This window comes from Populus trichocarpa, chromosome 7 (assembly GCF_000002775.5).
Source record: "Populus trichocarpa isolate Nisqually-1 chromosome 7, P.trichocarpa_v4.1, whole genome shotgun sequence".
Taxonomy (NCBI): Eukaryota; Viridiplantae; Streptophyta; class Magnoliopsida; order Malpighiales; family Salicaceae; genus Populus; species Populus trichocarpa.
This window is the reverse complement of record NC_037291.2, coordinates 1,348,954-1,409,901: the sequence shown is the minus strand read 5'-3', so window position 1 is coordinate 1,409,901 and position 60,948 is coordinate 1,348,954. Positions and strand designations below refer to the sequence as shown.

Here is a 60,948-nt window from a genome sequence, read left to right as displayed (position 1 = left end):
AAAACTAACCACGTGGCGGCAAATATATCAGTAGGATCCTCTTTTCGTCTGCTACTTCACCAATTGCCACGTGCACCTCGTGGGAATATTCTTTTCCTTGCAAAAAGGGGGCATAATTGACAACTTAACTTAACGTCACGGCACCACCGACGTTAACGGACGTAGTGTCGTGGCATCATGTTAGCTACATAATGATAGAATAAAAATACTTTAATTATAAATTTAAAACTTGATGTATAAAAATAAATATTATCAATGTTAACGGACGTGGGATCTTAATAAAGAGAAAAAGGGAAATCTAAAAAACCAACCCCACCTATTTTTATTTTCAATTTTGCTCTCAAACAATTTTTTTTTATATCAATCCATTTTTTAAAAAAAGTTTCAATATTTTTTTAATAAATCTTTATATTCACATTTAACCATGAATTGCATTCAAAATCTATCAATAAATTTTAATAAAAGGCTTCAATTGATAAATTAAAATTATCAGTTCCAAAATAATAATACTAAAAGATTGTTTAATATTGTGATAATTTTTGTTTTTTATTTAATTATAAAGAAAAAATTGTTTGGTTAACTAAATAATTTATGCTTTTTATACTGGGTCCTATAAATAATTGTGTTTTAAATTTTGATTTTGTAAAAATTAAAATAATTTATTTTTTATTTATGAAGACATTTTTTTAATCAAATATATTTTTTTATTTATTTTACATGTAAGAATTTATATAATAATATTTTTAACCAAATATATATTTTTTAAATATCATCTTTTTAAGAACTACAACTAAAAATAATTTTCAAAACTTATTGTTTTTAATCATAATCATGAAAATTACTACAATTCCAAATACAATCTAATTAAAAGTGTTAAGTGATATTTTTGCTTTAAATTATTATTTTTTATGTGTTTTTGAATTGTTTTGATATAATAATATTGAAAATAAATTTTAAAAAAATTAAAAAATATTATTTAAATAAAAAATAATTAAAAACCACAACGGTTACAATACCGAACAGTAATTGGTATTCACGGTGGTGATAATGGTTTTTCCTTGGGTTCCATGGAAGCAATCATGGATGCAGGGCAGGTGCACCGACGCTTTTCCAACCGTGGACCCCAGCGAACAGCCACCTTATTTCTCAGCCATCTTCTTTCACGTGTACCGTTAACTACCAGCCAATCACCTTGTCTCTTTGCCTCGCCAACCCCTTGCTTTCACCCTCGTTCCCGTTGAATCTTGATTTGATTGACGGTACTTTTCACTCTTTGCCATACCTGCTCTTCTTCCTCTTCTTTTCCCTTGCCGGTGAATGAGCCTAACAAGCCACTTGTAACCATCTGGTATGATTATTTTTATTACTTAAAAATAATATCTTTGATCGTGATTTTAAGATGAGTTGTTTAAGATTCATGAAACATCTCTGTGTTCTTTATAAATCTAAATCTGAAACTATCTAGTACATAAAAATGTGACTATATATATTATATGAAATCTGATATTTTTTTTATTAACATGGGTGTATGAGCCAGTTTGCGCGCACCTCAACTAATTCTACGGGCCATAAAATTAACGACCATATAAGTCATCTTCAGTGGTCCTGAAATTTATGGGACTCGAACTAATCACCTCTGAAAAACAAACCTAAGACTTGGCCGGTTAATTTACACCTCTCGTGATTGAGATATGATATCTTTAATTAATAATATTGACAAGATAAAAACTTAGAATTGGAAATATTACATGATTTTATGAACATTGCATATGATAAAGCTTGTAACTCACTCAAATCGAGCAAGCATCAAATCATCAAGCAAAGCCCCATGAAAAAATGTTGATATAAATGTTGTTTCCCCACTTCATGCTTCTAGCTCACTTCACGTTTGTTCATTCAATGTTCAACATCTTGTTAAACATTCTAGAGTATTTCTAATTTGATGACATATAAGCAAAAGACAATATTATACAACCAATTAAAGGATTAAATTAAAAGTTTTCACGGGTATTAATGATAATTATTAAACCTGATATAATGAATCGATTTTTATAATTTTTATTTTAAACTAATTTAGATATTGATTCGACCAAATTCAAGTTGATTAGAATTGACTCGATCAACTCGATCGATTCAATCAGATCAACTCAACTCAATATATATATATATATATATATGTATGTATGTATGTATGTATGTATGTATGTATTAATTTTGTTTTTGTCCAAATGAACATTAATATTTTATTAAAAAAACAAAATAATATCAATTTAAAATTAACTCAATTAACCCGCGACTCAGGCTTTGAAGCATGACTCATTAATACTAACAAGAGATTGTAAATAAAATTAGTTCAAAATGATAAATGTGGACATTTTTCCTAGCAAGCAGAAGGAATGGATGTACCATAAATTCCTTCCACCACCGCATTCTTGGTAGTGGGCCGCTCAAGAAATGAACCGTGGGCACATTGGAAAATAAAGAAGTGCTTTGCGGTTGGTGACGCGTACGGTCGTGCTCCACCACCACGTTCAACAAGTGGCTTCTGTCACTTGCAACCCTCGATGAACCGTTGATATAAATATCAATTGGGTTTTCAGTCTAGCAAGCTTCCAATTTTATAAAAAAAATATAGGAGATCTTTTCTCATGGCTTGTACTAAATCGAATATAAAATTTATTTTTGATATAATTAAAAAAACCATAAAAGAAAAGGAAAAGGAGCCGACTGAGTGTTCACTCCAAGTAAAAAGATAGATGCAGCACAAGAATTGACAAAGGTGGTGATGAAGGGAGAATCTTGCTTTGGATTATAAATCAACTAATATTAGCTATATATTTGTCCTGACATTTCATAGCTGCCTGAAAAAAAAAAAAAAAACGTTAATCAACGATGACCGACACTCAGTATATAACATCCATCTTGTACTCTGTACGTGTTTAATACGGTGGTGGGTGGAAAGTAATTTTTAAAATTAATTTTTATTTAAAAATATATTAAAATATTTTTTATTTTTTACATCAGAATATTAAAATTATAGAAAAAACTAAATTTTTTTATTAATTTGATATTTTTAAAATAAATATACTTTTAAAAAACACTAAAATCAATATTTTTTAGATCATCAAACCTTTAACTAAGTTAAAACTTAATCAGATAATTAAATCTAAAATTATGATGGTTTTTATAAAGTGATATATAAACACAGTCGAAGTTCCTTACAAGTTAAAAAAAAAAAATACAAATCAAGAATCTTGATCGGCCTTAGAAACGAATGAAAACTATAAATTCGTCGTCTTTATACGGAAAGAAATTAATGGGCAAGAAATTCTATCAGATTCGGATCTCATCTTGGATGTGTTGTCGATGTACGGACGTGTAATATGGTAGGGCCGTGACAACAGTAAGCCCCCACTTCTACGGTTCTACCTCTCAGCATGAAAGCTACTAACTACAACTACTTTCCTGGATTTATTGAGTCATGGCGAAGAAGGTAGGTCCTGGATTTATTCGTCGTCTTTATAAGCTTGGCCAAAACGGCAAGCATGATTGCAATTCACCCTGTAATTTTAAAAAAAATCATGAAGATTTTATGGATGTATGCTTTATTTAACGATAAAAATGTAATCCTAGAGTAAAAAAGTAATCTATCGATCTCCAAAAAACTCTATCTGTGAAAACAGAAGGCTTAAAAAAGAGGCTAGTCGTCGCGGTATTATATTCACACTGAGATGCTGTTTCCCTCTCTGTACATGTGAAGATCGAGACACGACCATCTTTTATGGACAAAATGATGATAAGGATGTCTCAATAGAGAGGGCAGCTGCCAGCTAGGGAAGATTTTATCTGTGATGGAAGAATCTGTCTTGGTAAGAAGAGGTTCCCTCCATCATTTATGCAAAAGCACACGTCGAATTTGTTACCATTACTCAACTCAAGCAAAACTTGTCATTGCAACTTGGGTAGAAGAGGAAGAAGACGAAGGAGGAGGGTCACATGAGATGTCTTTTGAAAACCTGACATGAAGATTGCTTCATTGTTCTTCGAAATGAATATGGCTGGACCGACCATGATTGTAAATGGTGCACAGGGCCATCGAAACTAAGGCCATTGTCGAGTAATTTGGAGTGCTAAATGACTCCCTGACAGGGTAATCAAGTTCAGGCCGCTCAACTACAATTCCAAGCCTAATTACTTATAAGTTTACTGTAATTAACCAGCCGGTGTTCTGATGAGGTGCCTGGGAATTAAGGCAAACCTGGCAAGGCTGCACCCTTCTGAGCAAACAAAATCTTGTCACTCCATAAGTGTTTTCTCCGCTGCATTAAAAATAGATTAAGAAAAGTTTATATAAATTAACGAATGATAAATACCTGACATGAACATTGACCCCAATATTATTAATTAACATAAAGAAATGCGATATCTGCGGTATGGAGTGGGTGACCAGAATCAAGTTAGTGGTCAGATTAAGCGGAATGCAACTAGGGCCCCAGTGTTTTAGGGTTTCCTCACACTTTCTTCCATCATTCACGCCATTGAAATGAAAGACAAACAAGAAAGAACAAAGATTGAAATGAAAGCCGCACTCACACGTTACACTAATTTCCTTAGCCTATTAAACATAAACATGTGTCATGGGGGGCTGTGTAACACGAAGATCATGACCTTGTACCTAAATTGATTAATTATATTGATTAGTATTAGTTGGATTAAGTAGCACATGGACAGGTGATCATTAAAATGGGCAAGCTTTGAAAATATGAACAGAAGACACATGTTCTTGAATCTCCACACATCTCTACTTGAAGTTGGCTGTAGCTGTAATGTTTTCCTTCTTTCTTTGTTTTATTAAGAGGGAGTCAAGATTTACAGGCAAGAATCCTTCTGCCGCCAGGCAAGAACTGGTTGCCGTCGACTGTTTTTTCCAAGTCCAACAATGATGCTTCAGTTTTTACTTTTTCTCTGGATGAAATATGCTCCAGTTAAAAAAAAAAAAATTATGCATATTTAGCAAACCTATCCCTGCCACATTGAAGATCATGTTCTAGATTGATGTCAAATCAAGAAATGCTTTCGTCATGAATTATGAATATGCCTCATTGCACTGAAATTGATGTGGTTTTGGTCAAATTAAGCATCCCAACTGCAGGATTAATTGGTTTTTATGATTGGTTTGCTGTTATTTTTCAAAGTATATTTTATTTAAATTATATTAAAATAATATTTATTTATTTTTTTAAAATTAATTTTTATTTTAGTGTATCAAAATGATATAAAAATACTAAAAAAATATTAATTTAAAGTAAAGAAAAAAATAATTTTTTTTAATTTTTTTTCAAAATATTTTTGAAATGTAAAAACAAATAGGGTGTAAAAGTAGTTTTTGTTTGTAAGTATATTAAAATAATATATATATATTTTTTATTTTTTGATATAAGTTTAAAAATATAAAAAAATTAATAATTTAAAACCAAATTCAAAATCTTTCGGTCTAACTGGAGTTCCAAACACCCCTAATTCCTCGAAACATTCTAGTAGCAAAATTTGACAAAATAGAATTCCAAAATGTACTATACATCACTGGATTGTTGAAATATGAAGCATCATGCTGATTTTTACAATGCAAGAAGCAAGAGTCTAGAGACTACACATTCGGTGGAACAAAATTTTTGCAAGTTCTTTAAGGTCAATAAATATAGCACACAAGGGTCAAGTTTAGGAAATAAATGAATCGGCAAGAATTGTTTGCAAGCCTGGTTTTTGAATGACAGGTAGTGGTTGTTGTCTGGTTAAGTTCTTGAACAGAGATGACAGAGATCTACTGAAGGAAAGATGTGGAGACTGGAAAAGTTTGCAAGCAAGAAGTGTGACAAAAAAAAAAGATGATAAAAGAGTATGGGAGGATGGTTCTTGCCTTCTTGGCTCACATGGAAGGGTTTACTGTGGGGCCTAAAGGAATTGAGGAAGGAACCTCCAAGACAAAAGCAGCAAATTTGGCATCTTTTTGTATGCTATCTCATCAACCTTTTAGTTTCTTTACCATATCACCCCTACTCCACACTGACAATCACTGGTCAAACCCATCAATTCTTTACCAATTGGGATCTGCAAGTGACAACTGGGGTTGCAGGATCTCTAGTTATGTTAAATCTTTGAAAATCTCAAGTTTAGTTAGTATTTCATGATTAAAAGTATGTCATGCAATGAATCTTTATTTTTAGATAACAATATACCTTCTTTATTTCTACGTTCTATATCTTAGAACACTAATCGGAATCTGCATAAAGAGTGAATGAGGTACAAAAACTCAAGAACTATGTCTAAAACAATGCAAGAAGTATTTGAATATCAATTGTTAAGGTGAGGCGATGCTTGTTAAATCAATGAAATAAATATATTGCGTGATTTACAAGGGCAACAGAGAAACGAAAGAAAAAAAAAAATATGTCTTGTGGAATAATTGAATATTACAAACAAGATTTTAAGATACTGGAATAATAACCACCAAAGTACACTTAACTCTATGGTTCTTACTAGATTATGTTAACGCGTGCTAAGCAATCGCCAACAATGCTGTTCTGGTCTCTAATCTAAGTTAAAGAAAGGAGAAAAGTGCATAAAAGCCTCTTGGTTTTACTGTTTGACCGTATTTCCTTTTATATTGTCAGGTTTTTATTTATTTGTTTTCTTTAATTTTTACTTGCTGCTACTTTTTAGTAGCTCACAGCCACGCACTGATGATGACTCTTGACGCATGTGAACTGTAAGTGAAACAGCCAGCTGTATACACACATTGCATGTACAGTTTGTAGTTGGTGCTTGTGTGTGTGTCTCTCTCTATATATATAAACGGTTCTGCTAAAAGCTGAGTGTCTGAAACCTGTGAAATTGTGGTCTCTAAAGCAGTAATGGCTTCACAATAGACCAAGTAGACCACAACAATAGAAACCTTTCCCCTTCTCTTTTCTTTCTCTCTCTCTTTCTGCTTTCATTCTTTGGCTACTGAGGTGGATAGAGGAGGGAGGTGAAGGGAAACAAGAAAAATGGGAACTAACTCAGCTTACAAGTTGTGTAGTTTGGTATTTTTGGTTGTGTTTTTGGGATGTTCTGAGTTGATCCAGTGTAGTGTGACTTATGATAGAAAGGCAATCATGATTAATGGCCAAAGAAGAATTCTTTTCTCTGGTTCTATTCACTACCCAAGAAGCACTCCTGATGTAAGCTAATCCTTTTGATTTCTTCCTTTGTTTCGTAGTGTTCTTGTGTAATTTGCTTTGTGGTTTTGATGGGTGTCTAATTTCCTTGGAAAATGTTGGGTTGTGGTAGATGTGGGAAGATCTGATACAGAAGGCAAAAGATGGAGGGATTGATGTGATTGAGACATATGTGTTTTGGAATGTGCATGAGCCTACTCCTGGAAATGTACTTATCTTTTTACTCCTGGTTTTATTTCTGTGGTTTTTGCGTTGGTTTCTCTTGATTTATTTTCTTGCATTGTTTGGATGTGTGGGTTGTTACAGTACCACTTTGAAGGGAGATATGATATTGTGAGGTTCATGAAGACAATACAGAGAGCTGGCCTCTATGCCCATCTCCGCATTGGACCTTATGTTTGTGCAGAATGGAATTTTGGGTACTTACCACTTACTTCTTCTCTTTCTCTGGATCTAGCTGATTCTTCTCCCATTGTGGTTGCTCTGCAATTTGAAGGCTTTTCGGTTTCTTTTGTCCAATGTAGGTTGTAATTTGTGAATACAATTTTCTTTTTTGCTAAATTCACTAATGCGTTATATGCAGAGGGTTTCCTGTTTGGCTAAAGTATGTTCCAGGCATCAGCTTTAGAACAGACAACGAGCCTTTCAAGGTTTTTGTCTCCTCTTTTTTTATGTAGTTTGGGTACTGTGAATCAAGATTTATGGCAAGTAAAAGCAGAATTAGCGAACACTAAGCAAATCTTGTGCTCATATACTGTTGCAGAGGGCAATGCAAGGGTTCACTGAGAAGATTGTCGGATTAATGAAGGCTGAACATTTGTTTGAATCCCAGGGTGGCCCCATTATACTCTCACAGGTTTGTGTTCTTTGCCTCTTTGGCATTTTTTTACTTTTTTCATTTTTGGCTTCTTGTCTCATTTTTTGTTGCCAAATTATGCAACCACACGCTTCGATGTGTTGAAATGACAACAAATTGCTAATGATTTTATGGTTTAAAAAGAAAAAAAGGAAGAAATCTTGTAAAATGCTATATATTTTTTACTCTTCGACATGTATTGCATTGCACTGTTTCTTATCTTTTGTTTTTCATTTTCTGCTTCCCATGGCTCTGCAGATTGAGAATGAGTATGGCGTACAAAGTAAGTTATTTGGTGCTGCTGGTTATAATTATATGACATGGGCTGCAAATATGGCCATACAAACAGGAACTGGAGTTCCCTGGGTGATGTGCAAGGAAGATGATGCCCCGGATCCAGTGGTAAGTAGCCTTGCACTTACCTAACAGAAGATCTTGGTGTAGTTCTCATTTTATTCTCACTCTGAGTTGATACTCCTACAAAAAGTCACAAGTCCGCATTTTCCACCGACAGATAAACACATGCAATGGTTTTTACTGTGATTCGTTTGCTCCTAACAAACCTTACAAGCCGACAATTTGGACAGAGGCCTGGAGTGGATGGTATGCACATTGCTTCTTTTAGCTTTGCTATATCGGATTCACAATTTACAATGGATTGGCGTTTCACCTAATTTTCTTCCTCTCAATTATACCGTGAAGGTTCTCAGAGTTTGGTGGTACAATTCACCAGCGTCCTGTTCAAGATTTGGCATTTGCAGTTGCTAAATTCATACAGAAAGGAGGATCCTTCATTAATTACTACATGGTCATTTCCTTTTTCTTAAGCTACTCCAACTACATAGAATTACTGGATTGTAAATTCTGTTCTCGAGAGACTGATTTCCTATGTGTTCTGTGAAACAGTTCCATGGAGGGACCAACTTTGGTCGCAGTGCTGGAGGGCCTTTCATTACTACCAGCTATGACTACGATGCTCCAATAGATGAATATGGTAAGGATTTGAGTGATACGGTTACATTCAAAGGGTTGGGGACTCATTAACCCTTCATCCATACTCCACAACAATATAACTTGACTTGAAAAAAATCCGAGCTTTAGGAATAAAATTGTATCATGTTGATAGTCTTTAAGCACATTAGCTTCCATCATGGATTCTTAACCACTTTGACTTCGTAAATTTGATAGGTTTGATCAGGCAACCAAAGTATGGCCATCTAAAGGAGCTTCATAGATCCATTAAGATGTGCGAGCGAGCTTTAGTTTCAGTCGATCCCATTATCACTCAATTAGGAACCTATCAACAGGTTTCCTCCTCTTCTGAGACTCTTGCTCTGGAAGTCCTGTTATCGGGTACTGTGTATTGATTTCTGTCAATATTTGGTATTTGCAGGTTCATGTTTACTCTACAGAATCAGGCGACTGTGCAGCTTTTCTTGCAAACTATGATACAAAATCTGCTGCAAGAGTGTTGTTTAACAACATGCACTATAACTTGCCTCCTTGGTCCATCAGCATCCTTCCTGACTGCAGAAATGTGGTCTTTAATACTGCTAAGGTAAGGAATTTCCTCCTAATTTGTTATAAACAATTTCCAGGGGGACAATCTACCATCCCTCCTTCCAAAACAAAAAAAACATCTTCAGTTATATAGCATAAAGTAGGTGTGAGAAAACTAAATACGATGGTCTTTTTTTAGGTTGGAGTTCAAACATCTCAAATGGAAATGTTGCCAACAAATGGGATATTTTCATGGGAGAGTTACGATGAGGATATTTCTTCTCTGGATGACAGCTCAACATTCACAACTGCTGGTCTCTTGGAGCAGATAAATGTCACAAGGGATGCCAGTGATTATCTGTGGTACATGACTAGGTAAGACAGCTGGTTGTATCAAGTTCCTCTGCGATCCTCCAATATGTGCCCCCTAGTGACCTTAAGATGTAGACATTTCATAGTTGGATGTTATAATTAACCTTGCACTTTTCAACGTATTCCTACAGTGTTGATATTGGATCATCTGAATCCTTCCTGCATGGAGGGGAACTCCCAACTCTCATTATTCAATCAACAGGCCATGCTGTGCATATCTTTATTAATGGACAGCTTTCAGGTATGTGCATAAATTGCATCATTCACAGATTGTCTTTTAGCTGATTAGCGATTACTAAGTTAAATATGCATCATATAGGTTCTGCTTTTGGGACGAGAGAAAATAGGAGGTTTACTTATACTGGGAAGGTCAATCTGCGTCCTGGGACAAACAGAATTGCGTTACTGAGTGTTGCTGTTGGATTGCCGGTTAGTTTCACTGGTCCGCTTTTGTGTATATTTTAGTGTTTTAGTTCATACGGTGTTAAGACTAGGAGCGGGATATAAGTTCAAACAGCTGAAATTGGCTATTTGATGAACAGTTGCTGAAATTTAACAGAGCTGTTGGCAAATGCTTGTTTGAAGCTGGGATTCCTTTGCCCACTCACTATATTGCTCTCTTCTAAGGGAACATAAAAAATCAATCAACAAAATCTATTAAAGGCTTAGCCTATCATGAAACATGAGTGTTCTTTTTGTACTTTTTATTGAATTGCATAAGCCTATATGCTTTAGGTCAGCACATTCCTATCAATATGCACTACGCCAAGTTTTCAAGATTGTTACCTGGGATGTTGAAAACCCTGTGACTAAGATATTATTCATCTTTAATCTGGGTAGTGAATTAAGTTACTGATAATGTTTTTGTTTGTTGTCAATGAAGAATGTGGGTGGACACTATGAGTCCTGGAACACTGGTATCCTTGGTCCAGTTGCACTGCATGGACTTGACCAGGGAAAATGGGACTTGTCTTGGCAAAAATGGACCTACCAGGTTGAGTACTCCTGACTGCTTAGCACTCATCAATTTATTGTTAATTTAATGAACTATTCCCTCACTGCTTTCTGTACAACAGGTTGGTCTGAAAGGAGAAGCCATGAATCTTCTCTCTCCAGACAGTGTTACCTCTGTTGAGTGGATGCAATCATCTTTAGCTGCACAAAGACCTCAGCCATTGACATGGCATAAGGTATAAATATAAGGGGAGTGCAACTTAGGTTGCTGCAGAAAACGGGTCATTTGTTTGGAGAATTTGACTTATTCTATAAACTTTACAGGCATATTTCAATGCACCTGAAGGAGATGAGCCGTTGGCTTTGGACATGGAAGGTATGGGAAAGGGTCAAATATGGATTAATGGGCAAAGCATAGGAAGATACTGGACTGCATATGCTAGTGGTAATTGCAATGGATGCAGTTATGCTGGAACATTCCGTCCTACAAAATGTCAGCTTGGGTGTGGCCAGCCCACTCAAAGATGGTAAATTCTGCTTCAACTACGAAGACATGCTGAAATATTCATAGAACTCAAAAAACCTAAGCCCAACCCACCCCTCCCCCCCAAAAAAAATAATGAAAACAGCCTGTTTATTGTCTCTGACAAGCTTCATTTTCCAGGTACCATGTTCCTCGGTCTTGGTTGAAGCCAACCAATAATCTCTTGGTTGTTTTTGAGGAACTTGGAGGGGATCCTTCAAGAATTTCTCTTGTGAAGAGATCACTGGCCAGTGTTTGTGCTGAGGTCTCTGAATTCCACCCAACTATTAAGAACTGGCAAATTGAAAGCTATGGAAGAGCTGAAGAGTTCCACAGCCCCAAGGTTCACCTTCGGTGTAGTGTAGGCCAATCCATCACTTCCATAAAATTTGCAAGCTTTGGAACTCCTTTAGGAACTTGTGGAAGTTATCAGCAAGGAGCTTGCCATGCTTCTACCTCTTATGCCATCCTAGAGAAGGTATGTAACATTACTCTTGTTTTATAATCTCTAAGCATCCTTGCATAATTTTTTTCATCGTGTTCGTTTCTTTTTTCACAGAAATGTATAGGGAAGCAGAGATGCGCCGTTACCATATCCAACAGTAACTTTGGCCAAGATCCATGTCCAAATGTAATGAAGAAGTTGTCAGTCGAAGCTGTTTGTGCCCCTACCAATTGGAGGGGTTAATTACGTGAAGAACAAGGTCCCTTATTTATACTGCAACTAATAATTTAACAACACATTACCTGCAAGAAAAGCAAGGAAGAACAATAGTACGAGAGACAACGAGTACAGCAAAGGGTTGTTTAGTTGGATAGGTAAGATGCCGCAGTCTTTCAAACTGGGAGGCTGTGGCAAGGGTGTTTGTTGCTCAAGGCAAATTAGTGCTTAATTTAATTTGGTTTATGAACTACTGTAAATTAGTCAATCCTTAGATAGGTGAGTTTGAAAATTCCCAGGCTCTGCAATTTGAGGCCCATTGGTGAATTTCAAGCCCCAGTCCTCCTCCTTTTTAAGTGGATGAGGGCGGGGAGAAAGAAGTGTTTCTAGTGGTGTGATTTATCTTGTGTTTGTATTAAGCGGGGAAAAATCAAACCCCAGGTATGTTTTCATGTTGGGAGCGGATCCTAGTATGACCATTGTTTGTGTAGTTCCTCCTTGAATTTGAAAGAGCATTCTGCCAGCTCAATTTCATTTTACTCGGCCAGAATTTTATGCTACTCTATATACTTGGTTTCTTCAGGATGCTACTCTATACTTAGTTTCTTCTCGTTTCCATGTATCCATAGTCCAATGTCCTTTGGCTCACCTTCCCTGGGCATGACTTTGTGGTTGTAACATGAAAACCCTGGGCATCATTTGAGGACAGTGGGGTGTTCAAAACTCAGTCAAAGCAAAGCCAAGAAGTGGCAGGTGCAACCGTGTTTTCCCCGAACTCGGTCAAAACTCCGACTAGAAATGCTTGCAATCTCACCAGAGGCTAATGGATTCACCATTCCAAACACTTAACTATTCTCAATCACACCCCAGATAAACTCTCTCAATTTTAAGAGTTTCCTTTTCAGTACCAAGCACTATCAGGTGGCCTTTCAAGTCTCCAAAAACTCAACCGATAACATGAAATCCACGGAATCGGCAAGGAAAGAATAGGTACTTCTCACCCTATTGCCAAAAACATTCGGCAGTTCCTCACTCATGGACAGCCTCGTTCTTCAGAAACTACTAAAGGTCAAGTGCTACTGTGGAAAAATTGCAGCACAGAATGCAGGTTGAAGCAGAATAGAATATTTGATTTGTTGTTATGTAGCGAGTGATTTGTCGGCGTTTCTAGAGTTGGCCCGTAAGAATCTACCGTAAACGAAAAAAAAGGCTATTGCTTTGCCTACCCAACTCAAATTTCCTGTGCTCAAAAACAGTTCCATACTGTAGAAAGCTATTCTTCTTCCTTTAGCTTTCTCGTTTATTCTCTTTTTGGTTGGGGGATTAAAAATCAAAAGGGCATTAAGCATTTTAAGGAAACCTTGAGGACATTCTATCTACAATTGATTTCTAAGATCACATCTCCAGGAGCCAACTATAATGTGGCATCATACCCAACAACACCACTCATGAAGATGTTCCAAAGTCCTCCCCACATAAATTGGATCTCATGAATCTAATGAACTGCCAAAAAGAAATCCAGAAATAAATGTCCATGAATGAACTGCCAAAAAGATATCCAGAAATAAATGTCCATGGCAATGAGAGTTGAGCAGCTGCAGTTAAAAGCAACTGGGATAACTGTAAAAGATTATATTTCATAAAACAAGCATCGGTTGAACACATGGATTCATGCCATAGCAAAAACCATTGATAGTTCACCATTCAAGCAAAAGATAAAAACCAAGCTTCAGAATCCAGATTTCTAATAGCATATATCAAAAAACGATAAGCAAATTCATCAGCTTCAAGCAGAAGCAGTAGCAGCAGCAGGAGCTGTGTGCTTTGCTATAGCCTGCTGCAGTTCATCCTTCCTTGCTCCCACAACTTTGTCCACAATCTTCCCCTCTTTCAGGAACATGAAAGTTGGCATTGCCTCCACAGCCCAATCCTGAGCGACAGTCTGCAAAAAAAAATAAAAAATCACCCATCAAATCCTAACCTCACAACTTCAGCATCAGAAACTGAACACAATGATTTGTGTAAAATTACCTTCAATTCATCAACATCAACCTTAAGGAAGATAACATCGGGAAGTTTCCTAGCCAGCTCAGCCAGGAAAGGAGCAATGACACGGCACGGACCACACCATGAAGCAGCAAAATCAATCACCACCTGCATCAACCACAGAGCTAAATCTATGCAGTAGAAAAATAACCCAAATAGACATCTTGTTACTCTCTCTACAAAAGGACAAACTTGGCCAAAAAAGTTTGATAAGTTAATTATCAAAATACATTGTGAATTAAACAAGCCACTTTGTTTAAGGAAAACACAATAACGTCTGTCTCATAGAAACATAAACAAGCGCTTCTTTGTTTTATTCTTGACAGATAAAAATACTCATTCAAAGATTCCACTAGTAGAAAAACCAATCCAATCCCAGGAGACCCCACCAGCAACCAGTCATCATCCAAGATTAAGAGCCTTCAATGCTTTGGTCCGTAAAGTGTAAAGACAGCCAGTCCACTAGTGGAGCCCATCTTAGACAAATAGTTTTCCAAGGTTGCCGAAAATCAGAACCCAACAAAGAAAATCACATGTAACTATCAAACAAAACCACCAATCAAAAAACACAAAATCATTTTCAATTCAAAGGAAGTATATTTTTGCTCCAAAAAATAAACTTCATGATCTCTCAAAAGAGCTTGATTGTCCTCGCCCTAGCTACGTCGATTACAGCCCTTTTCCTTATGTAAAAGAAAACAAATGTAAACCCCAGTAAGAGATCAAAGCCGAATTACCAAATCACAAACAATGAAACAATCAAATCCAGTCTAAGCACAAACTGTAAACATAGTATAAACAGAGGCCAAAACAGAGCAAATCTATGTTATATCATATCAAAATCCCAACAAAGAAACACGCAAAAAAAAAAAACCAGTAACATAAATTACAAGCAAGATAATCAAAATCACATCACAAATCAACCCCCAGTTACCAAATCACAAACAATGAAACAATCAAATTCAGTCTAAGCAAAAACTGTAAACATAGTATAAACAGAGGCCAAAACAGAGCAAATCTATGTTATATCATATCAGAACCTACAAAATCCCAACAAAAAAACACACAAGAAAAAACCCAGTAACATAAATTACAAGCAAGATAATCAAAATCACATCACAAATCAACCCCCTAAAATACAAAAAAGAACGCAAAAAACAATACCAGCTTCTTAGATTCATTTCCTCTCTGCAACTGCTCGTCCCACGCCTCAACAGTGTGGCACCCGATCACTTGTCCATCTTCAGCTGCCATTTCTCGAACTCTCTACAGACTTTCAAAGGAAACAGACGCGGAGGTTATTATCACAGAAGAAAGATACGCTTTCTTTGCCTTAGTTCTGCCTCTTTTTCTTACGTTGCTATAAATACACAGAAGCGGTTGAAAAGAGGGCTTCATTTTAGTTATATTACATGTTTGCCATTTTTGATAAGGATTAAGAGAAATTCATGCAACGTGGAGAGAACTCACAAAGATTTGAGGGTGTTTAAGAGGATTTGTTTTGTTTTTAATTAATTTGTGGCCGTTGAATATTTAAATTACGAAAATAAATCTAATTGGACGGCTAATAGGGGTTTGATTTAATGTTTCTGACGTCATACGTAATCTTGGTTGGTGTTAAATGCCAATTGATTAATTCTTTCGGATTATATTTTTTTTTCTTAATCATACATTCTGTTTATTTACTTTCCAATTAAATTCAATTTTGGCTGGTTTGATTTGTTATTGATGCATGTTGGTAATACAGTGTAAAATATGTTTTGTAAAAATATTTTTAATTAAAAAGTATTTATTAATGTATTTAAAAAATAATAATTCTAAAAACATTTTAGAAAATGGGTCGAACCTAAAAAATTAAACACCGAAGGTCTATTATTTACGATTTTCTTAAGAATTTTTATTTATTTATTAATATGAATGTCCGGGTCAGCTTGTGCGTAACTTAACTAATTCTATAAGTCCTGAAATTAACGATCATGTAAATCTCCAGTAGCTATTATATTAGCAACTACATAACTCGAACTTGAAACTATAAATTTTCTTGCTTATTTGGGAGGTAGAGTAGAGAATAAAAGGGAATCTGTTTTTGGGATGATATCGGTAATAAAATAAAAAACAAAGAAAGGAAGTCAAATGATACTGGTAATAAAATAAAGAGAGAGTCCAATGATTTGGTAATAAAATAAAATAAAAAACAAGGGGAGAAAGTCAAATAGATTGATTATATATTTAAATATAGTATTTGGTTGCTATTTTAAAAAAGATACGATTAAGACAATGAGATGATACATATATGTTTTCACACTTTTGAAAATAAACAATTTTTCTTGACCATCTTAAGGAATTAAGTTACTTGTCTTTATGAAATCACTAAGATAACGTGCAAGGTGTGTGGTATTTGTTTCTTTTTTAAAAAAAGCTAACTTATCACACGATCTAAGTGTATAGGCTAAGTAAAAAATAATAAATGAGAAAAATCTGCCCACACAAGACTGATTAATATTGTTGGACCAACGATAATTTTGTGAGCATTTTCCTTTCTTTTTCAATAGGTAGGAGAGACGAGAGAACAGGAGCACGTAATCTGTTTGTTTTTATGTTTTAAAAGTGTTTTTAAAAAATATTAAATTTTTTTTGGTGTTTTTTGGATCATTTTAATGCGCTGATGTCAAAAATAATTTTTTAAAAATAAAAAAAATATATTATTTTGATATATTTTCGAGTGAAAAACACTTTAAAAAACAACCGTAACCACACTTCCAAACGCGCTAACATTAATTGCTTTTAAAGATATTTTTTTTATTTTAAAAATATTTGAATTTTTTTCCATTAGGGCCTTAAAAAAATTACGAAAAAGTTTATTTGTTATTGTGATAATAATTATTTTTAAAATATATTTTGCTTGAAAATATTTTAAAATATTTTTTTATTTTTAAAATTTTATTTTTAACATTACCACATCAAAATAATCTAAAATCAATAAAAAAATTAATAAAAAAAATTAATTTTTTTCAATTTTTTTTTAAATCTATAAATAAATAAACAGTATCTCAGCAAAATGCTTTGCCAGTAAAGACAATGCTATTCATTGTAATAGGTAGGTGGGATCCATATTTATGTCCTTCGTCATAAATTTCTCGTGAATTTTACCTTGTAAAGATTGTGATACGTGATTCTCTCACATTATTCACGTGCTGGTTCTTGTCCATTTCAAGAAATCGCACCTAAAAATTATTCAGTAATTTAGGTTACTCTAAAGATGAAGAAAATTAAGATGGAGAAGATATGTTCCCTATCCAAGAACATATTTCTCAGATTTATCTTCTTTCCCACAACATCCAAGCACCTTGTGTTCTTGTTCTAGGACACCATCTAAGGTCTTCTTTGCACTAATATAACAAATGTAACCATGATATTTCCATCACAAATTTCTCTAATTTTTTTTTTTTTTAGTTTAACGTGGGTGTCCGGGCCAGCTTGCGCACACCTCGACTAATCCTACGGGCCCTGAAGTTAACGACCATGTAAACCTCCAGTGGCCATCATATGAGCAACCACAAGGCTTGAACCTGAGACCACAGAGGGAACAAACCTCTTGGTCCCAAACCCTTACCATTGGACCACCAATGGTTACAAATTTCTCTAATTGGCCTCACGAGTGAGTAGTGACCCATGACAGAAAGGTTGATTGATATGGTGGACCAAACTTGGTCCTTGAAACCTCAGCAACCTAGGAAAGGCAACCAAGACAAGGACAGTGTAACACCTGACAAGTTAACATCTACCTGCTGATAACATTTTTGTGTTTCTTTTTTTTTTTACATCTTTTGCTTTTAATTGGCCTAACATGTTCTCTGCATCTACTTTCAGCTCTTTCAACAACAGAATATAACACGGTAGTGCTATGCATATGAAGCAATTTCGAAAGCTCATGCTAAAAAGCTGATGGAAGAGAAATACATCCCCCCCTACTATGAAACTATGTTGATACAAGAGGTGTGGTCGCTCCATGTCTGAAGCACACAAAATAAGAAAGTGGACTAGCTATCATGAAGAGAAGGGGGTATGTTTAAAGTTTATCATCAAATACAAAATAAGAATTTTGAATATCCATCAAGTTAGCTTGTCAGTTCAACAAATCCAGAGCGACCTAGACAAGCAATCATTCACTAGCTATCAAGAAGAGAAGGGGTATGTTAAAGCTTGTCATCAAACACAAAATAAGAATTTTGATTAGCCATCAAGTTGACTTTGTCAGTTCAACAAATCCAGAGTGACCAAGACAAGCAATCACTTGTTGATTCACTACACATGAAAGCAGTAGAGTCTTGTTTTCTAGACAAAGGAAAAGAAGATCCGTGACTACCAAGAGTGAAAATAGTACCAAAGAAGCATTGAACTATCAAAACCTTCAATCCATCTGCTGAGTTTCATATAATATTTTCACAATTTCAATTACGTATACACATTAATTAACTCAAGTTTGCTGAACTAGGGTTCTAATACACGAAGAAGATCAAATAACAAAAAAATAAAATAAAATCTACAACTGGATCAAATCCTTGAAACAATAGGTACCAAGAAGAAACCAACCAACAAGAAGGAAAGTAAAGAAGGCCAAAAATGTTAGAAAGGTCATACCACCAAATATGAGCCCAAAACCACATACAACAACAAATGGCAAGAAAGATCGCACCATAGCTCCAGTACTCACCCAACGACCCTTGAGGAAAATCAAAGTAGCAAGGTTCACCACATTCCACCCACCAGAATGAAACCCCAATCGGTTCAAATTGTTGGCAACAAATGAGTGGCAATTGCAAGTGAACAGGCTGTAGGAGTGATGTTGGAATTCCTGTGTGCCCTTTCGTATAGCATCATCCCACGCCAACGCATCTGTACCAGGTTCATCCTCGTATTGATCCCCATTGTTGAATACAGTAGGAAGGAGAGACATGGAACAGTCCTGCCAAAATTTCCCACAACGATTATTAACTACATAAAAGAGCTAAAAAAACCAAGTAATCATCCACTTAAACACACACAACTCACATTTTTGTACAATATATCCTCCAGCTTAAATTAATCAGAGCTAAAAACAACAAATTAATGCAAGTAAGTGGTCAATAAACACAGAATTATACCTTATCTTTGTTGATCTGGATGTAGCGAGCAACAGCTCCGAAGGTGAAATTATCAACGCAAACAAAATTAGGGCCAGCGAAATCCAGAATAACTCCATCCTCTCTACAGATACCAACATGGCCAATGAAGGGAATCAACCATGATATGACAGGAAGCGGTGTCCACACAATGCAATGCGGAAACCGAGCTTTTCTAGGATCAATCTTCTGCAGCTGCTGCTTACTCTCTCCAAAATCTTCATCATCAAAAATCATTTTCATCTCATTCCCCTTGCCCACGTTCTCTCCCATCGCCTGCAAAAAAAAACAATCGATCTGATTTGGTGAAGTAGAAACCCTAGCTAAAATTAAAATTACTTTGCATAAGCCAGAACAACATCAACTAAATTAACTATATGAGATTAGATCTTGACCTGGAAAACACAAATCACTGATTGAATTAACAGATCTGATTTTGTAAAAAAAAAAGCAAGGGAAATTAAGAAATGCGTATGTTGTAAATGGAGAGAGATTTGGGAGGATACAAATGCTTACCCTTTGTAGATAGAAAGCGAGAGAGAGATCCAATCAGAGAGAGACAGAGCAACGGTTTAATATTTTTTTTTCTTTTTTTGCTGGTTTAATAGTTATAAAAGACGGGTTGACCCTGTCTAAGATCCGGGCTTTGGATTGAACAGATTAACTCACAGATCGGATCAGCACTAGTTATTTCTTTTCTAAACAAATGAAAATGGAAGTGTTTTGGTAAAAAAAAAAAAAATTTAATTTAAACTTAATTTAAAATTTAATTTAAAACTCAACCTAAACTAAGTTTTCAGTTGATGAACGAATTGACCGATAAAACTAAGATGAGTTATATAATACTAGTTTAAATTGAAAGAGAAGGCTCCTATTTGGGATTCCCCTCTAAATATAAATTAGTTAAAATTCAGATTTTATTTATTTAAATTAATTATTTAATTTTTAAAAATACTTTAAAAAATAATTACTATCGGCCACCAAACAATACTAAATAATCCACAAATCATAATCATAACTGCCACTCTATCTCTTTCGTAGGGGAAAAAAAAACAGAGAGAGAAGACATTCTATATATTAAACATATGGGGTCATTGGCAAGTATCAGTAATGTTAATTTCTATCTCCATTTACTTGCGGCATATGATGATACTTACAACATGGGACTTCTTTTTCTGCAGGTGATTTGAGACAAACATTTGTTTCTGATAGCACATTGGAGCATTACAGGTCCAATCCGAAAGGGATCTTTCTTTCTTATGCAGACTATTATCCATTCCATGACAATTTGAGGTGGGATTCATGGGGTCGCTATGTTGGAAAGAGCACTGCATATCAGCCATGGATTTGGACTGCTGGCCATCAAGAACTTGTTTTTTCTCTAGAGATCGTAAGACCATCTTAAATTCAGTGGCTTGCCATTCAATAACTAGACATGACATACTTAGTTCGCGAAACTAATTCATTATACCAGCTCAAAACTAATCTTGGTTTCGAGTTTTAATTGTGACAACGATGGCCTTAAATTCACATTTTTTTGCAGGGTGAAGATACAGGGCATCGCAAAGCACATCTCCGCTTTGGTATTCCATCAAGAGCGCATCTGCCTTCATTATTGTCCTTTCTTCTTACTTAGCATATGGCATAAGACCCCTCTGAATGTCATTGTATTCTTGATCTGATAATTTTTTAGCCTTCCATCTCTGCAGAAACAAAATGAGGTTGTGTGTTGTAAATACACACCACAGTACAATTGGCTTGAACAAGAATTCCCTAAGATTAATCGAGCTGAGACTCCATCGCTGATTGTTCTTCTTCACTCTCCAGGGCACAAACAGCAATAACTATCACTACATGGAAGGAGAAAGCATGAGGGTGGCGGTTTGAGCCCGTTAGAGTGAATCAAGGATATCTTGAATAGTTTCCTTTCCTGTGTATAGAAATTAATGTCAATAGTTTCCTTTGTTGTTTAGTCAATTATTTCCTCTTTAGAAGTTTCTTTTGAGGGGAAATAATATATTATTAGACAAGACTTTACCCTAATTTACTTGTTAAAATGGTTTGTCGAAAACATGGTCGATCTTGTTTTCGGTGCTCTAACCTTAATTTTTTTGATATCCTGTTCGGCACAATATAACAGATGGACTAAGCACACCAGTTAAGGATTCTTCAGCACCAGTATACATAACTATTGGAGATGCTGGAAACAATTGATGTTAAAATCACGAGTTAATTTTTTAAATTTTATAATTTTACGAGTTAATATGTATTTAACATATTAAATTAGACTAAAAACTCGAAATCAGTAAAATCAGACTTAACTTGTGCAAAATCGGTAAACTCGATCCAGTTTTACTAAATTTGTGATATGAATCAAGTCAGGTCCAAATTTGACCTTAAAATGTCTGCTAACTAGTTTTGCGAGATTAAATATATCTTTCAAATTGTATATTGGATAAAATTAAAATTTTACAGGAAAATATTAAATACATAAAAATATATTGTGGTAAATTTTTAGGTCAAATGGAGTTAGGAAACATAATATTTCAGAGGGTCAAAGTTAATAAACTAATATTGTTAAATATGTCAAACAAGACATTCGTGTACTGTTTGAGACATATCTAGAGCTACTGGTGAAATTTTGTTTCGATTAAAGTTGGGATAGAAACTAAATATCTAAAACTTTTCAACCATGTATTGTAAGCCCAATAATTCATCCAAATAATAAAGAACGACATGTTTGAAATCAGAACTCAAATCTGCCAAGAATATGCAAAAATTGAAGATTCAGGCTGCATCAAGGAATTTTAACATGAAGACTTTTTTTTATTATTCTATTTTATTTATTTATTTTTAAATAATTATTTTTAATTTGAATTTTTTCTAACGTATTAGACATTGTTTAGGGGTTTATTTCATTATTGAATTTATATTAGTTAATTACTAATTTAAACTCATTAGCTTGTAACCCGAAAATGGTATATTAGGTTGTGATGGGAATAACCAGGTTGTCACTAGGTTTATATGTGCTTTCTATTTTCAGTGATTTTCTTGTATTGAGAAATTTTATTCTGAAACTTTTTATTTTTCCATATCATTAATTTATTGATTCATACTATTTATTTTTCTCATTTTATTTAGATTATTCATTAATTATAATATTATTGATTTATTTTATTAGATTTTAATTTAATTTAATTTTTTAATTAGAATTATTAATATATAATTAGTTCAAATTTTTTTATAATTTTACAATCCAAAGCTTTATTTACAATTTTGATGGAAACATTGAAGACATAGCTAACAGGTGCACAATAAACCTCTGTAGTTCCGTATCAGATGACCAACTTCTACAAAAGTAATTAGCAGCCTAATGCTCCGATCGATCTTCTACTTAGTTACACTGAACCACGTCCTAATTACTCTGCCTTTCAAGAAGCAAGCTTCGGACATGCAACTCTTGAGATTAAAAATAGGACTCATGCTTATTATACTTGGAACCGGAACCACGACAGCGAAGCTGTTGCAGCTGATTCACTGTGGCTTTACAATAGGCATTGGCTTCCAGCAGAAGAGCGCAGTTGTAAAAACTACAAGAAAGGACTTTGTTTAGGCTCTTATTACCTCTATGTTTGTTCAAATGTTAGATGTGTCCTTTACGAGGACAGAATAAAGGGAATCTGCACATTTCAGTGGGTCTCAACTTAGAAGCTTCACCTTTAGAATTTCCTCTTTTTCAGCGCAAGTTTCTGGTTTTGTTTTTAGGTTATGTATCCAGCATAGCTAGATTGCTGCATTAAGGCACCACAGTGTCTTCTTGATGCCCGATGGCCAAGTAAGAACGAGGCAATATATCAGCTACAATGGCAAGATCTCCTTGATCAAGGAAAAATTATATACTCTAAAGATGTTTGATTTATGAATTCAATCAAGTCATGTTACATCTAATTCGTTAAAGGCCTCATCTTTGATTCATTAACAGTAATATCTTTGATAGTGGAACCATGCATGCATAGTAGAATGTTCCAGCACCAGTCAATTGTCCATCAATGAATTGCATCCGACTTTCTCAGTGATTGAATGTCCTTTGATGTCACTTGCTCGTTCCGTATTTGCCATAATGAAGCACTCTCTTATGAGTCCATAACTTATCAGTTCATTTACAAAAGCTGCTGATAAGCCTGTTCTGAAAGCTGCCTCAGGGATTTGTGCTTCACTGCTTTTTAACACATTATTCCCCGGAGTTAAGTAACGGTTGGACCAGAGAGGATTTGCCTGGAAATCTTGCCTGACTGTCGTCAGATGATAACATGATCGCATCCTTTGCTGTGGCAAGCTTGGTCTCTTCGCTTTTTCCCCAAACAACCAGGTAAAGCCCAGCTATAATTAGCATTGCTCCAATCATTCTGTAAGAATATTTGATTAACTGACTTCACAAATGATAGCTCTATAGCATATGATTGACGATTCTGAAATAAAAAGATCTAAAGAGATGAAAAAAATTTGATTAGTTGTCTGGACAATGAAACTCACCCTCCCAAGTAGAATTCTTCACTTAAAGCAATAGATGCCATTACAGCTACGAGCATGGTCTGTAGAGGCAGATAGCCTGAAACAAACACCGGTCCACGTCTCTGTATGACCCATATTTGTATTGCAAATCCAATCCCTGAAACAACCAGCCCCTGCAGCCCCAAGTCTAACTGTATTAGTCATACACAACTTCTTGCAGAGTAGAGATATTAAATTAACCAATGCCTTGTATCATTCCCTTCAAAAACCAGAGCAATCATGAAGTTTCACAGCAAGCACACTAAAAAAGAAGATCATGATATCAGTTCGTGTTACAAACCGCATAGAAAATGGTGAAGAGTTCACCAACAGAGTGAACATGCCATGCCTGGGAATTGTTGGGTTATTGCCATTGCATGTACAGCAAATGGTTGGCACCAACCATTGACTATTGGCAGCCACCATTTTCAATGGTTAGGCAACCTACCATGCCTAACCTTGCAGCCATGTTTGACAGCAGAACAAGTGGAGCAGCTGCCATGAAATGCCTATAAATAGAGGCATTATGTGAGAAGCAAAATGAGAGGAGTGAAAACGTGAGTGTGTGTAAGAGAGTGGAGAGAAAGAGAGCTGCAATGACAGCAGCCTTGCTGCCATTGCAGCAGCTGCAAGTGCAGCAGTTAAGAGCTGGGAGTTGAGAGAGTGAAGTGATCCTCCTCCTCCATATATATTGTAATCCTTTCTCTATATATCTCAATAATATAGACTCTCCCGTGGATGTAGGCGGATTTGCCGAACCACGTTAAATATTGTGTTAGTATGCTTTACCTCCTATGAGCAAATATCAGAACATCACCGGTCGGAATTCCCTACAATTGGTATCAGAGCTGATGGTTTAAAGGGGTGTTTGATTTTTGCTCAAAAATGAAAGTTGTTAAAATTGTGTTTTGACCATACCACTGTGTAGAGGAGGAAGAGACGAAGCCAACGGTGAAAACGGCGTCAACATCGGACGTCGTACATGGCCGCACTCTCCATCACTCTCCGGCAAGGCGTCTGTCCACGCGCGCAGACGCGCCCCACGCGTCTTCTTCACCCGGATGAGTTGACCCGACCCGAATACCAGTTGACCCGACCCATGTGGCTGACTCGGATAAGGATGACGTCAGCATGACGTAAAAGTGACGTCATCATGAACAGTAGACATGTGAGGGATGACATTAGCATGATGTAATTGTGACATCATCATGTACAGTAGCATGGCCCATGATGACATCCGCCTGATGTAATGGTGAAGGCATTATGCACAACAGGCATGCCATGTCAGCAGCCACGTCATAGACCAGTCAACGACTAGTCAGCAGCCACGGCATAGACCAGTCAACGACTAGTCAGCAGCCACGTCATCAAGTGGGACCCACCTTCCACGTCACCAGACTCGAGCCGAGCCAAGCCGAGCCGAGTGAGCCGAGCCGAATTGGAGCCGAGCCGAGCCGCGAGCCGAGGGACAGGATCCAGTGTAGATGATCCTACGTGCAACCGGATCTGAGATTGAATCTGAGCCGTTGATTAGGCCAGAATTGTTTTGATCAAATCTTAGCCGTCTGAAGTGCGATTTGGACGATTTCAGACTTGTTTCCAGCTAATTTGAGCGTTCCGGATGCAATGGTATGGTCCGATCGTTGAGATTTGAGACCAAAAATGGCAGTGGTGAATTAACAAAAAAGATTGCCCGATCAGGAGGCATCTGAAGGTCATCATGGTGGTCGATGGAGATGAAGAGGAAGAAGGTGCACATGTTTACCCAATTACATGTGTTGAACTGCTAAGTGGGGAGAATTTTAACTGCCTTGAAGGAAGGCAAAATTGGGACACTCTGGACACCCGATCATGTGGACGATTTGAGGTGGAGAGTGGAAATTGATGAAGACCAATCTTGACGAATCTAAGCACTGGTAGTCTCGCCAGATGTTGAGAAATGATGTATTAAACCAGTATATTCCAGATCACTTGTAAAGGAAAGCCGCAACAAAGCTAGCAAATGGTTGTATATACGGAAAGACAGTACGATGGATAGATATGGCCTAAGAAGTTCTGTCTAGGAGGTTGGGTTTTAAGCGGGACCAGTGTGACCCCTCCAATCTTTCCTGGGAACTTGCTTAGTGGAAGAATTATCCATACGGTACTATTTTCGTATATATAGCAGTTTGTAATGAAATGGTTGAAGACTAGCAGGATGACGGCACAAGGGAACAGTTGGGTTTCGAATGATCAAGGATCTGATAAAGTGGTGATTTCTCCAAAGAAGTTAGATTCGGTGACTGTGATTTCTCGAAGGGAGAATTGATGAAAACCCTGATAATGGAAGAGAAATACAGCAAGGGGATAAAGATTGGCACCCTATTTTTGACTTGGACAGGTGTTGTGACAGGATGAGCTGCTGTCAAACATAAGCAAGGAATAAGGAGAAATCTGGAGAGCAAAAATTGCACGAGGGCACACGGAGATTGTGCAGAGGTACCTGTAGGATCCAACGAGGTACTGTAATGAGACAACAGGTGCAAGGAGAAGAAGTGTTCCCAGATGAAGCTCAGAGCAGAGACTGTTAAAGTTTGTACAACAGGAAGTCTCTTATGCTCTTAATGAAGACAACAGGCAAAGACCTTTCCAATGCATGCAAGCATGGAAAGAGAGCTGTTGTAGAGGCACCTAATTGAGGGGGTGCAAACGCCTGTGATAAAAGGCGACCGCCTATGATGAAAGGCGATGACACCAAAAAGAGTTGGTGTAGGTGGAGCTGTCAAGCAGAAAGGCATAGAAGCTCCAAACATAGAAATCGAGGTGGAGGATTGCGAGGAGTATACCGCAAGTTTCTCTTTCTATGTAATCAGTGGCAGTTATCTCTCCCATAGTGCACATGGTGGTAGAGAACTTTTTTGGAGCCACTTTGAAGCATCTCAGCTGAAGGAGGATGCGACCGCCTATGAAAGGCGAAGACACTTTGGAGAAAGTGTGAGGGCCATGAGAGGAGCCCCAGTTCAGACCGCCCCATGACAACGGGCGAAGACACCTTAGAGAAGGTGTATGGGCCACGATAGGAGCCCAAGTTCAGAACAACCCCAGAGCCAATGTGATGGTTGGATATGAGTGGACAGATGGATAACCAATAAAGTGGCTATGATGAGTATGGAGACAAATGCAGGATTGACTTTCATGGATATTGCCCCCATGCTAAAGATCAATGAGCTAGAAGACATTTGCCTTGGACAATAAGTGGATGACTTGTGGAGCATTAAGACGCGGCTGTTATGAAGAAGCAGAAGGGCATGCGCAGGTTCCGAGAACGAGTTGACTCTTGTCAAGGTGGTGAGCTCGGTAATGGCATTGTAATACTCAGAGTATGAAGATAGATATGGATCAACCTTTATGGGCTGCCCCCATGGTTAAAGGTGAAGAGCTACCTGGACTCTTACGACTAAGAGTGGGAGACTCACGGAGAAGTAAGGCGTGGTTCCTAGGGTGGAACAGAGGGCAGGCGCAACTCCTGGATGAGTAGACTCTTGGAAGAGTGGTGAGCTCGTGATCATATTGAGATACTCAGATAATGACTGTCGCACTTGGAAATATAAATTTCCGTTTGAGGGGGTGTTGTAAGCCTTGATGTGAGGCTTGATGAATCATTCCAGACCGAGCATGGTTGATACGCTCGAAGGGGAATGTTGTGTTCCAGAGACAAGCGTTAACACTCTTCAGATGTGAAGTGGCAGACCATCTGGTTGTAGTGATCCTTTTGTGTGAGAAAAGGTGTGCTTTGGTGACTCTGGTGATGGTAAGGTTTGGCAAGTACCATGTAAACTTGGCCGAAGATGCTCTCAGAATGGTAAGCTTGGAAGAGCTGCAAGATGCAAGCCTGTGCTGAAGAAGCAAGAGGACAGTTGCCCCACATGAATGGCAAATGGGGTGATTGTTGGGTTATTGCCATTGCATGTACAGCAAATGGTTGGCACCAACCATTGACTATTGGCAGCCACCATTTTCAATGGTTAGGCAACCTACCATGCCTAACCTTGCAGCCATGTTTGACAGCAGAACAAGTGGAGCAGCTGCCATGAAATGCCTATAAATAGAGGCATTATGTGAGAAGCAAAATGAGAGGAGTGAAAACGTGAGTGTGTGTAAGAGAGTGGAGAGAAAGAGAGCTGCAATGGCAGCAGCCTTGCTGCCATTGCAGCAGCTGCAAGTGCAGCAGTTAAGAGCTGGGAGTTGAGAGAGTGAAGTGATCCTCCTCCTCCATATATATTGTAATCCTTTCTCTATATATCTCAATAATATAGACTCTCCCGTGGATGTAGGCGGATTTGCCGAACTACGTAAAATATTATCTCAGTGTGCTTTACCCTCCCTTGAGTAATTATCAGTACACCCCCGGTCCGTGCATGGGGGTGCAGGAATCCCCAACAGGAATCTCTCTCAAAATACCCTGCAATTGCCAGAAATTGCAAGATACTGAAGAAGCAAGTAAACGAATAAACTGAAAACCGAGCTGGGTACTTCTTCAAGACAACTGCCTGTAACACAATCCAGCTCGCCCAACATAGGCAATGGCCAAAACAACAGATACAGCCCAAGGTCCAGTTCTTTTCCTTGGCATCTCCTAATGCAAACATCAAATCTGATTGGTCTGAAGGTGGATTTGGGCTATAAATTATTGGTCCCTTATAAAGAGTTATGACAGAAGCCCCAATGAAGGAAGTTAGAGTACCAAGCACCTTGGCTATGCCATCTCTACGGTTCAGGTGAACTTGCTCTAATCTGCAAAACAAAGTATGTACAACAACATCAAACCAATATATTCAAATCGCTGAAGTCATTTAGGAGGGACGATAAGCTATATGTTCCTGCCTGATTAAGGTGGCCAAGATAAAGGTCACAGCAGGCACAACATTCTCTGTAGCAGAAGCAAATGAAGGTGAGGTGTTGTCCAAACCAAAAAGGTAAAATCCTTGATTGAGTGTTATCCTGTCACAATAGAAACATCTTTCAGAGGAAGAACTGAAAGTTGAATTATGTAAAATTTGCCGTATAAAAATTTATGATATCCATAATATTTTATGAATGATAGATATTACCCTAGAAATCCAAGGAGGAAGAACTGTATCAGATGAGAAAGGGTTAGTGGTGGCCTGTCTTTCCTACATCAACAAGAAACAAAAATTGTAAGCGAATTAGAAACCTGGGCGGATCTGAAATTATCCATGTAGCTCAAAAAAGCATACTAGTATATAGTCTAACCACATACCTCTCTATGAAATAAGCGAAAGGAACCAGCAGAACCAGAGCAATAATATTCCTATAAATGGGGAAAACAAGCTTGCTTACACCCATGTTAAGTGCAGCTCTCATGATCACATGGTTCCCTGCATAAACAAACTGAAAGATTGTCATGGCTAAGTGCAGCTTGGCACCTTCAGACACTGCAAACATCCTCTTAGCGGATGCAGAAGTACCAGGCGCAGCCATTGAAGCAGAAAAATTAAGATCAGTGTTATAACTGCGGTACTTGTAGACCTGTTGCAGGTGCCTACTTGCCCCTTGAGATGGAGAACAAGTCGATCTGATTTGGTATTCATGTGTCCCACAAAAAGGCTAAGGTTTTAATAGCAATGCTTTGTGAAGCTATCAAATTGTTAAAAAAAAAAAATCTCAATTTTCCTCTCATAACAGATTTGGGAAAAATTGAAGAAATTTTTTAAAATTATTGGGGGGTGGTGGAGGCATCAAAGATGTTATTTTTTAATTTTTTCTAAAATACTAACCATGTGGTCACTACTGACTAGGCAGTATTAATGGATTAAATAGTATAGTCTTACATGTTAATGTCCACATCCAAGCAGTATATTATTTTGTTTGGTTTATGTGAAAAAGACATGAATGATATAAATAAGTTGAGTTATAATATCTTAAACTATAATTATTAAATCCGACCGGGACAGGGCTGGTTGATATGCTAATTCTAAAAAAATTTAATTTTAATAATGTTTATTTTTATACCAAGTTAAAAGTTAAATTTAAATGATTTAAAAAGTTAACCTATAACACGGTTGATTTAATTAAATTTAAGTGAAGTTAAATTTAATGATTTTTTTTATTTAAAACAAAATTATTTCAAGTTTTGTTTTATTTTTTTATTTAAATAATATTTTTTTATTTTAAAATAAACTCGAGTTAAATTTAACTATGCATGCAACTATGTCAAGATATAAAAGGAATGGTGCACAAAAAACTAGTTTTAGAGAGTAGAACGCGATAGGATCTTGGAGGCATGTGCTCAAAAGATAATGTTTTCAAATTCACGATATTAACATGGACGAGCTAAGAAGCACATGAAGTTTGTTATTATCTTCGAATAAACTAATATTTACCTCAAAGAGAGTCGGGTTAAGGTAATTATAATTTGAAAAAAATTATTTTATAAAAATTATTTTTAATTAAAGTTGGTTTGATATTTATATATATTTAGTTAAAATTATAATTGAAATTGAAATTGAATAAAAAGTAGTTTAATATGTTTTGTTAAGAATGTTTTTCAAATTGAGGTTATAAAATAACTAAAAATGATATATATTAATATTAATGGTTTTTAATTTAAATATTGTATATTACTACTGCTGGTACATTATGAAATAAATAATACTTAATATAAAATATTTTTTATTGTTCCATTAAACTAAACAAAATTAGGTGAAATATCATCAAGAATAAAATTGGGATTACAATCAAATTCTGCAAATGCTACGTTATCATGCGATCTCTTCTAATTTATATAGTGTCATTGAATAATGTTAAACACTATTTTTTTCAAATAAAACATAATTAAAAATAAAAAAAATTGAATTTTTTTTATTGGATCAGACCCGGTCCAATATATTTAGGTTCTGAACATGAACCGTGCAAGTGAATTTTCACTTTGCACTGTTTACTTTTGTAGAGTGAACAATGCATAGTGAATTAATTCACTTTGCACAGACGGGAGAAGCAGCTTAGAGCTGCTTTCAATTGACTTGCGTTTTAAACGCAAAATATACTGGGTTCCATAAATAGTAAACAATGTTTTATAATTTACCAAACATGTATTTTCTGTGATTTGCTTCAAAAGAATAAGTAACCACAGAAACAAACACCTTAGAGGCAATCTAGATGTATTTTTAGCTATCAATACATTAAAATAATATATATTTTAATATTTTTATTTTTTTCCCATAAAAACATGTTGGATAAAAGATTATTTTTTTTTTAAAAATGCGATCCTATAAAAAAGATTGAGTTAATCCAAGTTAACAGATTAAATTCACAATCCAGGTTATAGGATCGAGATAATTCGATAAAAAAATAATAATCACAAAGCTTAGTTTTAAAAAAAATCAATGTTGAGTGATGAAATCTAAACAGAAAATAAGTAAAAAAAATCGATATCAAATCCTGTTAACTTTTCAAACTCGTGACCTGAGTTATTAGGTTGGAAGCGACGTATCTAAAAAAACAACGAAGCTCAATTTTCAATCAATCAAATGTTGAAGGATGAAATCTGAAAAAAAAAATCAATTATATAAAAGGATAAAAAAAAATAACAAATAAGAGAATGAGGATCAAAATTGAAATTAAAAAAAAAACTAAATTTGAGGACAACTATGAATTTTTTTTATTGAAGGGTGAAATTAAAAAGAAAAATTAACTTAACAAAATGACAAAAAAAATAAAAAAAATGAGGATCAAATTAAAAAAAATAACATATCACAAATTGAAATTGAATGATGAAATTGAAAACAAATTGAAATTTTACAAAATGATTAAGAACAAAGATTAGAAATCAAAATAAGAAAGGTTGAAGTTAACATCTCAATAAATAAGAGAACAACTTTAAAATTTTGAATAACTAGTGTGATTTTCACAAGGAGAAGAGAGAGAAATGGGAGGAGAAATAAATAGATCATTGAGGTTACACTGTCACTTCACCACTATCACGCGACATCCTAAGAGTGTGTTTGGTATTGCGGTAGCTGTTGTGGTTGTGGTTTAAAAAAAATTGTTTTAAAAAAAGTACTTTTAGTTGTGGTTGGTTTGAAAAAATAGGTGTTTGGTTAAAACTGTGGTTGAAATTGAGGTTAAATAAAAAGTAGTTTAATGTGTTTGGTTAAGAATGATTTTGAAATTAAGGTTATAAAATAATTTTAAAAAATATATATTAATATTGATTGTTTTAAATTTAAATATTGTAGAATTAATTACTCCTATTACATCATGAAATAAATAATACTTTATATAAAATATTTTTTATTATTCCATTAAACTATTTATAATTCCATTACGTACAAAATTTATCCGATAAGAACTACAGTTTTCATAATATTTTGAGCGTGTAATAAAATTAGATAAAATATTACCAGGTATAAAATTGATATTATAGTGCGAGTGAATTTAATTCACTATATACTAGTTTTTCAGGAAAAAAAATATTATTCACATCATAGTGCGAATGAATTTAATTTACTCTAAAACTAATTTTTTTTAAAATGTAAAAAAAAAAAAAAGGTGTGTGAATAGTGCAAGTGAATTGCACTGTTCACGTGAACAGTGCAATTCACGCTTGAACAGTGTGTGCTACACTGTTCATGCTAATTAAATTTAGCGTGAACAGTGTCCACAAAGCAGCAAAATGCTGCTTCTTCCTTTCCTGCGTCTCGGACGCGAAAAAACATGGGGCCCATACACAGTAAAATGTGTTTTTTTGGTTACCAAACGAGTTGCATCTGCGTTTTAAACAAAACGCAGACGCAACCTCGTTAACAAACGGGTTCTAAAAGGAAGATCCTGGTGTGGCACTTCCATCGCCACCATGGAAGCTGGTTTTTGATTGTCGTGAGATGTCGTACGCATCGCTCGAAGAGCGCGAACACAACTCCATCACTTTTTGTTTTTTAGTTATATTTTATATTTATTAAAATATCAAATTATCTTTTAGCTAACTTAATAATAACGAAAAAAAATCAATATGAAAATACAAAAAAACTCTTGAACACTAGTTTATAATTTTTTTCTTTTAATGATATTTTGATCATTTCACTCTACTTTTAAAATGTTGAAAAAACTTAATTGTTTTTTATCATTAATATGATAATGACTCATGGATATTGTAAAAATACCCCACCGGCTTTAATAGTCAATTCAATGATTTTTTTTTATGGAAATGGCAAAATCTATTATTATACTGTTCAAACGAATAATACTTTGAGTCTGTATAAATAGTTTTTCCAAGGCCTATGAGATTTTGTTAATATTCATGCTATGATTATTAAATAGTATTAAAAAATATATTCATTTAGTATTTTTTTTCAATTAAAACTAACTTTGAAATCACTTTCAAATTCATTATAACCACACCAAATGAACATTTAAATTGTAATGTTTAGGATACGAAGAACCATCTTTCACGTATTAAATGTGTAGTGATCTTCACCTAAGTTTTGTTCAAATTTATATAAAATAAATATATTAGATTGGAGATTCAATAAGGGTTCAAGGAAGGAAAGTGAGTAATTTTTCATTTAACTTTTTAAAACAAGAGGGGAAAAAACAATGACATGGATCGGTGATATTTTATACGGCATAAAAAACCCTATCAAAATCCTGAAGTGGAATCTCATCCTCTCTTGGTACATCCATATGAAGCACTTTTCTCATTAACAACAAGATAACAATCTATCTCGTCAAGAAGAGAATCAATGCTGCAGCCATCTTGTAATATAGTCTCATCAAAATCAAAATCTAAGACTAATCCATCATTGTTTTCACAGAGGGCCAGGTCTTGTTGAGGCTGCTGATCACTTGGTTCTTTCATTGCAGCAGTTCTACTACCTGCAGCCTTGGCATCAGAATATTTAGCAGTTCTCCTTCTCCTTTGACGCCGTTTCACTTTAGGAATTGAGTCTAAGTTCAAGCTCTTGATATACTCTTGCAGGAGGGAGCATTTTGGATACCTGGAGCGATTCTTTTCTGCTGGAGGTGCAATATTGCCTTGTCTTAGCTGCATTCCGGTGGTTCTTGATAGAGTTTTCAGTTCTCCCTGGCAATCTTTCGCCAATTTCTGCCCGCTTGTTCCCTATTTCTTTCTGGGCTAGTATCAGTACCATATCCTCCTCTTCACTACAAATATCTTTCTGTGATGAAAAATATGCATTAATTAGAACTGATGAGAAAATGCACGACCTTTCTTATGTTCTTATGTTGCCGATGAATGCATGCTCAGGAGGAAGCGATGAACTGGTGGTTAGTGTGTATTTAGATAGTGTTTGTTGGAGTTTGAGAATTAAAGAGTTACTCTCACCTTAATACTGTCTTGATGTTTGAGCATGTGAGTGCATTTATACAAGACAATGGTTGATCTTGGCCATTCATTGTTGGCGATCCAATGGTTAGTACGTATTGCTTAATTTTTTGTTTGTAAGTTGTTAATTTAGTAATTAAGTTAATTGTCCAATTAAGATAATGCTACTACCATTGGATGATAATAAAATATTTTAATTTCACAATCAATTAATACTCTTGTTCTAGATTGAATTGCAGACAAAACCAGAATTAAATTTCGTAGATATTTGGAGGCTTATATTTTTAAAATTTATTTTTGATATTTTTAAAATTTATTTTTGATATTAACATATTAAAATGATTTAAAAATATATAAAATATATTTAATTTTAAGCAAGAAAAATAACAAATTTTCAATTTATTTCAAAAATATTTTTTTAAAAAAAGCTCTTAAATACTTTTTACAAATATTTTTAACTTCAAAAATTATTAAACTAATATTTTTTAGTGTTTTATAATTTTTATATGTTGTTATAAAAATTTTAAAAAAAATATTTAATATATTTTTTTAAAAACTTTTTTTTAAAAAATTAATATTTATCGTAATCTCAAACATTATTTTAAAATAAATTAATAAAAAAAACTTAAAATTATTTTATCCATAGTTTTATTTAAAAAAAAAAAACTGGGTTTATGCAATGGCCAAAACCCTGACCAGCAACCCAGTCATTAGGCCGGAGTGGGGTCTGATACGATTATGACAGAAGACATGTCGTTTCAAACATTCAATAAATTTTATCCATTTCCAAACGACGTATAGTTTACATTTTAAGAAAAAACCTTTCCAGTCAGCTAAATTTCTGACACGGTTTTGTACGAACCCGAAGCTCCAGTTCTTTTCATTTTTGTTCTTGCTCTGCATCATCACGGAGAGCTGTAATGGAGTGATCAAAATTCACTCTTGATCTATCAACTGAAGAAGAGAATCGAACTCCCTTCAAAATGAGAAAACGCGATCTAGCCATTCTCATGCTCTCCGCCTTCGCCATCTTCTTCTCTCTCCAGGTCTGCTCTCTCTAAACCCTAACCCACAAATTTTGACAGTAATCGCTATTTCTAACCCTAACTAACACCGATTCTTTGTTTTTATATACAGCACGAAGGAGATTTCTCTTTTAGAGAGGCATGGTTCCATTTAACCGACGATTATCCAATCAAATACGAGACCGACCGTCTTCCCCCGCCGATTGTTTCCGATCTTAACGGAGACGGCAAGAAAGAAATCCTCGTCGCCACTCACGACGCTAAAATCCTGGTATGATTAACTATAACTAAGAAACTCATGTGATGAATGCTTTACATAAACTACGTGAATATACTAATTTATATATCTCAACATTTTTCTACTATGCATGACGTTAAGCAAATATTAGTAAAAATAAACTAAAAATTGGGTCAAATAGCATAATTTAATTTTTTAATCGTGGATCCAAGTGTCTGCTATGCTACCGTACTTGGCGCTTGACTATGCTTATCAATATTAGCAATGATTTATTCATGCTTACCCTGAACAACAAGATGTTATTTGTATGTGTAATCCATTATAACATCATTTGTTTTCACATATCCAACCATTACTTTAACCGAAAAAAGGAGGAAAAATGTTGTAAACGAAAGAAAAGTCACATCTTGCCACCACTGCTTCTAAGAGCTCTTGTGTTGCCTTCTCAATATCATTCTTTCTATGAGACCCACCAAGGATGTTATGAATAAAAGGCCTTTACATAGAATAATTAACAACCTCTTAGTAGTAAGTAAACAAAAATTATAATTTAAAGCATGAAAACGTTAGAAGGAAAAACTAAATCTATAGAGAGATCTCTCATGGTTGCTGCTTCATCATGCAATACATATTAGTTCTACTCCCAAATCAACCATAAATTCCAAGAACAAATGAAATAAAACTCAAATAATGATAAATTTTTTTATGTGTAACTTATGTAATTTGTTTTTGTAGTGGCGGAGGAAGAGAAGAGATAAAGAGAAACTGATTTGAAATTTCTTTTGCATACGTATTGTGCCTGCATATGTATCCTTTAAAAGAACTCAATCTAACAGTTATAGTTATAAACACCCGTTCACTTGTAACAAATAAAATGACAGGATACATTGAGTCAAAACAAACCCTAAAAGAGGCGTTGTTGCAAATAAACCAGAAAGAGGAGGTTGCAAAAAATTAATAAAAAGGTTGGAAGGGAAAATCCTTTCATTACTTTAGAGTTTGAAAAGGTTTCTCAATAGGAAAAGTACCATTGAGAGAAGGAAAAGAAAAAAAGAAAGACCAAGTCTTTCTTTTGAAAGAAATGGAAGATAGAGGCAGTTTATTTATCTTGTTTTGGGGCGACGCATTTTAAACAACATAACCCTAGAAATTTGTTTTTTAAATCCACATATGAATAAGGTTGCTGACATGGAAAGTTAGTAAAGAAGATAAAATACTAACTTTTAACTTAGAGCTGCCAAATGCATCTCTTTTGATAATGTTTTTTGCACAATTTTTTGGAAACTGCCTGATTTTGAAAGGGATGGCATGTGGTTCATGTATTAATTGTCAGTTTTGTGTATTTATTTCAATTTAATATTTTTCACAAATTGTGAAAACTACAGTTGCTTAATTTTGTTCTTTTTTTCAGAACGAGCGTGTGGTGTTCTTTTGATGACACTTTTTTATGTTATTAATTGTGAGTTTGTGCTTGTATGTATGTGTATAGGTATTGGAGCCACATTCAAGGCGAGTAGATGAGGGGTTTAGTGAAACGAGATTGTTGACGGAACTATCACTATTGCCTGATAAAACACGGGTTGCGACTGGTAGACGTGCAGTAGCTATGGCGACTGGTGTTATTGAGAGGAGATATAAGGAAGGACACCCGTTAAAGCAAGTTTTGGTTGTTGTTACTTCAGGGTGGTCTGTTATGTGCTTTGATCATAACCTTAAGAAGCTTTGGGAAACTAATGTGCAGGTTGTGTGAAAGTTTATATCATTAGTAGTTTTGAATATTTGCTTGCTTGCTATTTCCCATTTTATTTGTCCATCTTGCAAAATGAAATAAGTTGGCTTTTTTTTTTTGGTACAGGAGGATTTTCCACATAATGCACATCATAGGGAGATTGCAATATCGATAAGTAACTATACGTTGAAGCACGGGGATATGGGATTGGTTATTATTGGTGGGAGAATGGAAGTGCAGCCACATGTATGTTAGTTGTGATTTTTCATTCCTAGTATTTCTTACATTTATCCAACTTCCAGTTGCTTGATTGTCTTATTGGGAAAAAGAAATTGTCTTATGAGAAGTACTTACTTATTTGTGTTCGAAAGTTAATTACATGGTTCAAAACCTTTTTCCCTTGTTTATGCATTTAAATCTTAAACATGGGAACATATCATAATCCTGATTTTAATGATTACCAATGACTTAATAGCATGTTTGATGTATTGGCTTCAATTTTTTCAAGGTAGAATTGGAAGTAATACCTCACAGCTGTGGAAATCTGATGCTTGGGAAGCATCTCCTAATATTGCTAGTTTTCATTAAAACCTCACAGGAATGGATAAAGTTTTTTGGCATGTTGAAGTTTGAAATAAGCTCAGGCTTGCTTCATCAATTTTCTTTTCTAAGTGCTGTTCTTGTGCTTAATTTAGATTGTAGAATCTTTGGGTCTGTAATCTTATGTCTTTTGATAGATAGAAACCAAGCTTCCTTCCACAACTTGTTTGCATCAGCTATTTTATAGATGTGCCATTAGATTGTATGATGTTAGTGTCATGAATTTCATTCCTATACAATGCACTCATGTATGCCTTTTATGTTGCCATCTCAGAATTATTTAGATCCTTTTGAAGAAATCGGCATGGCAGAGAAAAATGCTGAGCAGCATAGAAGAAGTGCTGGTGAGAAAGAGGTATGGACATTTATGGCTTATTCATGTATTCTTTTGATAATGTGATTTACAGCCTTGCAGCTATATCTATTGTTCTTTCCAAAAAAAAAAAAAAAACTATAACTATTGTTGTTTAAACCTAGCAACAACTATCAGGACATTAGTATTTACTATTGAAAACATCCTGAAGTGATGGTATTTGTTGATCCATAAGTGGGCCAACCTACTAAATTTTGTGTGCAAGTTCATGTCGTTCTCCTTTTCATTTATTTCTGGCAGCTGGGTATTAACACATTGATTTTTGTATCCTTTGTAGCCATCAGAGAACTCTGGAACTGTGAATTTACGCCATTTTGCCTTGTATGCTTTTGCTGGTCGAACTGGTACCGTTCGATGGAGTAGAAAGAATGAGGTGACCTTAATTCTGTATACTTGTTCTTTAGTTTTCTTGCATTGAATCTCATGGTGGGTATTACTAATTTCAGTTTATTGTCAATTGTTATATGAACTGTCCTCCTGATTCATGATTCTTACTTTTTATTCACATGGTTGTGAATGACTTGGTATGTTGCTGCTGAGTCATGCACAAATTCCATTTGTCCTTCAAAGAACTTTAAGTTTTATGTGTTCTATATATTATCATAAGTGATAATTGAACAAAATGAGGAGTGCTCCAAATGGGTTTATGCTGTAAAATATCTACGAATGTATGCCTCTAATGCATCATCCACGTGGGTTCTGAAATTCTATGTCAATTTGAGAGCATTAATTTGGGCAGGTGTCATCCGTATTCGAACATAGTTGATTAGTATTTCTATGGTTCTGCTATGAAATGTATTCTCCCTTTGTGTTACTGAGGTTTCTGTTTTGGTGTATGTAGAACATTGAAGCAGAGTCTTCAGATGCTGCATCACAGTTGATTCCACAGCATAACTACAAGCTTGATGTGCATGCTTTAAACAGTCGTCATCCTGGAGAGGTAGCTTTCAACTCAATGCAGATAAAAAACCTTACATTCTTGTTATTGATAAAATCTAGAAGAATTGATCTTTCATAATTGTCAAAGAGAATGTCATTAAATTTAGATTGCTTTCAAGTCAATTTCAACTCATGCCCACACCCCCAAAAAAGAAAAGAAAAAGAAAAAGAAAAAGAAACTAAAATGAACCCCGCTAAAAGATTTACTTAGAAAAAGAGGATAAGCTTCAGATTATCTCCATTTATACTGATGATTTTTCTTTAAGATAAGCTTTCTGAGGCATGTTACTCCTTAGTTTGAATGCAGGGAGTTTAGGGAATCAATCCTTGGAGTTATGCCACATCACTGGGTAATTATATTTCTTAATCCAATTAATTTATGATCATGTTTTTGTTATGAGGGAGTTGTTCACCGGACATTCCTTCATCTTTATGTCAGGATAGGAGAGAAGATACTGTGTTGCAGCTATCACACTTTAGGCGCCACAAAAGAAAAACATCAAAAAAATCAAATGGAAAGAACTCAAACTACCCTTTCCACAAGCCTGAGGAAAACCATCCTCCTGGAAAAGACACGACAAAGAAAATTTCAAACCTGATTGGGAAAGCTGCAAAATATGCTAGCTCAACAAAATCAAAGAAGGTAAGATCTGACCACATCAGTAAATGCATTTATACAAGATTTTGAATGACCCTGGATTCTTGCCAATAGCAACCTCCATCATATGCCATCGGCTTTCTTCCTGGATGGATATATCTTTGCTCCAAAAGCTTAGGTAGAATTTATTACACATCACATGCCTTTGAAAGAGGATCAAAATATGTCATGTATTCAAGCTTGTACCTTTTAGCATGTAATCCCATGCTTCATTTAAATAATCTGCTTTACTTTCCACATTAAAATTTGGCTATTTTTTATCTTTTGCTCAATGCAATTTGAAATCGTGATGACGTGTCTATGATACAATTTTTTTACCACTCAAGTGTGAAATCCTTTGAAAAAACATATCTGCTTCCTATTCTGTAGTATGGTTGGAGGCTACTGAAATAGTAACTCCCCTTAGTTGGAAATACTGGTACTAGAACAAGAAGTGATGTGGATTTAACTTTTCCATTGTTTGGAAAGGCATTGTGTTGCTAATGTTTGTGAATTGTGAATTTGAATAACTCTGTGTCTATTCTATCAAGTGTTTAAGAATTAGGTCTGAAACTTTTCAGTAGTGATTGTTTCCCCATTCTTGTTTTGTGCTTTTATATGAATCTTTTACTTGTTGAAAGAAGATCTTTGGTGAAAAACAAATAGAGTTCCATAGGCAATTTCTAGCTTACCTTTGCTATATGTTGGCATTGTGTTGCAGTGCATCAAATCTGTATGAGCCAACCACAAAATTTACCTATCCATTGTTTGATAAATGATGATTGTTTGTTATACTTCATTGCTGCAGCCATCACAATATATTCCTACCATAACAAACTACACTCAGCTTTGGTGGGTTCCTAATGTTGTTGTGGCTCACCAAAAAGAAGGGATAGAAGCTATTCATTTGGCATCTGGCCGCACCCTTTGTAAGGTAAATGTTAAAAATGTGACATTGTGCCATCATGTAGTTTATTTGGAAGAATATTGTATAGCTATTGATAGCTGGTAAATGGCTCCCTTGTTATGCGTTGGCCATCTTCTTGCTGTTAAACACTACATCAGACATAAATGTTGCTATTAGAGCAAGAATGCCCAACCCTTTTCTTTTAGATATTTGTTCTTAAAAACCCTTGTGCTGTATCACCCACTGCTTATTCATGTGAAATGAAAGTTGAATGTGCTCGGTTAACTGAAACAATTTCGACTGCTTATTATATTAATTATCAAGGCAGTTCTAACAAGTTCGATGAAATTCATTGCTTCAATCAGCTTCATCTTCAAGAAGGTGGCCTTCATGCTGATATCAACGGTGATGGAGTCCTAGATCATGTCCAGGTGTGCAATTGTTTTTTTCATCCAAGGCAATTCATAAATGAAAACTATGAGTTTATTCTCAACTGTCTCGTGGCTAGAGACAAGGAGAAGGAGCAGCGCCCAAAGAGCCTTCATGGCCGGTCACCGTTTGCCTACATTATGTTCAACATTCCAAATGTGCTCTTTCTAAAATATTTATTACATAATATGCCATAAATCTTCGTCACTGGTCATGAATGTTGTTGTTTATGTGCCACAAAAACATTTCTCATTTTACCCAGACCACAGCAATACAGCTTGTTGTGATTGGTAATTAAAAATGAGATTGAGAAATGCCAACTGTATACATCTGTGCTATTCACTGTTTTAGATCCATGGCCAATCAGAGAACTATATTTGTTTAACCTTTTTTTTTGCTTATAAATAAGTGGTGGGGGTGGGTAAAATTGCTTGATATACGTGTGTTCATTATAATGGTTAACATTTCCTCTTTTCAGGCTGTTGGGGGAAATGGAGCTGAGAAGACTGTCGTTAGTGGAGCAATGGAAGTGCTGCAACCTTGTTGGGCTGTTGCAACTTCAGGTGTACCAGTACGAGAGCAACTTTTTAATGCTTCTATATGTCATCATTCGCCATTTAACTTATTCCAACATGGAGATTTCGGCAGAAATTTTGGTCGAACTGATGTATCTTCTTTAGAGGTGGCAACCCCTATTCTCATCCCAAGAAGTGATGGCCATAGGCATCGCAAGGGGAGTCATGGTGATGTTGTCTTCTTAACAAATCGAGGGGAGGTATGTTCTAATCTAGACCTAGCTTCTTGTCTAGATAGTGTTTGTCCGTCACCTTTACTGCAGTATCTGATTTAACAATCAGCTCTTTGGTTTTGGGAGAGGGGGGGAGGTGGTCAAATGCTGTAGTAAACACACTCGTGCCTTTGCCCTGTTAATTGCAACAAGATTGAGAAGTGTACCATTTCTTTCAGGTGACATCATACTCTCCTGGCCTGCATGGCCACGATGCTGTTTGGCAATGGCAAATACTGACAGGCGCTACATGGTCAAATCTTCCTTCTCCATCAGGGATGATGGAAGGTGGTATGGTGGTCCCCACATTAAAGGCATTCTCTTTGCGTGCACATGACAATCAACAAATGATCCTCGCAGCTGGTGATCAAGAGGCTGCAGTTATATCTCCTGGAGGAAGTGTCCAGACATCGTTTGATCTTCCTGCACCACCCACCCATGCTCTGATCTGTGAGGATTTCACAAATGACGGCCTTACCGACCTAATTGTTGTGACATCAAATGGGGTGTATGGCTTTGTCCAGACTAGGTCACCAGGTGCCCTCTTCTTCAGCACACTGGTCGGTTGCCTTTTAATTGTGATGGGAGTTATCTTTGTCACCCAACACATAAACTCCATAAAGGGGAAACCACGCGCTTCATCTGGTCTTCGATGAAAGACAGTTTTATACTTGTGATACTGAAGATCATTTGGCCTTTGAAAGAAACGGGAAAAAATATTGGGCATCAAGGTACAGTCGTCGAACAGTCCTTTTAATCCGCCTAACAGGCCAACTGATCAAAGAAATGCGAGGTAAAGGGTTAAAAGGATTCGATGGGCTTCATAGGATTGATATCCTTCCCCTGAATATCCCCCAGATCTTACTGTAAAATGTGTACTGTTAACATCGGGGACTCCTCTGACTGAGTTTTACATGGATTTTAGGAAATGTTTGTATAAACTTGTAGTGAAAGCAACTTTTCATTTTTGCTTCGAGCATTTCCTATTTACCGTACATCTTAAACGTTGCAAATCACTGTCAGAAATATCGGCCTGGATGATGGTCTTGAATGCATTGTCTGTCATCAAGCTAGAGTGATAACGAGAGGTTTGCTTTCTTCGTTCGATTGTGCAGAAAACACACTTTTGCATCCTTCTCGATGTCCTTTAATAAAGCAAAAAAATGTTCTGATTTTAAACTGGAAAGGTAAGCATTGAGCTAACAAGTTCGTACTTGGTGGATTCCTAGGGCTGTCGGTCAAAAGGATAGGAAGGGACATCCATCATCAACGAAAAGAGATCGAGTGCTCTGAGGTGAGTAAGATTTACGTATTTAATTAAATTCAGAACGTAACCTTCAAGAACCCTTTTAATGGTTAAGAACTTAAAGACACCATCTTAGGGACTGTAATCTGTACGATGATGGACATGGTGACAAGGGCATTAAATTGTGTAGTGGGGTACTGGGCTAACTGGTATGTCAAATGATTGCCAGCCACGCACAGATTGAGAATTCCTTCTTTTTTTTTCTTTTCTTTTCAATCAAATGAAATCTAGGTAGTAAACAAGAAAAAGAGCATCCACAACATGAACTTGCCCCTCATGTGAAGCAACCTTCTTTGATGTATGCTGTTCCCTCTCTGCCTGGCAGTCTCATGGGAAAATTGAAACTCCAAATATTCCACCCTCTTTCTTTTTTTTGCTCTACAAATATTCGTACCCTTTTTTCTTTCTTGCTTTGTTAGGAATTGCCACTAGTTGGAAACTCATTTTCTAAAAGTATATTTAGACATCATTAGGCTGCCATGCACGGTTGGCCGCATTAAAAACATCGAATGATGCTTTTAGTGTGGCTTGGCCGTGCAATCAAACGGGGCAAAAGTTTGACATGCTAATTCTACCCTCCATGAGCTCTAGAGGAGGATGCCAAGTTTTAACCAATAAAGAACACCACCAAGTTCAATCAAGACAGTTATGCAAAATGGATTAGACCATCAATTGAAAATTAGGCACATTAAAAAAATCAGGGCACTATTTGCGAGAAGAAAAGGGCTTGATGGTGGCATGATGAGCATATATTAATATAAAATATAATGTGAGAAAAGAGAATGGATGTGAGAAAAAAGGGTGATGGTGCCATCTTACTATTTTAGGCGGTGCATCACTTTCACCAAGCACCGAGACAAAGGGTTATATTGGATGGTATTTATGCTTTGCTTGTCCAATCGAGGCAACCTTCGAAATGATGAAAGTTCCATCGGTGACAACTCCTTCATTTCTCCTACACGCCTATTACTTGCTCTTCAATTATTTTCATAGACATAGTCTGCGTTTTTCTTTGCGGTGATATTGTTTTTTAAAAAGATTTTTTTTTGTTTTATAATAATTTTTTTTTGTGTTTTTAAATCATTTTAGTATACTAATATTAAAAAAATAAAATTTTTAAAATAAAAAATAATATTTTAATGTATTTACAAGAAAAAAATACTATGAAAAGCAATCGTTACTACAATATCAAACACTACCTTATTGTGTTTGATAATATGATATAAATGTTTTTTTTAAAATGTTTTTTAATTGAAAATATATCAAATTATTTTTTATATTAACATATTAAAATCATTAAAAACACATACAAAATATTAATTTATTTTTTAAAATAAAAAAAAACACTTTAAAAACACAAATTCACACCTCAAAATCAAGCACAATCTTAGGAACGTACTTAGACTACAATTAGTGTCAATAATACTTTGATTTATTTTAATAGCCTAAATTATGGGGTGCCATGTGTTTGTTTCTAGACTATAACTATAAGGTTGTGGTAATCATTTACTCGTTGATCTTTTGTCATGAAAACGATGTACATCTCCACTTTAGGACTTTTGATAATCAATCCATGGACGTTTAGCTTTATCTTTGTAATTGTAAAATTCTATTAAGTGAAGACTGAAGAATTGGGTTACTATTGTAATTTTCTTTTTTATCATTTTCATTTTGGGTTAATGCTTGAAGGTTCCTGTATTGTTTTTTTTTTTTTTTTTTTGTGTTTAAAATGTTTCTCTACTCTTTTTTATTGTTGTTATTCTTATAAATATTTGTTTTTTTTTTTTATCTTTGTTATTTCTTTCTATAGAATCGATGATATTAAACATTGTCGTGAAGTATACAAAATTGTCATGTGTCCAATCCAATAAAATATTAAACAAATCAACTGAAAATATAATAAAATTAGAAAAAAAGTGAAAATAAATAAAATCGGATGACACCCAGAAAAATCTTATTTCATTTTTGGAATATCGTATACTTTTAATTGAAAAACTATGAAAATTAGAAAAAACAAATTGTGATTATATTGTGGTAGTTTTTTATTCATTTTCTTTTCCTTTTACTTTTGTAGTTTTTTTTTAAAAATTCATTTTTTCCTGTTTGTTTTTTGTATCTCCAATTCAAATCATAATATAAACACACAAAAAACATATTCAATTTTTTTCCCGTTCGTTTATTTATCATTAATCTTATTTTTATTTTTTCTAGTTTTTATTGATTTGGACGCATTTCATATTAATTTTATAGACTCAATGATAACATTTAACATCCTCACTCACCGGTCCTAACAGTATGATGTTACAAAGTCATATAAAATATTAAAAAAAAAAACGTTTTAAACACGAAGTCAAGAGTAAATAACCTCGCAAACATTAACCCTTTTTTTTTTTTTTATTATTATACAAAGGAGAGGTAGACCTCTTTGAAGAAAATATATTATTAAGGAAAGAAGACAATTAATCTTGCAGATTAAATTAAGAACTCATTGGCAATTAATACCATTGCTAAGCAAGAGATTAGATAATATGTATTTGTTTTTATAGTTCAACCTATTTTTTAAATAATTTTAATATGTTGATATTAAAAATTAAAAAAAATATATAAAAAAACCTCATTGATTTTTATTTTTATTTTTTGCTAGAAACCCTATATCATAAATGTGTATTAATCTGATCAAGACTTTTAGATGGTTGCCAGCTGATGTTGAGTCAACTAAGATTGCTATCTTAATGTTTTGGTTAAGCGAGTTTTTTAATTTGACTTAATCATAAGGATTAAGAATTTTGGATTTGGACATGACTTTTGATCTCAAACCAAAAACTAGCCGAATGTAAAGCACAATCACGTCCACATCACTATAATTACTCCATAATAGTGCTAGCTAGTAAAGTGAATTAGGCACAAGGACGAGCAAGTCAATTACCCTAGCTACTTCATTATTTTTAGCCTTGATTACTATAGTGGGGATCGATCAGTTTAAAGACTTGAAGGGCACCATGTATGCGGAGACCACCACAACTAGGTCATTACAACTAGCTAGGTCATGCCAGGGAAGCCATGGAAATTTCTCTTCGTGGGCAGGTAGCTAGCTCGTCGAAGAGACCGTGGATCCAAATATGAAACCATTCGATCGGTTCAACTTCCCAAAAGCATGATAGAAAGAGAGACTCGAACTAGTTATTGGTAGTTCTCCTAGAGAATTTCCTCCGAAATCATAATTTAACTGGATTTGTAGCTCATGATGGGTTAAAGTAACCCTACACAACTCCTTAGATCCCTGAACCAATTAAAGACATGCATGGAAGGAGCATCAAGAACCTCTTGATCACAGCAATGTGGCCGTGTAGCCATCCGCCTAAAACTTTGAACTTGAGATGGGAACTGCAACAGGCAAGTCAGGTGCTGATGTAATACGCCTCTGGGGTCAGAGGCTAACCCACCGCACGAGTGGCAAAGATGACTCCCATGTTCTTTCACTTATTATGATAATGCTTCCTGTAAAGGCAGCCTACAATTCATTGTATAGTTAGCTCGTAGAGTCGTCATTATCAGTACATGATGGAGCGACAATATTGCTGATCATGATATTATCTGCAATTTGAAAGTCTCATGTAAACTTTATCACCTTTAAGAAAATATCACGAACCCCCTTTCGTGTATATTCAAGATGCAATAATAATAAAAATATTAGACTAGATATTGTGCTAGAAAAATCTGAACCATTGATTTCAATTGTTAAAAATCTAATTCATAGTATTTCAAATACTTGATGTATATTAACTTTATTTTAGAATGGATAATTGAAATTAATAGTGTATCACTAATTCATAGTATTTCTAAGATTTTGAATTATAGACCCTTAATTAGACCTTGATATTAATTACTAATTTCTTAATTATGCTTATGAATTAAGCATTTCCCGAATTCAATTCAAAGTAGTTCAGATTAGCATAATAAAAGGGGAATTAACCCAGAGACTAAAGATAGAATGCTTGATGCCAAGAGCATCTTTCTCATGCAAATGGGTAAAGTCACGGGCTGCATCACATGGTGACTATTGAGAGTCTCGTTCGAATAATAATCAACAAGCTAGTAAGCATTGCATAAATGAAGGCATGCCCCCACAGCCGATATATGCCAAGGCCACCATAGGGCATTAAGTAAATTAGGCATAAAAGTGAAAAAAAATGGTGGTCCTAATTACATCTTTGGCTTCGTAGTAGGGGGGGGGGTCACTTCTCATAAGCTTACAATATTATTGAAGATCTCGTGAGAGACAGCCACATGTTGTGAATTTCTTGAATGAATTGTTCATCTAAGTGGATGATCTTATGAAAAGCTTCGAGGTTTTTCTTTTGAACCATTTCTGGAAAAGTTGGGGGTTGAAATCAATCAACACTACGCATGTCATGAAATAGTATGTTTCAATTTACTATATATATGACTTCTTGTTGAGCTTGGGATTATTTTTATTTTATTTTTTCTAATCATCGAGATCTTAGAACAGAATTTCCATAAATTACTTTTAAATCAAGTTTTAAACAAATAATTCGCACCATTCGCAGTACATTCACGATATTAACGTCATAATTAGTACATTCACAATAATTTATTTAATGAACTTTTTTAAAATTTGAATTTTGAATAATAACATGAATAGTTTTTGTTTAGCATAGCCGTGTATGATATTTTTATTAATACTTTTTAATTATATTAAAATGATTTTTTTCTTTGTAATTTTTTTTACATCATTACATTAAAATTATTGAAAAACACCAAGAAATGCATTGATTTAATGCTTTTTCAGGTAAAAAAACAATTTAAAAAGCAGAAGCTATCACGATATCAAACAAGTACCTTGAAGTGTCTTTGGTATGGTAATAGCTTTTGCGATTGCGGGTTAAAAAAATATGTTCAAGAAAAACTACAAATTATAACCAACTATAATTTGAAACCCGACTTAACTCGATAGATTAATTCAGGACCTAACCGACCCTCCTTCTAAAAAGGGTTGAATGTAATTAAAAGTCAACTCGGTCAAAATCCAATTTATTTATTTATTAATTTTAAATTATATTTTATTAATTTTTTTAAAAAATATTAATCTAGACCAACCCATAACTCATGTCATGCACCGATTAATCTTATTGGGTTTAATAACTAACTATGATTTTGTTAAGGCTTCTTAGTTTAGCTATTGTTAAGAAACAGAAAGGCTAAGAGATGATTTACAGTACTCCCTCCTGGCTAAAATGCGTACATAAAAGGAATGTGTACAAGAAAATATATTTCCGAGTTTAAATCAACTAATCAAGCGACCGACCGGACTTGATCTAAGAGAGTAAATTAAATTAAATTAAATTGGAACCATAAAGGTAATCTATTTAAATTATTATTTAATATAATATAGTCCAGTGTCTTATCATTTTAATCCAATTGAAGTCATGGAATCTGAAGTTGGTTGACAATCAGATGTTCTTATAATTATAACTGGAGTTCCATTAATTTTTTATTGGCAAAATGAATAGGGTTTTGAGAGATTAATCCTTTGTCCTCTAGTTTGTGGATGATTATTAAACAGAAAATCCTACCATTTTCTCATCTTCCAATTAAAAACAGAATTAAAATGGAAGGGAGGCCACAATGTTGTACCTTTCAAAAGTCAAATCAATACACATTTAATAAAGTTATATATATCTAGCTTACATTAACCAATTTAATTCTGCTAATTTTCATAAGATATTCTGACTAGTAGATCGAAAAGAAAAATTGTGGAATGATATAAGCAACTAAACAAGAAACTTGGGTAGAATAACATGACTAGCATTCTAACAGACATTATCAATGATAATATGTGTTTACATTTGAATATGGTAGGTTTTCAGAAAACAATTATTTTAAAAAAAACTCACTACATTGCTAAACTCACGTTCATAATCGATGCAATACCTTTTGAAAAACCTATGGACATACACACATATCATCAATATTGAATTCAAAACCAAATTATGAAAACAAGAATTTTTAGTTGAGTTAAATGTACATACAAGTAGATTGAAAATAGCTTTTCAATTAAGCTATGATACTTGTTTTGGCTGGTTATGTTAGTTTGACCTAACTTTTCTTTGTTTTTTTAGATTAATATGAGTGTCCGGGCCAGCTTGTGCGCACCTCAACTAATCCCATGAGCCCTGAAGCTAACGACTATGTAAGCCTCTAGTGGCCATCATATTAGCAATCACAGAGGGAACAAACCTCTTGATCTCAAGGTCTTATCACTAGACCACCTACTAGATAGTTTTTTTTTTTTTTTCATGAGAAGCAGCATCATTAGTTAGTTTTGGTTATAGTTGTGATGAACATGATAATACATTAATTATAAGTAGATGCCGACTAAATTAACCAAATTATTTGGAATATTTATAAAAATTAACTTAAAATTTATAGGTCTTTTATATTTTTTTAGATAATTTCATATAAATAATTTTAAGAATAAATCCAGTTCGGTTCGGCTTTGATTTAAAATTTTAGAAACTAAAATAAAAAACCAAACTAGATAAAAAAAAAAACATTGGTCTAACTTAAGACCCGTAATTTAAATTCGAGCTATTCAAATCAAACAAAGTAAAACCAAAATGAACTGACTCATTAGTTCAATTTAATTCAAGATTTTGAAAATTCTCAATTCAATTTTTTTTTATCCAGCAAGCCATGTATTCTCGTTTATAAACAAGCATTCTAGCCAGAACTCAGGCGAGCAAACTGTCAAGGGTCCCACGAGAACAAAATTGTCAAGGATAAAACGAGGATGGTGGGGGCAAAACAGGAATGCATGCGAGCTGATCCGCCTCCCAAGTCCTCATAAGTAAGCTCTGATCAGAGAGCATGCGGGATTTCCTAGTCATATCAGAATCCCTACATGAGCATTAATTCCTCCAGTTCAGCCATGGAAATCAATGGAAAGGAATGTTATTTTTGGGTTTCCTTTCGCTAGCTAGCTTGGAAGGAAGCAACCATATCTTTTGCCCTTATTCTTCACTGCTCCATATCACAGACACTCCCTTCGTTACCTTCAACAAACACTCTCATTTATTGCTTCGACAACGACTTTCAACCCTTCATCACCAGAAGAAGAACAAATCCCACCATGCAATTCCTTTTCTTTTTCTTAGATAATTTATAATTGATTTAAAGGATGAAACAAACTGGGTTTTTAACTGCCACGCATGAGAACAGGGACAATCCAAAACATGTACTGTTGTGAGTGTTAAATAATATTTATGTAGTCTTATTTATTAAGGGTAGAATAGTACTTTCAGTTTGACCTATATATACTTTATTTGTATTTAGGTTAACACAATGCATTCATAATAAACAGATTATTCAGAATTGTAGCCTCCTTTTTGTATTTGATCTCAATTACTTTAATATGGTATCAGAGCTGGTTTTATGGAACGAGGTTTAATCCCGAACACAGCTTCGCGGATCCAACTCTGCGGTGAGTTGGCTGGGGGTTTGCAGGGGGCAGCGCGCCCCTGCCGGGGTTCGGGGCAGAGCCCCGAAAATTTTTTGGAGTGAGATTTTGTCTTCCGCTTCTGCAAAATTTGGTATTTCGTCAGTTTCTGCAATTATTTTGGTATTTCATCTTCCCTTCAGCTTTTGCAATTTGGTAATTCCGTTCAGTTTCTGCAAATTTGTTTTGTGTTTTGGAGTAATCGTATAAGTTTGAGAAGATATTTGTTTAGTTTCTGCAATCTCTGTTCAGTTTCTGCAATTTGGTATTTTGTTTTCCGCTGCTTTTGCATTCTGGTTCTTTGTGATTGTTGATTATGGCTACTGAAAGAGATGATTCGCTTCAGTCTGTGAGTGTGAGGTTGGATGGGAAGAACTATTCGTATTGGAGCTATGTAATGAGAAATTTTCTTAAGGGTAAGAAGATGTGGGGATATGTTAGTGGAACTTATGTGGTACCTAAGAATACTGAAGAAGGAGATACTGTCTCGATAGATACATGGGAAGCAAACAATGCAAAGATCATTACTTGGATCAACAATTCTGTTGAGCATTCTATAGGTACACAGTTGGCAAAGTATGAGACAGCAAAGGAGGTTTGGGATCATCTGCAACGGTTATTCACGCAATCAAATTTTGCAAAACAGTATCAGTTAGAGAATGACATACGAGCTCTTCACCAGAAGAATATGAGTATTCAGGAGTTCTATTCTGCCATGACAGATCTTTGGGATCAATTGGCTCTTACAGAATCGGCAGAATTAAAAGCATGTGGTGCTTATATTGAACGTAGAGAGCAGCAACGATTGGTACAATTTTTAACAGCACTTCGCAGTGATTTCGAAGGACTTAGAGGTTCAATTCTGCATCGTTCTCCACTGCCCTCTGTTGACTCTGTTGTCAGTGAGTTATTGGCTGAAGAAATACGTCTTCAGTCTTATTCTGAAAAGGGAATTCTTTCTGCTTCGAATCCTTCTGTACTAGCAGTACCTTCTAAGCCATTCTCTAATCATCAGAACAAGCCTTACACAAGGGTTGGCTTCGATGAGTGCAGTTTCTGTAAGCAGAAAGGTCATTGGAAGGCTCAGTGTCCTAAGTTGAGACAGCAGAATCAAGCTTGGAAGTCTGGCAGTCAGTCACAATCTAATGCTCATCGATCACCTCAGGGTTATAAACCACCACACCACAATACTGCAGCAGTAGCTTCCCCAGGCTCTATTACCGATCCTAATACTTTAGCTGAGCAATTTCAGAAGTTTCTCTCCTTGCAGCCACAAGCAATGTCCGCTTCTTCCATAGGTCAGTTGCCTCATAGTTCCTCAGGTATGTCACACTCTGTATGGGTCTTGGATTCTGGTGCTTCACATCATATGTCTCCAGATTCCTCATCTTTTACCTCAGTGTCCCCTTTGTCCTCCATTCCTGTTATGACTGCTGATGGCACTCCTATGCCCTTAGCAGGTGTTGGTTCTGTTGTCACACCTCACTTGTCTCTCCCTAATGTTTATCTTATTCCAAAACTCAAATTGAATCTTGCGTCTGTTGGTCAAATATGTGATTCTGGTGATTATTTAGTCATGTTTTCTGGTTCTTTTTGTTGTGTACAGGATCTGCAGTCTCAGAAGCTGATTGGGACAGGCCGTAGGGAGAATGGGCTATATATTTTGGATGAGTTAAAAGTGCCAGTTGCTGCTGCTGCTGCTGCTGCTACTGCTGATTTGTCTTCCTTTCGTTTGAGTCTTTCATCTTCTAGTTTTTATTTATGGCATTCCCGTCTAGGTCATGTTTCGTCTTCTCGTTTGAGATTTTTGGCATCCACAGGAGCTTTAGGAAATTTGAAAACTTGTGACATTTCTGATTGTAGTGGATGTAAACTGGCAAAATTTTCTGCTTTACCTTTTAATCGAAGTATTTCTGTTTCATCTTCACCATTTGATTTGATTCATTCTGATGTATGGGGACCTTCTCCTGTTTCCACAAAAGGAGGGTCTCGATATTATGTCTCTTTTATTGATGATCATACTCGTTATTGTTGGGTTTATTTAATGAAACATCGTTCTGAATTCTTTGAGATATATGCAGCTTTTCGAGCTCTTATCAAAACTCAACATTCTGCTGTGATCAAATGCTTTAGGTGTGATTTGGGTGGGGAATACACCTCTAATAAATTTTGTCAAATGCTTGCCTTAGATGGAACCATCCACCAAACTTCATGTACAGATACTCCTGAACAAAATGGTGTAGCTGAAAGAAAACATAGGCATATTGTCGAAACTGCTCGTTCTCTCTTGTTGTCTGCTTTTGTTCCTAGTGAATTTTGGGGAGAAGCTGTTCTTACTGCTGTAAGTTTGATTAATACAATTCCATCTTCTCATAGTTCGGGTCTATCTCCTTTTGAAAAGCTATATGGGCATGTCCCTGATTATTCCTCATTTAGAGTCTTTGGTTGTACTTGTTTTGTTCTTCGTCCTCATGTAGAACGCAATAAGCTATCCTCTCGATCCGCTATTTGTGTCTTTCTGGGTTATGGTGAAGGTAAAAAGGGGTATCGTTGTTTTGATCCAATAACTCAGAAACTTTATGTGTCTCGTCATGTTGTCTTCCTTGAGCATATACCTTTCTTTTCTATTCCATCCACTACTCATAGCCTGACAAAATCTGATCTTATTCATATAGATCCTTTTTCTGAGGATTCTGGTAATGATACCTCTCCCTATGTTCAATCAATTTGTACTCATAACTCTGCAGGTACTGGTACTTTACTCTCTGGCACATCTGAAGCTCCATTCTCATCTACAGCCCCTCAAGCTTCATCTGAGATTGTGGATCCACCTCCACGTCAGTCCATCCGCATTCGTAAGTCCACAAAACTACCAGATTTTGCTTATTCTTGTTATTCTTCATCATTTACTTCCTTTTTAGCTTCTATTCATTGTCTCTTTGAGCCCTCTTCCTATAAAGAGGCAATTCTTGATCCGCTTTGGCAGCAAGCTATGGATGAGGAACTTTCTGCTTTGCATAAGACAGATACTTGGGATCTGGTTCCTCTACCTCCTGGTAAGAGTGTTGTTGGTTGTCGTTGGGTGTATAAGATCAAGACTAATTCTGATGGGTCTATTGAGCGATACAAAGCTAGGCTGGTTGCAAAAGGATACTCTCAACAGTATGGTATGGACTATGAGGAGACATTTGCCCCGGTTGCCAAAATGACTACTATTCGTACTCTTATTGCCGTAGCTTCGATTCGTCAGTGGCATATTTCTCAGCTTGATGTTAAAAATGCATTCTTGAATGGAGATCTTCAAGAAGAAGTTTATATGGCACCCCCTCCTGGTATTTCACATGACTCTGGATATGTTTGTAAGCTTAAGAAAGCATTATATGGTCTCAAACAAGCACCTCGTGCTTGGTTTGAGAAATTCTCTATTGTGATCTCGTCTCTTGGCTTTGTTTCTAGCAGTCATGATTCTGCTCTTTTTATTAAGTGCACTGATGCAGGTCGTATCATTCTGTCTTTATATGTTGATGACATGATTATTACTGGTGATGATATTGATGGTATTTCAGTTTTGAAGACAGAGTTGGCTAGACGATTTGAAATGAAGGATTTGGGTTATCTTCGATATTTCCTAGGTATTGAGGTAGCATACTCACCTAGAGGTTACCTTCTTTCTCAGTCAAAATATGTTACAGATATTCTTGAGCGAGCTAGACTTACTGATAACAAGACTGTAGATACTCCTATTGAGGTCAACGCGAGGTACTCTTCTTCTGATGGTTTACCTTTGATAGATCCTACTTTATACCGTACTATTGTTGGGAGTTTGGTATATCTCACAATTACTCGTCCAGATATTGCATATGCTGTTCATGTTGTTAGTCAGTTTGTTGCTTCTCCTACTACTGTTCACTGGGCAGCTGTTCTTCGTATTTTGCGATATCTTCGGGGTACAGTTTTTCAAAGTCTGTTACTTTCATCCACCTCTTCCTTGGAGTTGCGTGCATACTCTGATGCTGATCATGGTAGTGATCCCACAGATCGCAAGTCTGTTACCGGGTTCTGTATCTTTTTAGGTGATTCTCTTATTTCTTGGAAGAGCAAGAAACAATCTATTGTTTCTCAATCATCCACCGAAGCAGAATATCGTGCCATGGCATCTACTACCAAAGAGATTGTTTGGCTACGTTGGTTACTTGCTGATATGGGAATTTCCTTTTCTCATCCTACTCCTATGTATTGTGACAACCAGAGTTCTATTCAGATTGCTCATAACTCGGTTTTTCATGAGCGCACTAAGCACATTGAGATCGATTGTCATCTTACTCGTCATCATCTCAAACATGGCACCATTGCTTTGCCTTTTGTTCCTTCTTCCTTGCAGATTGCAGATTTCTTTACCAAGGCGCATTCCATCTCTCGTTTTCGTTTTCTGGTTGGCAAACTCTCGATGCTTGTAGCTGCCGCATCGTGAGTTTGAGGGGAGATGTTAAATAATATTTATGTAGTCTTATTTATTAAGGGTAGAATAGTACTTTCAGTTTGACCTATATATACTTTATTTGTATTTAGGTTAACACAATGCATTCATAATAAACAGATTATTCAGAATTGTAGCCTCCTTTTTGTATTTGATCTCAATTACTTTAATAGTGAGGTTTACCAAGAATGGAAGTTGACAACATGTAATGCAGATTGCAGGCGGGGAATGTAATTATAATTGCTACTATATATTAATACTACTTGTCATGAGTTGTGACCTAAAAAGAGTTAGTTAACATTGGGATTTGTGGCTTTCAGCAGGGCCTGTAACGCTTGCCTTGCCCTGAATTTTCCCTTTCCCTTGCTTATTTACGGAAATGTTTCTTGATTTCCAAATTAATTTATGTTCATTGCGCATGTGGTGATGGATGAACATTGCGAGTTTGAATCGTGTTGTCAATAATAATTCCTTCCAAATTAGTTTACGTTCATGATCAAGATTTTTTTTAAAAAAAAGATGCATTAAAGTAACTTTATTTTTTAATTTAATAACAATGTTTTTCGTTTAAATTTTTTTGAACCTATGAGAATGTCATAATGGACATTAAAACTATTCCGAACACTGTTTCAGTAGAATAAATAGTTAACTACAAGAAGGTGTAAATTAATAATATTGTGAGGTGAACGAATCTAACGCGTTTTGCCTCTCTCTCTCTCTCTCTCTCTCGCCCCCTCTAATTCAGAGTAGTTAAAAGTCTGTAGCAAGAGTGTGTGTGTGTGTAAAGTAGAGTAGAGCCTAGGAGGAGGAGTCAACCATGGGAACAAGCACAGGGCTCGAGAAGAAGGATGAGGTAGCAGTGATAGACAATTATTGGGACTCGCACAAATCATAATTTCTAGCGCGTGGCAGATAGAGAGAGAGAGAGAGAGAGAGCGGGGGGGAAAGAACCTTCAACTACTGAAATGTCCCAGCCATCCTGTCACCATGTCTTAGCTTTCCTCATATGTCCCTATAAAAAACACCAAAAACAAAAGAAATGGTACTGTGATGAATAGTGACTGACTCTCTGACTCGTATCCGTAAGTTAGGCTTTTTGGAGTTTTTTTTTTTTTTTTTTTACACAGCACAGTAAAAAAATAAAGTAACATTGTGGCGAAAATAATTTGGAATCTAACATGGTTTTACGAGTTGCGGATATCATATATGTCATGCGAGTCCTAATTATTATTTGCGACTTATTTCATAGTTGTCATATGTGACTTCACTCGAAATTTAAACCGAAAGACTCTTTTCTTCCCTTTTCTCTCCTCATTTCCTCCTCTCTTTCTCCCCCCACATCCACCCGTATCTCTTAGCTTAATTAAATATAATTTAAGTTGATAATAGGTTATTTTATTTAATAATTCATGATTTTATGTTGTTGTTGATTGTGAATTAACAAAATTATATGATGAAATAGTTAGTGTTGATTTAGGTTAAATTATAGATTATATTAAATTACGTATATAATAATAATACTACCAGTGAAATGCATGATTTTGATTGATAATTTTATTATGGTAGCGAAATTTGATGATTATAGTGTTCACCGATTAATTTGATGAGTTTAGTTTTTAGCTGATTATACTAACGTTATGGTTTTGTTGATAAATTATGCACTTTAATTAACTCTGAGATATTAATAAATTACAATTGTGTTTTGTTGTGTTGTTTGACGGAATGTCTGATAATTTAGAAATATTATGCCTCCATAGTGGTATCATTATTAATACCGACAATGATATCACTTATAATGAAGGAAGTTATGAATTCATAACTGCTACATTAAACATGTCTCTTAACGAGTTATCTAAAATGTTATATGATCGACTTGGCTGAAATGTGTTTGAAACAGAAGTTGAAATTACCTGGAGAATGTTGCAAATCGATGTCAGTCAAGCTCATTATGTCGGTGTACCAATTTGTAGTAACGAGAGTCTGAATTCAATGTTTGGATTTGTAAGGAACAATAAGATTAATATGCTGGAGCTCTACTTGAATAGTAGACCTAAACGAGAAAACTCTTATAGTATGGAGTTGAAATATGTTTGAAATAGAAGTTGAAATTACCTGGAGGATGTTGCAAATCGATGTCAGTCAAGCTCATTATGTCGGTGTACCAATTTGAAGTAACGAGAGTGTGAATTCAATGTTTGGATTTGTAAGGAACAATGAGATTAATATGCTGGAGCTCTACTTGAATAGTAGACCTAAACGAGAAAACTCTTATAGTATGGAGTTGACTTGGATTCTAAGTAACTCTCATAGATTCACACAGACATCACGCACAACTAGTCCATCTATGTTAGGTGGTAATGCTAGTAGACAAATATCGATGTAGGAAATTATTAATATGGAACTTCAGTTGAGTATGACATCTGCCTCATATTGCTATGAAGAATCCTAACAAAGAGACAACGATGATGACCATCCCATTGATAGAGTTGAAAATGACTTAAATACCCTTGGAATTACAAAATTATTAAACTGACATCAAGGGGCTTTTTTGTCTTTTCATTATGATTTGTTATCTATAATAATGTTGATTAAGGGGTAGTTTGGAATTTTAATAAATATATAATATTATTTTAAAAAAATGGTTGGATGTTCAAGGCATATTTAGAAGATGTTTATGCCTTCAGACAACGCATGTGGGATTATTAATGGCGGTTATATGTCAGTGTAATCTTTTCTTCTCCCCTTTTGTTTCTCTCTCCTCTCCTCGGGATTCGCCCTGATCCAACTAAAATTAAAAGTTGTCCTCCTATTTTTTTTTTTCAATTATAGTCCTTATTCTTTTGATTATCTTTATTTGTTTTGAATCTTTTTTTTATTGATTTTTAATCAATCTTATCCCTTACCATTTGGTTTTATTTGATTTTTATATGAAATATTGTCCTATTGTTTTATATCTTTTTCTTAATTGAATTTATTTTTCAATTTCATCCTTCATCATTTTATCTCATTTTATTTTTATATCAAATTTGGTTCTCATTTTGTTAATTGCTTCTTCTTTTTTTGGTTTTGATCCTTTTTTGAAATTAATTTTGTTTTTTTAGTTTCATCATTTAATATTGAATTATTGAAGATTGAGTTTCATTTTTTTTTTTCATGTGGTGATTTCAGTCTCATGCACTGGGTGAAAGGTATGAAATGTTAACTCAAATTAACATCAATCTCATTTTTATCTTTTTTTTACATCATTTTTTTTTCGATTCCATCCTTCAACATTAAGTTTATTGAAAATTGAGCTTTTTTATTTTTTCTTATTTGCTTTCTATGAGGATGGCTCAACCTCACAACCCGTTTCACGAGTTTGCCATGCTAACTCGAATTGGTTCGAGACTTTTTTTGTCTTTTTTGTTTTTTTCCTTTAACATTGGGTTGTCTTGGAATTCACCTTCATAATTGTTTTTTTGACAATTGTTCTTTTTCTGCAAGTCATCGTTATCACGACTTCACTTTAGATTCAATACAGTTACTACTATGACTTTTTTTTATCATATAATTAAATTAAACTATTTTATTGAATTTGACTTGAGTTGTGAAATCTTTTATGCTTTAAAACACACTGACAACACTTGAAAAAAAATTGAAGGTAAAAAAAATCAACCTATCTAGCTACCTATCATATATGGACTCATATAAACTCATGAGATACACAAAAGTTAATATGTTTTAACACATAAAATAGCATTGATTCTTTAACATTTTGTAATCTTTCCTTAGCTAGTTTGATTATATAAAAAAAGTTATATCTTTATCTATAATAATAATCTCATTAATAAAAATTACTTGAATTTCTATGTTTTGAGAATTATTGTAGCTAACAAAAAGTGGTATATATCATCAAATTTTGTAAGTGGACCTAAAAATGGATGCGATGGATGTCAAAAGGAAGCATCTTCTTAGTTGTTTTCAATACTATTTTCTTCGCTTTTTGTTTCTTCTAGAATGGACATCACTAAAAGTATATATTCCCGGACTGCTCATGTCATAAGTGATAACAAAAACATGAAATTATAGAAAGAAATAAATATTAAAGATATGTATTTGCTAGTTGGATTACAAGTAGTATTCTTCTATTAAGACATTTTAACCTTATTGATCATGGTTTGCATTCTTAATTTGATCATGGAATTTAAATAACTAAATTATATTTTTTAAGTAGCATTTATTAAGGGATTAATATTTAATTTGGAAATTTATATTTAATATTTTTTATATATATTCACAAGTCAAACTTTATATATATATATATATATATATATATAAAGAAGCATTGAATTCCCTCTTTTTTAATACTAGTTCTTGATACATACTTCGTATTATTCAACTATTTTAAAATATTTTTTTTAGATTTTTGAACTATTATTATATTAAAATCTTTGATTTTTAAATCAAAATAATTTCATATAAATTGTGATAAGTTATAATGAAACCATTTGTTTGATTTTTAAATAATTAGTAACATAAATTGAATTATTTTTTAACATTTAATTGTTAAAATTTAGGATAAGAAATTTAAGAAATAACAAGCATTGAAACATTTGCGCTAATTTATCTATAAGTGTATAGTTAGAAGTTGAACCAAACATTAAAGTTTGTTAAAACACCACAGGATTGGAAGATTATTAGGTTCAATTTAGAGGTTAAGGATGCAATGTTTAAAGCACGTCTAGTTGCTAAAGGTTTTACATAAAGAGAAGATGTTGACTTCAATGAAGCGTTCTCTCTAGTTGTAAAATATATGTCAATCCAGATATTGCTGGTAATGGCTGCTTTGTTTGACATGGAACTTGTGCAGGATGTGAAAACAACTTTTTTACATGGTGAGCTGGAAGAGAGGATCTATATACATTAGACACAGGGTTTCATTGCTTAAAGTAAGGAAGACCATATGTGTTTGTTGAAGAAGTCATTTTATGGCTTCGAGCAATCATTGAGGCAGTGGTATAAAAGACTTGATACTCTTATGCCTAGACACAATTATTTTAGGAGGGAAAATCATAGTTTTGTGTATTTCGAGAAGGTCTTAGATAGTTTATTTATGTACTTATTATTGTATGTTTATGACATGATGATTGCTTCCAAAAACTTATCTGAGATAAATAGTTTAAATGATTAATTAGTTGAGTAATGAGTTTGAGATAAAAGATTTGGGTACAACTAAAAAGATTTTAAATATGGATATATATAGAGACCAAAGCCCTGACAAGTTATACTTGTCTTAGAGAAAGTATCTTCAGAAGCCATTAAGTGTTTTGATACGCAAGACTGCAAGCTAGTGAGTACTTAATTTACAACTCATTTCAAGTTATCTTCAGCTTTTTCACCAGGAAATGAAGAGGGGAAAAACACATTTGAAAGTATCATGTGTGTTATGATCTACACTCATTCAGACATTTCACATGGTGTTAGTGTGGCTAGTAAGTTTATAAAAAATCATAGTAAAGCTCATTGGTAGGTCATTAAATGGATTCTCTATTATCTTAGAAGTACTGCATATGTTGGTTTGATATATGACAAGGATAGTAACATTATAAGTAATGTTGAGGGCTTTGTAAATTTCGATTATGCTAGTGATTTAGATAGTAGGAGATGATTGACAGATTATGTTTTCATTCTCTTAGAGTGTGCCATTGGTTGAAAAGCAATTTTGCAATCTACTATTGTCTTGTCTACAACAAAGACTGGGTATATAACATTGATAAAAGTTGTGAAAAAAGTTTTATGGTTACGAGGTTTGGTTAATAATC

At 34.9% G+C, this 60,948-nt stretch overlaps 5 protein-coding genes, 1 long non-coding RNA gene and 1 pseudogene across 7 annotated transcripts; 4 read left to right on the top strand and 3 right to left on the bottom strand.

Moving 5' to 3' along the window:
• The first annotated feature begins 6,860 nt into the window (after positions 1–6,860).
• LOC7480151 (beta-galactosidase 3) lies at positions 6,861–12,622 on the top strand. Its single transcript, XM_002310243.4, has 19 exons — positions 6,861–7,220; positions 7,330–7,425; positions 7,524–7,636; positions 7,801–7,867; positions 7,981–8,073; positions 8,332–8,475; positions 8,588–8,676; positions 8,776–8,881; positions 8,980–9,067; positions 9,262–9,380; positions 9,467–9,631; positions 9,773–9,948; positions 10,077–10,186; positions 10,265–10,374; positions 10,829–10,939; positions 11,022–11,135; positions 11,224–11,426; positions 11,564–11,900; positions 11,982–12,622. The coding sequence occupies exons 1-19, from the start codon at positions 7,047–7,049 to the stop codon at positions 12,108–12,110; spliced, it is 2,544 nt and encodes an 847-aa protein (XP_002310279.4). The 5' UTR covers positions 6,861–7,046; the 3' UTR covers positions 12,111–12,622.
• A 1,048-nt stretch (positions 12,623–13,670) lies between these two features.
• LOC7495515 (thioredoxin H-type) lies at positions 13,671–15,479 on the bottom strand. The gene is made up of 3 exons (XM_002310794.4): positions 15,294–15,479; positions 14,115–14,237; positions 13,671–14,025 (listed from the first exon to the last, which is right to left on the bottom strand). Exons 1-3 carry the CDS (start codon positions 15,381–15,383, stop codon positions 13,870–13,872), a joined length of 369 nt encoding a protein of 122 aa, XP_002310830.2. The 5' UTR covers positions 15,384–15,479; the 3' UTR covers positions 13,671–13,869.
• A 3,044-nt stretch (positions 15,480–18,523) lies between these two features.
• LOC7480152 (protein RTE1-HOMOLOG) lies at positions 18,524–19,973 on the bottom strand. 2 transcript variants are annotated; one of them, XM_002310795.4, is made up of 3 exons: positions 19,808–19,973; positions 19,274–19,567; positions 18,524–19,095 (listed from the first exon to the last, which is right to left on the bottom strand). In XM_002310795.4, the coding sequence occupies exons 2-3, from the start codon at positions 19,562–19,564 to the stop codon at positions 18,673–18,675; spliced, it is 714 nt and encodes a 237-aa protein (XP_002310831.1). In that variant the 5' UTR covers positions 19,565–19,567; positions 19,808–19,973; the 3' UTR covers positions 18,524–18,672. The 2 variants fall into 2 exon arrangements, with proteins under 2 accessions (XP_002310831.1, XP_024460799.1); XM_024605031.2 differs by having other exon boundaries at positions 19,687–19,813.
• A 402-nt stretch (positions 19,974–20,375) lies between these two features.
• Positions 20,376–21,363, top strand: LOC18101225 (purple acid phosphatase-like; annotated as a pseudogene).
• A 1,782-nt stretch (positions 21,364–23,145) lies between these two features.
• Positions 23,146–29,490, bottom strand: LOC7495516 (protein WALLS ARE THIN 1). Its single transcript, XM_024605318.2, has 7 exons — positions 29,103–29,490; positions 28,933–28,995; positions 28,706–28,822; positions 28,269–28,615; positions 24,144–24,199; positions 23,825–23,976; positions 23,146–23,697 (listed from the first exon to the last, which is right to left on the bottom strand). Exons 1-7 carry the CDS (start codon positions 29,321–29,323, stop codon positions 23,523–23,525), a joined length of 1,131 nt encoding a protein of 376 aa, XP_024461086.2. The 5' UTR covers positions 29,324–29,490; the 3' UTR covers positions 23,146–23,522.
• Positions 24,202–28,189, top strand: LOC127905522 (uncharacterized). Its single transcript, XR_008059658.1, has 2 exons — positions 24,202–24,482; positions 28,053–28,189. It is a non-coding gene; the product is annotated as an uncharacterized LOC127905522 (long non-coding RNA).
• A 5,523-nt stretch (positions 29,491–35,013) lies between the features above and the next one.
• Positions 35,014–42,822, top strand: LOC7480155 (uncharacterized). The gene is made up of 13 exons (XM_024605466.2): positions 35,014–35,230; positions 35,322–35,480; positions 36,937–37,188; positions 37,303–37,422; positions 38,051–38,131; positions 38,427–38,522; positions 38,991–39,089; positions 39,385–39,438; positions 39,528–39,731; positions 40,534–40,659; positions 40,998–41,063; positions 41,540–41,836; positions 42,028–42,822. The coding sequence occupies exons 1-13, from the start codon at positions 35,168–35,170 to the stop codon at positions 42,502–42,504; spliced, it is 2,094 nt and encodes a 697-aa protein (XP_024461234.2). The 5' UTR covers positions 35,014–35,167; the 3' UTR covers positions 42,505–42,822.
• The last annotated feature ends 18,126 nt before the right edge of the window (positions 42,823–60,948 follow it).

Bases quoted from the DNA above. Each gene is read 5' to 3' on its own strand.
- LOC7480151 (XM_002310243.4), top strand. From the start codon at position 7,047: ATGGGAACTAACTCAGCTTACAAGTTGTGTAGTTTGGTATTTTTGGTT. The intron at 11,136-11,223 runs GTATAAATATAA...TAAACTTTACAG, and splicing joins AGCCATTGACATGGCATAAG to GCATATTTCAATGCACCTGA. The intron at 11,901-11,981 runs GTATGTAACATT...CTTTTTTCACAG, and splicing joins CTTATGCCATCCTAGAGAAG to AAATGTATAGGGAAGCAGAG.
- LOC7495515 (XM_002310794.4), bottom strand. From the start codon at position 15,383: ATGGCAGCTGAAGATGGACAAGTGATCGGGTGCCACACTGTTGAGGCG. The intron at 14,238-15,293 runs GTATTGTTTTTT...TGGTTGATGCAG, and splicing joins GAAATGAATCTAAGAAGCTG to GTGGTGATTGATTTTGCTGC. The intron at 14,026-14,114 runs GTAATTTTACAC...TTTTTTTTGCAG, and splicing joins TTGATGTTGATGAATTGAAG to ACTGTCGCTCAGGATTGGGC.
- LOC7480152 (XM_002310795.4), bottom strand. From the start codon at position 19,564: ATGGGAGAGAACGTGGGCAAGGGGAATGAGATGAAAATGATTTTTGAT. The intron at 19,096-19,273 runs GTATAATTCTGT...AAATTTTGGCAG, and splicing joins TCCAGATCAACAAAGATAAG to GACTGTTCCATGTCTCTCCT.
- LOC7495516 (XM_024605318.2), bottom strand. From the start codon at position 29,323: ATGGCTGCGCCTGGTACTTCTGCATCCGCTAAGAGGATGTTTGCAGTG. The intron at 28,823-28,932 runs GTAATATCTATC...CTATTGTGACAG, and splicing joins TTCCTCCTTGGATTTCTAGG to GATAACACTCAATCAAGGAT. The intron at 23,977-24,143 runs GTTTGTAACACG...TTGGGGCTGCAG, and splicing joins TCTTCACCATTTTCTATGCG to GGGCTGGTTGTTTCAGGGAT.
- LOC7480155 (XM_024605466.2), top strand. From the start codon at position 35,168: ATGAGAAAACGCGATCTAGCCATTCTCATGCTCTCCGCCTTCGCCATC. The intron at 35,231-35,321 runs GTCTGCTCTCTC...TTTTATATACAG, and splicing joins CCATCTTCTTCTCTCTCCAG to CACGAAGGAGATTTCTCTTT. The intron at 37,189-37,302 runs GTTGTGTGAAAG...TTTTTGGTACAG, and splicing joins TTTGGGAAACTAATGTGCAG to GAGGATTTTCCACATAATGC.